The sequence below is a fragment of the Podarcis pityusensis genome (genome assembly GCF_964106645.2).
Source record: "Podarcis pityusensis genome assembly, chromosome: 3".
NCBI classification, from domain to species: Eukaryota; Metazoa; Chordata; class Lepidosauria; order Squamata; family Lacertidae; genus Podarcis; species Podarcis pityusensis.
The window spans coordinates 74,364,068-74,436,156 of record NC_138026.1 but is presented as its reverse complement, the minus strand read 5'-3'; the positions used below and the strand labels follow the sequence as shown (position 1 = coordinate 74,436,156).

At 43.7% G+C, this 72,089-nt stretch overlaps 2 protein-coding genes and 1 long non-coding RNA gene across 6 annotated transcripts in view; 2 read left to right on the top strand and 1 right to left on the bottom strand.

The window, feature by feature from the left end:
* Positions 1-16,740: 16,740 nt before the first annotated feature.
* FAM120B (family with sequence similarity 120 member B) lies at positions 16,741-54,077 on the bottom strand. 4 transcript variants are annotated; one of them, XM_080998633.1, is made up of 11 exons: positions 54,014-54,077; positions 49,769-50,825; positions 49,324-49,501; positions 47,220-47,315; positions 41,970-42,142; positions 39,998-40,090; positions 25,938-26,144; positions 24,628-24,736; positions 24,092-24,232; positions 21,281-21,370; positions 16,741-20,154 (listed from the first exon to the last, which is right to left on the bottom strand). In XM_080998633.1, exons 2-10 carry the CDS (start codon positions 50,786-50,788, stop codon positions 21,321-21,323), a joined length of 2,067 nt encoding a protein of 688 aa, XP_080854759.1. In that variant the 5' UTR covers positions 50,789-50,825; positions 54,014-54,077; the 3' UTR covers positions 16,741-20,154; positions 21,281-21,320. The 4 variants fall into 4 exon arrangements, with proteins under 4 accessions (XP_080854759.1, XP_080854756.1, XP_080854757.1 ...); XM_080998630.1 differs by having other exon boundaries at positions 21,321-21,370; XM_080998631.1 differs by lacking the exon at positions 54,014-54,077 and adding an exon at positions 53,835-54,007 and having other exon boundaries at positions 21,321-21,370.
* Positions 54,078-63,323: 9,246 nt separating this feature from the next.
* On the top strand, positions 63,324-66,630 carry LOC308472539. Its single transcript, XR_013983567.1, has 3 exons — positions 63,324-63,347; positions 65,747-65,904; positions 66,598-66,630. It is a non-coding gene; the product is annotated as an uncharacterized lncRNA (long non-coding RNA).
* A 5,431-nt stretch (positions 66,631-72,061) lies between these two features.
* DLL1 (delta like canonical Notch ligand 1) overlaps positions 72,062-72,089 on the top strand; it is a 15,161-nt gene continuing 15,133 nt past the window's right edge. Inside the window, exon 1 of the mRNA XM_080998841.1 lies at positions 72,062-72,089. This exon is cut by the window's right edge and continues 922 nt beyond it. The gene's annotated coding sequence lies outside the window, so the exon portion shown is untranslated.

Genomic DNA, 72,089 nt, shown 5'->3' with positions numbered 1-72,089 from the left:
GAGAAACAATTGTCATGGGAATTGTTGTTTCTCAATGCAACAGCTATAATAAATAGTTGCCATATGCTAAGCACAGATGCCTCTTTGAAAAGCATCTCGGTGACAGCACAGCCCATGTTCTCGGGCGTTTGGGGCCTTTTATCAACGGGTTGGCTCATTGCAATATGAGCTAGCACTCCCCCAAGGAAAGGTATCTTGCACTCTTTAAAAAGGCTTCTGCTACAGAAGAGTCTGCAACAGCTTTGTGCTATAACATTCTGTGGGTTTTGTGAAGGAATTTGAAACTCAAACCCTTCGGCATGGTAAGGGAGTTGAGAAAATTGTTCTCGGATTTCCAACTGTTTCTTAGGATATTCTGAGAGACTGGTAGGGGGCAAAAGCTCTCACCTGCACACTTTAAAATAAAAAAAAAGCAAACTACCTGGTGGTGCCAACACTTTTATGGAAACTTGCAGTCACCTTGAGAACATGGAGGATAGACTATGGTAGGGGCAGCGGGGAGAGGTGGTGGTGGAGAAATAAAGTTTATCTGGCAAACACCCAATGCCACGGCATTTTTGAAGCTAAGAGGATGCAGAGGTTTGTAGCAGAGCACATGCTTTCCACACAGAAGGGTCCAATCCCCAGCATCTCAAGTTAAATGCAAAGCTAGGACAGGCTTTGCTGGAGACCTTGGTGAGCATCTATCGATCAGCACAGACAATACTGGGCTAGGGAACCGGCTAGCCCAATAATTTGTCTCAGTATAAATCAACGTATCTATGTCCATTTGATCAGTGAGCGCATGCATAGGATATGGCAGTGAACCCTGAATAATACATTCTGAGTTTCCCTAAAGGAAGAGTTGGACAGAAGCATAGTAAATAATAGTATCATGTGTAGTGATAAAAGAAATGTAGAGATGAGGAAAAAATGTTTCTGGTAGCCCAGTCCTATGGGCTGTAAGAGATACAGAAGTTAATGCAGTTGCACCTTGGAAGTCGAACGGAATCAATTCTGGAAGTCCGTTCAACTTCCAAAGTGTTCGAAAACCAAAGCGCAGCTTCTGATCAGAAGCCGTGGAAGCCCCGTTGGATGTTCGGCTTCCAAAACAATGTTCAAAAACCAGAACAGTCACTTCTGGGTTTCGATCGTTTGGAAGCCAAAACGTTTGAGAACTAGGCTGTTCGAAAACCAAGGTACAGGGCTATGGGTCGTGGCGAAGGTGCAAGAGGCCAACATCCTCTCTTACTCTGATCTTCAGGTGAAAGCACGGGGCCTAAGGTTTTCAAACTTTTCTGTCTTCAGCAAACCATCTTCACCAGAAGTTGTCTGCTGTGGGGTTCATTTGTCTGTGAGAAAGCTCTGTGGCATGCTACATTCACGAGCCATGAGACTAGCTCCAGAACACAACACCATCCCATGGCTGTGTAGTGTGAGGGAAGATCAGCTGAGAAGGACACACTCTTGCTTGCCCACCAGGCAGCCCCTGAAAGCCTTCCAATGAACCACACCAGAACAGTTTTAAAACCACTGTGCATTCGCGATCCTTCTACAGCAAACAGCAATGCCAAGTGACAGGCTTACCTTTATTTGGAGAAGGCCTGAAGCTGAACCTCAGCAACAATTCCTTAACCACGAAGACAGAGCACCATGGGGCAACTCTGTGCATTGCTGCTCCCATGTAATCAAAGGCATTTCTGGCAAATAGGGTAAGGAGCTAAATCTAAATCTACAGGACTCGGCAGCCATTGGGCATAACCGCTATCCATTAGAGAAATGACGAGGAAGCTCTCAAGATCCCTCTAGACACAGGCTGGCAAGGCAATGCCATGTACACTTAAGAAGATGCTATCTGCGCTTCATCCAGTAGCATCATAAATAAACCAATCGTTGCACACTTAGCTTGTTATCCCTTGCTTGTTTTAGGGTTGGAGACAGGTAGATGGAGAGATAGACAGACACCTCCCCCGCTATTCTGGAAGATGCAGGGGGAGGGAAGTACTTCTTCAACACTGGCCCCTCAAGCTACATGACAACCTGCTTTTGAATCTGAAGAGTGGCTGGCGCAACCCAGCCAGATGGGCAGGGTAACAATAATGATGATGATGATGATGATGATGATGATGATGATGTAGTTTGTGATATGGGAAGATGGCCTAATCCAGCAGGCTTGTCTTACATTCTTTGGAAGGGTTCTGGAGAACTCAGAAGCTTGTCACACTGTTGTGCCATTTTGGCAGGGCTGGTTCTAACAATAAAGGAATTTGAAGGAGTTTTTTTTCTCGTGGGTCAACAGACTACCTTTGCTTTTTAGGAGAGAGTTATCAGAGGACGTTTTCCTGCCCTTCTGTTACGTTCTGCAGCTAAAACATCAAAAACGAAAGTGCAGAAGTTCAACATGTGCTGGATGTGATGAAAGAAGTAAAGGAATGTAAAATGCATGGGAATGTAAATAGCTAAGAGCCCAAATTGGGAGTTAGGCCAAACAGTTAGAGCTCACCTAACACTTCCACTGCTGTGAAAAGTACCATAAAGGTCTTTAATAACAAATGGCCAAGAACTTTGCTTCACACTTCTCTTTCCAAGGCTGCGTTAGAGGTATAGCCCACACTAGAATAACAAAGATCCTGAAGCTTAAATCAAGTCAGGACCACTAAGGGAGAAATTAATTAGATTTCTGCCAGAAGTCTTTTTTTCCCCCGGTGTAGAAAATGACTGTACATTGTGTGCACCGATGTATGTATGTGTAATATCAAGCACACAGCCATATAAATTTGCAGCCGAGGGCTCTCAGTCATGCAGCTAAACACTTTGTGTGCATTGTTCCAGGTAAGTCTGGAATAATTTACTGCTGATGGAGTTCACATCAGGATAATGGCAAAGCATCTGTGCAGGAGATGAGTTATGAATAGAGGTCCCCCCCCTTCCCCCTGCTTCTCTTTGGAATTGACCAGATGGCACTGAATGCAGATAGGGATTTTTTTTTTTTAAGTCTCTCATAGAGGCTCCATCTACTCTTATTCTCACCCTGATCAAGTTTAAAATCTAAAATCTAAGGATCACCCAACCCTCCGGATGTTTTATCAGAAGCTATTTTGCCTTGTTTGTTAGTTGTTGCGTGGATATATGCAATAAAAAAAGCCGATAACCTGACTTGCAAATACTTCCACTAATGTCTGTGGCATGCTCATGAAAAAGGAACTGCAGGATCAAAGTTGTCAGCTATGTCTATTATCAATATGGCATTTATATCAGAATTAATATTTTAATATGCGCCTTATTATTTTATGTTCATGTCCAATGTGGGAGGCAGAGTGAGTCTTTAAACCTTAGGAGCCAAGTTCTCAGCTTTTGTTAAGTCAGTACAGATTTACATCAGTAAATCTGGAGCAATCACTTCTAGTGATGAAAATGTGATCTTGGGGCATTGGCTACATATGAGTTAGTTGGTATAGCAACCAGAAGGGGGGAAAGATGCTTGTGACTCAGGCTTTCCATTGGGGGCTATGGAAGACAGTGATGCACATTCATTTGAGGTCCTGTCTCCCGTGTTGTTGTTGTTATTGATTTATATCCTGCTTAATGCCTGAACCAGCTTCTATGTTACAAAATATAAAAGTCAAATACACAAAGCCAATTAAAATCCATTATTAAAAGACGCAATAAAACAGTGTCACAAAAGTAACACAACAGTAAAAACAGGAGCTCTGGGTCAAGGGGTCAGGAAAACTACTGTGTAAACAGGTGTGTCTTCAACATCTGCTGGAATGTCAATGCAGATGAGGTCTCCTGAATTTCAACAGGGAGGGCATTGCATAGAGCTGGAGTGGGGAGAGGTCTCCCTCTGCCCAGCCCACCTCCATCTGCTGAATATGGAAGTATTTTTAAAAGCCCTAAAATGAGGCATCCTCAGGGCCGGATTTAGGTTTGATGAGGCCCTAAGCTACTGAAGTTAATGGGACCCTTTATCATGTCCAGCTGTCCTTTGTCAACAGCAAATTCTCCTGTTTTTGTGTTGAATATATGCTATATGGTAATTTATGGGCCTACTAGGTATCTAAAGCCATTTGCACATAACAAAATATGTATTTTATCAAAGTAATTGTTCAACTGAAATACAATTAAGAAGAAGTATATTAATAGTGAAATACTTTTAAATTTTTTGGGGGGCCCCAAGAGAGTGGGGCCCTAAGCTATAGCTTGTTTAGCTTATACGTAAATATGGCACTTGGCATCCTGCAATTGGGGAGGGGCCGAGTCAGACCAGGATCTGCTGGATCTTAACCTGGCCCTATTGCTGTTGTGATAGAATCAGGTCCAATCCAAGCTCAATCACTGTGCCAGCAATTTGCCTGCCCTCCTCACCATCCGCCCTAGCCAGTGTGGGTGTCATAGCCTCATCCAAGTCCCGTTGGGCAAGCAGGAGTTAGGAATCTCCAAGGAACACTTGCCTGATAGCAGAATCCACATACAAAGTCAGACAGTCCAGAGGTTAGGGAATCTAGATGATCACAGAGCCAAAAGATGGAGAACAGGAAGCAGCAAGGTAGGGCCAAGAACCATAGGCGTCGTTTCCAGCCTCTGACTGCTGCTAAGAGCTCGGCTTAAGAAGACTGAAGCCAGATGGTTCTCATCAGTGCCTTCTTCTCTGTGTCCTTGAAGGCTGAGCAGCTGCAGGTGGAGTAATTCTGCCTTCTCCCCCTTCGGGCTGTTTAGCAAGTGAAGTTGACTCCTGGCCCATGATACTGAGTCTTTCAGGTAACCTGACATATTCTCCAATAAAACCTAAACTCCATGTGCCATAGTCACCAAGGGGATAGGGCCAACTAAGCCCTTCTCCTCCCTTAAAATGCTTTTTGAGGGCTGACCACTCACCCATTCAGCAGGGAGAGACTGTCAAGTCTCGGCAGAGGGTTACATCTGCCTCATCCAACCCCTCACCTGGCCTGGCACAGAGAGGGGTTTGACTGCAGCCTTCCCCTCCATTACAGGGTGTAAAGGTATTAAGATCAGCCAGTGGAGCCTGATGAGCCTTGCTGTGGTCCAATGCTTATCAGCTTCTGGTAATGCAAAGGTAGGCTTTCTCAATGACAGTACAGTGGTACCTCGGGTTACAGATGCTTCAGGTTACAGACGCTTCAGGTTACATACTCCGCTAACCCAGAAATAGTACCTCAGGTTAAGAACTTTGCTTCAGGATGAGAAAAGAAATCACGCGGCGGTGGTGCGGTGGCAGTGGGAGGCCCCATTAGCTAAAGTGGTCTTGAATGGGGTAACTGTGCCCCTGAAGGAGCAGGTGCACAGCCTGGGAGTCATTTTGGTCTCACAGCTGTCCATGTAGGTGCAGGTTAATTCTGTGTCCAGGGCAGCTGTCTATCAGCTCCATCTGGAACACCAGCTGAGACCCTACCTGCCTGCAGACTGTCTAGCCAGAGTGTTACATGCTCTGGTTATCTCCCGCTTGGACTACTGCAATGCGCTCTAAATGGGGCCACCTTTGAAGGTGACTCAGAAACTACAACTAATCCAAAATGCGGCTGCTAGACTGGTGATTGGGAGCGGTTGCCGGGACCACATAACACTGGTCTTAAAGGATCTACGTTGGCTCCCAGTACATTTCTGAGCACAATTCAAAGTGTTGGTGCTCAGCTTTAAAGCCCTAAATGGCTTTGGCCCTGTATACCTGAAGGAGCGTATCCACCATCATTGTTCAGCCCAGACACTGAGATTGAGCACTGAGGGCCTTCTTGTGGTTCCCTCATTGTGAGAAGTGAGGTTACAGAGAACCAGGCAAAGGGCCTTCTTGGTTGTGGCGCCTGCCCTGTGGAACGCCCTCCCATCAGATGTCAAGGAAATAAACAATTATCTGACTTTTAGAAGACATCTGAAGGCAGCCCTGTCAAGGGAAGTTTTTTATGTTCGATGTTTTATCATGTTTTTAATATTCTGTTGGGAGCCACCCAGAGTGTCTGGGACAACCCAGTCAGAGGGTTGACACAGAAATAATAAAATAATAATAGTCATTATTCATTATTATTGTTGCTCAGAAGAAAGATCCATTGGGTTTAATGGGACTTGCATCCTGGTAAGGATGTTCAGAATTGCTGGTGACTATCTAATGTTTATTGGATGAATTTCCCTCAAATTGATTTTTGAACTTTGAATTTTATTGTTATCCATGCTTTTATACTGTATTTTATGCTGCTTTTATGTTGTATTACAATTTAGTGTTTTAAATTTGTTGTTAGCCGCCCTGAGCCCGGGAACTGGGACGGGCGGGGTATAAATAAAAAAATATTATCATTATGATTAATTCTGACCCTAAGTCCCACTGAATTTAACCGGGTTTATGCCCAGGTAGGTTTAGGATTACCTGAGACTGCAGGCTAGGGGTATGTTCACCAACATGAGGCTGCCATAACAAGAACATGAAAATGTTATGCAAACCTTGTTAATTACAGGGACCAGACTAAACAATTTAGTTGTAACTTACCAGTTCACAATGTGTTTATGATGCAGTCATTGGGGTTTGAGTAATCTGTCTGCCACTCCTACATCAGGCAATACTGAGAAAATTTTTGTACTTGTAATGAATGCTAATGGACTCAGTGATGTCAACAAATCCAAGATTTGCTCCCAAATGAATCCTTTTTAATGTATTCATTTTGACATTCATTAACCATCCATTAACAACACCCTATGGGTCATGTTCTGTAACAACAACAACACCAATAAAAACTAATATCCACATAAAAACAAACTTATTATAAACACTAATGAACATCCATTGATCTTTAGAAAGGCCTTTCAAGTAGTCTTCTTATTGCATTTAAACACATTGCTCAGAAACAATGAACAAAAATGTGAATAAAAAAACTTCTGTTATATTTATAATCGACTTCATGACAGCTCTCTCTCTTCATGTACACTTGGTTTATAGTCAAATAAGGTGATCTCCCTGATCAGTGAACTGGGACCTTTGCCCTTATATCTAAGCCAGTGAGAAAGCATAGCTGCTACTAAATTAGAAATAAAAAGGAGATAGCAGGCAGGGTTGATTTCCAGATGATATGTGCTGCCTTCTAAATATGACCTGCAGCTGTAGTAACCGTTTTCTAAATACAGGCATGGCTTTCAGGCTTACTTGGGGTGCCTCCAGACTGTCACTATTTTACAAAAGGAATTCAGCCTCACGCTGGAAATGTAGGTTTGTGCAATTAAAGTGGATTAAAGTGTTCTGTTGCCCTAGTACGATAGATCCACTTAAAAACAAAGCAAACACAGACTTCTTTGCGGTTAGGAAAGTGATGGGGGAAATGAAAGTATGGGATGAATGAATGATTAACAGGAAGGCATATTAATACCCTGCAAGCAGATCACAATGAATGCCCATTGTCAGAGCTAAAAGGAGAAGGCCGGGGGGGCACATTTGCTCCTTACCCCTTGTCTAGGGGGTTCTGTTGAAGACAAACCATTGGTTGGGACAGGGTTTCCCAAACTTGGACTCCAGCTCTTTTAAGACAGGCATAGGCAAACTCGGCCCTCCAGATGTTTTGAGACTACAATTCTCATCATCCCTGACCAGTGGTCCTGAAAGCTAGGGATGATGGGAGTTGTAGTCCCAAAACATATGGAGGGCTGACTTTGGGAAACCCTGGGTTAGGAAATGAACCACTTACTTCACAGCGGTCATAACACAGTGCCCAATTCATTACCTTCACTCCAGTGGTAGGACTGCTATAACCAAATATAAATGATCATGTGTTTGAATCTCCGTTGTGACTTCTGATCCTGTAGAAACTCCCATGCAATTGCCAACTTACATACTGCTTTAGCTGAACTGCCACAGGTGCCCAATCTTGCTCGGTTCCATACAAGATGAGTATTGGGAGCGTTTAGCCTAGTAGCAAATGGTTTCTCCTGAATGGGATGGGGTAGGGAGGAGGACTAGGAATAAAATTGAGCACCTTGTGTGTGAACGCAGCAGGAGAAAGGAGCAAGCCATTCAAGAAGTGATTGCCGGGAGGGGGAAGCGAGGAAGAGAGTGAGGAGTATCAAGTGGTGGTGGCACGAAAGATCATCGGAGCAGATGAGGTCATGCAAAGGGCAGGAGTGCAGAAGGGAAAGGGGAAGAACTGTGAACCGAGCAGTGAGGAGCACCAGCAGAGAGTAAATGGAAAGTTATCGTCTAGCACAATCACCTGGGTCAATAAGCAAGGTTCATTAATCAGGACGTGCCCCTCTCTTCTTTTCCGTGTTGTCGTATTGAAACAACGGAGGACTTGCATTCTATCTAATATTTGCTTGAAGCACCCAATTTTGGTGCCAATGAGAGCTCTAAAGATAAAGAAAGGAGTACTGTCTGTTCTTTAGACCATTTGAGTACAATGTGCATAATGGGGGATTGGTATGATACGCTTGCAAAATAACAACAGCAATAACAGAATTTAGGCTTCACTTCTAAACATATTTAACTAAGAGGTAATCCCTCCGAACACAGGGATGGGGAGATTTGGGGGTGCATCCAATGTTTATGCAACAGGACTTCTTTTTCCTCTCTTCCCTGCGCATTATTATTATTATTATTATTCCCCAGCCACTCTGGGCGGCTTCCAACACACACAAAAATAGCTCTAAAACAGCTTAGAGCAGGCATGGCCAACCTTGGCCCTCCAGCTGTTTTGAGACTACAACTCCCATCATCCCTAGCTAACAGGACCAGTGGTCAGGGATGATGGAAATTGTAGTCCCAAAACAGTTGGAGGGCCAAGTTTGGCCATGCCTGGCTTAGAGCTATAGCTCTAAAATCTGCTCCGGTGTTCCCCTAACCCTCCAGAACTGATTTTGAGGGTGCTTGGGTGGGGGAGGCTGGCAAGAGAGCCACACTGTTGGATACAGCTGTTACCCTTGATTTTAATCTTAAGTAACCTCTTGGCCCTAGTGGTACCTTTCTTGATCTCTGGCATGCATTCTAGCTGAGCTTTTAATATTCTGCTTTTAAACAACTCCTGAAGATTTTTGAGAGATATGCCCCTCTTGACTTTGCCTTTCAACTTCCCTTTCTAACAATCTTCTTATTTTGGAGAAGTTTCCTCTTTGGAAGTCAAATGCACTTGTGTTGGATTTCCTTGGCAAATGCCTACTTAAAGATATGCCAAATCTGACAGTACTGTGGTCACTGTTCCCAGTCAGTTCAACAACACTTACATCTTGTTCCAGGTCCAGGGTGTGTACCCATCCTAAATTCCTTTATGGTATTTAGAATTTTTGCCTCTTTGTCATACTGGAACATGGCCTTGGGTAGCCATGAGCAAGCTGTGATAGCTACTGTAGGTCTTGGTTTACCTAGGGTTACTATGAGAAAAAGGAGAGAAGGCCTTTGTACATTAGGAAGTGTCAGAGTAGTGAAGCCAAAACATGGGACCCAGTTACTTTCTCAAAAGTCTGGTGAACAAAACAGATCCCACAAAGAATCACGTCTTTTGTAACTGTTTCCTCCATACATTAAACATGAAAAATATTGGTCACAGAACCAAAAAGACAACAACTGGACACGCAGGGTTCTCCCCAATGAACCAGTGATTGGCATTGTCAGCAACAATCACCTGTTCAGGGAGAAGGAAACAGGTGCCATCTGTTTTGTGATATATGTGTGGAACTGGAGGATCATGTGCCTTCCCCAAGGATATATATATTGCACAGCACCCTTTTATATGAGTAGTCTTGAATCCGAAAGGAGCATCACTCTGTGCGTAGAAACCACTTTCCATGGGTGGAAGGCCTTTGATGAACTGGAGGCCAGCGGGTATCTTTCCATTACAATGACTGTGACGCTTCTTAGGTGATAACTGCAACTAGGAAAGCAAGAAATATAAACACCTTGCTTTTAAAAACCAGCTTAATGGCTCCAAGGTTTGCAGTGTACCTTACAAACATGTGCCTTAAATTCCTGCCCTAATAACTATTTTAACCTGGGATCTGGAAGAGGTGGCTGTGGACAGGCCGGGCAGTTGTAACGCACACCCTTCCCTTTCCTGCCATTCCTGAGCAGGGATAAAAGTGAAACCCGAGCAGAAAATGTTTGTGGTGCCACTAGCAATCAAGGGTTCCGTTGCCACAGTAACTGGAACACTTCATCAGCTCAGCTAACAGATGGCCAGTGAGCAACAGGCAGCATATGTTCCAATAAGCACTGACATCAGCACAGATGGAGGGTGGGCAGGAGGCTGGCCCTGTAACATAACCTGACATTTCCTTCTCACTTGGTGCTGCATTGTTATAGCTCACACAGGAAGATTAGCAGGGAAAAGTGAATAGCATTAGGGAATCTGCTCAAGAACCAATTATTAACACTTCAGTGCAGTTTTAGATTTTTACTTAACCAGAATGCAACATTGTTAACAACATTCAGCTGCACAAAAGGAAATGCAGTGGGTTTTAACGACAGGGGCTTTATTTTCATCACAGGCAGGTTTTCCCAAGAACACTAATTAACAGGGATTGCCAAGTCCTAGGTGTCCTGATCTTTCCAGTTTTATTGATTACTCTTTAAAAAAAAAAAAATAAACACAACCACAGCAACATTATTTGTATAAATATTTCGGTTTCCTGGATAAATATTAAAAACCAGCCACACTTTTGAAAACTAAGAGATGGGAAGATTTGTTTTGTGTTGATTGTTTGCTGTGGCTTCCAGTTTCATCGTGGCATATATTAAAAATTCTTAATATAAAACTACCAAAATCATCATTTTAAGATGAGTGCAACCAGAAATAACCTCAGGGTTTCACCACCCCAACACCCACCTCCCGCACATAAATATTCCTATAAATTTTACATTATGATTTTGCGTGGTGGGTGTTTTTTTTAAAAAGACTTTTATGTATGGGAGAAGAGGTGAACAATAAATTGTAAATAAAATTATAAAACCCCAAACTGACAACTACAGGGAAACTACAGGGGAAAACACACCCACCCACCCCAGACCACATATTCCTTGATACTGAAGGTCAGGGGAATCACAATTCAAGTAGCACAGACATTTTAGAAATGATATAACTTATATGCTCAACACTTTTCTAATACCAAAACATCATTGAATATCAAAGTAGGTTGCCATCTAGACCAGCACTTCCCCTCCTCCTAAAAAAAAACTGGAGTAAGCTAATAAATGTTTGTAAAAAAGGATAACTGAAATATTCACACGTAGCTTGCCCCTGATATGCTATAAAAGTATGTGGTGCCTTTCTCCCAATGATGCATGAGAGATTTTCACAGGCGCTTCTCTCTCATGCTAATGAGACTTGGATCTCCATCCATCTTCTGCATGTCAGTAGGAGAACAGACCTAAGGCACTTTCACACAGTCTAGTAATGGGCCAATGTGGGGCCGCCTTGGGGTGAATTCATTAATCCCTTGAGGACTAACATAGTAAGACAGTCGACAGATATGGGCAGACACTCTGCAAGCCAGGAGTGACTGCCCATACCTGTGTCCACTACACTGCTCCTATCTTACTCTGCAGTTACCAAATGAACACCAAACAGAATCGACAGCACTGGGCTGATATTGACAACCCAAAAGGGGGCTTGTGAAGTGGTGGCTGTTTTAAGTGGAAATAAGTCTTCCTAAAATGAAAAAAATGTCTTCCAAGGGCACAGAGAGGGACTAGGTAAAGCAGGTAAAGTGCTCCGCCAGAATCACCAGCCCATTTAAAGACAATACACCCAGAGGAGGGGGAGGGTAGCAGAAGCTCCCCATTGTCAGAAAGGGTTATGTGGCATTGGAGAAGCAAGTCTACATGGGCACTTAAGCATTGCCAGAAAAGAGGATATGCATTGTCCAAAAAGGGATAAAAGACACAGGGTTGCATGCAGACTTCAGCTTGCGCAACAGGACTTTCCCCTTCCTCTCCCCATGCAAATTTCCAGGCAAATTTAGAAATAATGCCTATTGTTTGAACTGAAATACAGTGCATCTTCTCAACACAGTGGGGGAAGACTGTGACCAGAGGGGCTGGATGTTTTCTCAGTCTGCTGTCCTGGTGGTAACTGTGGATGGTCAACTTCAAGGTCCCTGCACTCGCTGGTGGTTTGTTTTTTGTTTTTAAATCTGTAAATCAGGTTTGAACTGGGCAAACAGAGGACTCCTTCAAATGCAGTTCAATCCTTGGACAGCCCTTCAAGCTGAGGACTGTTCTCTGTAAGGCTAGGGATGTGGATAAGAGGCAAGTGTGCTGTATTTCATAAGAAATGACAGGATAAATACAGGGTAGATATGGCTTGTGGCTAATGTCGGGGGATGCTTCTTGCTAACGTTATGTGCGTACTGGATACAGACTGGATGGGAGCGTGTACACAGTAATCGTTTCCAGGGATTTCCTAAAAATTCTATGGAGCATTCAAATGCTATAAAAATGACACATCTCAGCTGGCTGGCTCATGGTCAGAAGAACTGTGAACACACCAAACTGGAGAACAACTTATTGGGGGAATGTTGCTTCATTTGTGATACAACTGAGCATTACCCTCTGGATAAGTTTATATTCTGAACAATAACGTAAAGGTAAAGGACCCCTGGACCCCTGGTTAAGTCCAGTCAAAGGCGACTATGGGGTGTGGCGCTCATCTAGCTTTCAGGCCGAGGAAGCCGGCATTTGTCTACAGACATCTTTCCAGGTCATGTGGCCAGCATGACTAAACCGCTTCTGGCACAATGGGACACCGTGACAGAAACCAGAGCACATGGAAACACCGTTTAGCTTCCTGCCACAGCAGTACCTATTTATCTACTTGCACTGGTGTGCTTTCAAACTGCTAGGTTGGCAGGAGCTGGGACAGAGCAACAGGAGCGCACTCTGTTGCGGGGATTCGAATCGCCAACTTTCCGATCAGCAAGCCCAAGAGGCTCAGTGGTTCAGACCGCAGCGCCACCCACGTCTGAACAAAAACAAAAGTTTGGTGAACCTTATGCTGGAAACTGTACATGGATTTGCCCAAAGATTGAACATGGGACTATATGTAAGGGAACCCTATAGGGCTCCTTGTGCATCCTTTGTTGATCCTGATACCTGGGTCTGATGTGCCCTTGATGTGCCCTTTTCCACCCCGATGCTAGATCCCAGTGGTTAATAGAGCTGCTCTGCAGAGTGGGCTGCTTGCTTCCTCTCTTTTGTCTTTGACATGGATGTTGCTAACCAGACATGCAAAAGGCAAATCTGTCCTTTCTAACGTTACTCCTGATGGGGCTTGAACTGGCACTGTTTCCTATTGCAGTGGCCTATCCAGTGAACTAAGGGACGCGGGTGGCGCTGTGGGTTAAACCACAGAGCCTAGGACTTGCCGATCAGAAGGTCAGCGGTTCAAATCCCCGCGACGGGGTGAGCTCCCATTGCTTGGTCCCTGCTCCTGCCAACCTAGCAGTTCGAAAGCACGTCAAAGTGCAAGTAGATAAATAGGTACCACTCCAGCGGGAAGGTAAACGGCATTTCCGTGCGCTGCTCTGGTTCACCAGAAGCGGCTTAGTCATGCTGGCCACATGACCCGGAAGCTGTACGCCGGCTCTCTTGACCAATAAAGCGAGATGAGAGCCGCAACCCCAGAGTCGGTCACGACTGGACCTAATGGCCAGGGGTCCCTTTACCTTTACCTATCCAGTGAACTATAAGCTCCTGGAAGGGTGCAGCTCTTGCTCCTCTTGCAAGTTGTTCTGCTATGTGTATGAGCTGGTGTCATGGTGTGACAGTAAAATTGAAGTGTGGGAGCTCATCCTGACCTCCCCAGTAGCCACAGCCCCAAGGAGAGACCAGAAGCTCAGGCAGCTTTATTGATGCCTGGGGTGAAGTTGATGCCCTCATTTTGAACACAGAAGTCAACCCGACTAGCAGCTGATTCTTCACTGGCAAAAACACAGCAACCCTCCACTGCACCTCAGTGAGGCACAGGGCAGGCCAAATAGTACACACATCTCAGTCCTCCAACAGAGGGGAATGGCTGGTAGCACCACTGACCCCATCTACTGCCTGAGGAAGCCCACTTACCCAGCCTAATGATAGGGCCAGCCATTAAAACCCATCTTATTAGGATCAGCCTAACTGCAATCCTGTCCATAATTTCATGAGTGTCAGCTTCACTGAACTATGTGGTGTTATTTTCTGACTGCATAGGTTCAACTGTGTAGGCAAAACACACAGAGCTTTAACAAGGGATCTTCAGGTAGCTCAAATTCAACCTCGAGTTTTAATCCAAAATGCAAATGAATGGGCAAAGAATTGTTACTATTTAAACCCTATCAAAGAATAGGAAAGAAGTATCCAGCCTCTGCTTATTTTTGTCATTTTTTTCTCTATGATAATCTGTCACAAACTTGAAAGGCTTATTTTTACCTCATTCACTTGCCAGAGCAAGGGGATTCCATTAATTACCCTGGCTTGTTGGGCTGATGTGGAAGTGCCATTTGGGATGCCATTCCCTCATTGGTGGGAGTCCACATGATTGCCATGGTCAATGGAGAGGTGGCTCCTGTGGCTCCCAGCCACACATATCCTGTGTGGGCTATTATATTGTTGTTTGGTTCTCACCTTGGTGGCTGGGAGACCACAGGATCCCAACTAAGGTAATCCATGCTGACATTAAGCCACTGCAAGCTAGCCATTGCCATAGCAGGCAAATTATATTGCCCTATTTGTCGTCCGCAGTGAATATATACAATTATCCTGCTTTTCTGATCAAAAGCACTTAATAATCATATCTAAAGTACAAATAACACAATGCACATTGTACAAAAAGTATATTAAAATACAACCTGCCCTAGGCATAGTATTCTTAGGTATATATTTATTAATGTGGTATAACCACTTTGATGTGGTTCTTATTTATTTTTTGTTTCGTCTATGTACATGTATGTGCGTGCGTGTATATTTGTGATTTGATCTCAATGCAAATATATTTTATTTTGTTATCTGACTGTGCATTTCGGAATATATTTTCTCCTTTGTGATACAGCTCCCCATCCCTTTTATGTACCTGCCATATCAGCTGACATTGCTGTGATAACCTGTCTATTTTGATGGACTTCTTTTGAACAGTTTGCCCCAAAGGAAAGAATAACACTGAATGCCAGAAACTGTTTGTCTTCTACTAGATGAGGTCCAGGCATTTATTTTTTTTGAGATACCACTGGAGAACTGCTGGTGTAAAACAGAGTACTTTACGTCTGGGCATTGTAAATAGCCATTCTTAGATACTGCAAACATAACAGATCCAACTCTGGCCTTGCAGTGCAAAGTGCACATTTTCCTTTGCCTTGAAGCCTTTTATAAGCATTGCAGGTGCCTGAAAATAACAGGGGGAAACAGAGTCTCTCCACCCTCACTCCCCCTTTACTGTAGTTGTGGGGCTAAGAGACTGAATGCTTTGTAATGAAGGTATATTGTAACATTTCTCACCAGGTGGCACTTTGTTAGCAACAATTAGGTCCTGATTGATCTTTGAAGGGCTAATTCTTACATGTTTTGCAAGGGTCCTAGAAGGAGCAAGTGTTGAGTGGGAGCACTTTAAGAGTATTAGTGGGGTGGGTGTGGGTGGGGAGAATAGAGCCTCAATACATTTGCAATACAATGACCGTGTCTCCTTTGCACCCCCTTAGCAAGCATTAGTTAGCACAGTAATTTGCTCTTACTCCTGTTATTATCCCCTCAGGAACTAATGGTCACTTTATTAATTAGTTGAAAATTGTATTCTAGGTCAAATGGCATCTTTGTTCCTCTATTGTTGCAAATTGCTACTGGTAGGCCCTGATAAGTGGAAGCCTTGCTGCAAAATGGGAATGATCCTTTGCTTTTCAAGATAAAGACCATGGGCCATCTGCGCTTTCTAGGGCCACAGAAGGGGTTTCAAAATGTCTAAGCACAGTGTTTCCCAAGACTGGCTTTTAAACAATCACAGTCCCTCTGTACGATTTCTAATCATGGTCTGATCGTGTTATTGTATGTGTTGATTTTTCACAAAGCAAGTGGTCTCCAAATGCATTGCTTCTCTCAGCTCCTAGGTAACTGGGCCTGGGTTTTGAACGACGACAAAAAAAAATCACACGCTGCCCCAAGGCACTGACTTAAGTTCATGACTGGCGTTTTCACTTTTCAGTGTTCCTTCGTATCAACAATGAAACTAGCACACCTTATTTGACGTCCGAGCTTGTTCTTAATAAATCCCCAAGGTTGAGTAAACTGTGCTATCACAGCTGTTTGGCTTTGTTTGAAAGCAGGCACATAGCAGTTATGCTTTAAGTTGCCCTGTGCTGCTGAGGGAGGAAGGGTGAGGTAAAAATGAATAAATTCCACTTGCAAATGGTGGCGGAACCGTAATATCAGTTAAAATATTTAGGCCCACAGTAATGCCCTCTCAAGTAAATGTAGGTAAAGGACCCCTGGACGGTTAAGTCCAGTCAAAAGCGACTATGGGGTTGCGGTGCTCATCTCGCTTTCAGGCCGAGGGAGCCGGCGTTTGTCCATAGACAGCTTTCCGGGTCATGTGGCCAGCATGACTAAACCACTTCTGGTGCAACAGAACGCTTGGCAGAAACCAGAGTGCACGGAAACACCATTTACCTTCCTGCCGGAGCAGTACCTATTTATCTACTTGCACTTTGACTTGCTTTTGAACTGCTAGATTGGCAGGAACTGGGACAGAGCAATTATAATAATAATAAAGTGATTTTGGAGGATAACAAATTACAATTATGGAAAGAACAACAAGCCTCCAAAAGTTATCATTTATTTGCATGCCACCTTTCCATAGTTATAACAGGCTCAAAGCAGCTTACAACATGAAATGAATTACAAAATTACAAAAAAACTAAAACTAAATTTAAGTCATAAACAATAAATGAAAATATCTCAATAAGGATACAATAAAACTGAAAAATCCCCACATAATTCATAATACGGTGTAAGAATAAAGATACAAAAACATAATACCAGTAACAGCAAAAATTAAGCCTCTCCAAAATTAAACTCGTGATCCCAACAAAAGCTCCCCACCTCCTGGCCCCTGGTCCCTCCTGAGCGACAGGTCTTGTAAGATGGCCTCTGGCTCCTTCTGCAGTAGCAGGAGCTTTTGAAGCAAGAGTCAGTCTGGGCCCCACCCTCCCAGGCCAGGTAGAAATAGGCCAGCAAAGCAGGGAGTGGATATTGTGGGCCTCACAGCAAAGATGGCCCATACGTATATGAAGATGTATGGGTTCTTTTTGGGGGGAGAGGGGGGATTCCCTTGTCCCACTGCAGCCCATCCCCTACATCATATGCTTTTCTGAGGTTCCTAACTCTCAGCAGGAAGCTGTAGAGGATGAAAGGATAGGAGGTGGGGAGTTCTATTTACAGAACTGAAATTAGGGTCCAAGCCATGGTACATTTTGTCAAAAGCAACCTTGAACCCAAAATTGAAAGAAAATTAAGAGGGAGAGAAACAAAAGCCTCAATGATCAACAAAGAAATAGTATACTGATCCTAAAAATTGTGAAGGTTACTTAAAAATAAGAAGAACCAGGAAGTCTAAGAATAATAAGATGTCATTGATACACACAGCAGATAACAGAAATTAAACATCATGTACCTGGAAGGCATATACCATGGAAATGCAGGATAAATGCAAGAATGCCACAAATAATAAAACTATAGGTGAGACAGAGAGATGATAAGAAAGGGAATTAGTGAAAATAAAGCTGTGGGATAAGGTAATGGTGAATATCAAATGATATTCAAATCCTCATTTAAGTCCTAGATGAGCAAAATTTTAAGATATAACTGAACATGAAATCTACTTATAATATAAATACAGCCAGCAGCGACTCTAATCATAAACTTCTTGAGCAAAATGATTTTTTATCAGATAAGCCAGTGCGCTCCATAATTACCTTGTTTTCAGTCTACAATTTGGTTCAACAGAAGTTTGATTTTTATGTGCACTTTTTTTTAAGAGCCTGCTTTTGCATGAAGATTGTGTGACAGGGACCATATACAGTGGTACCTCGGGTTACATACGCTTCAGGTTACAGACTCTGCTAACCCAGAAATAGTACCTCGGGTTAAGAACTTTGCTTCAGGATGAGAACAGAAATAGTGCTCCGGCAGCGCGGCAGCAGCAGCAGCAGCAGCAGCAGCAGCAGCAGCAGCAGCAGGACCCATTAGCTAAAGTGGTGTGTCAGGTTAAGAACAGTTTCAGGTTAAGTACGGACCTCCGGAACGAATTAAGTACTTAACCCGAGGTACCACTTTATCAAGCTTAAATTCAGGAGAAAGGCTACAATCCACAAGGAAGCGCTACCTGAATTGGAATTTTGCAAAAGTATAGCCATGATTATGCCAGAAGAAAACTAACAATAGTCACACACTGCATCATTTTGACCACTGGACATGCATTCAATATACATGTAAAAGTATGTATATATTGTGTGCCTATTTACAAATGGCTGAACTATTCCCGAAAGTCCTAGTGAAAAGAAATGGAGATATTACTACTAAAAGATCAATTGTGTATGACTGTTTGTTGGAAGGAAGCATTGATTAGGAAATAGAAGCAGAAGAAAATACCTATTTCAGTTTCCCCAGGGTATGAAAGGACTTATCTTAAACCTTTATATGAGTCACCAGGTGCCATGCAAATTTTAGTGTGTCTTCTACAGTTGGGAAGATGAACTAGAGCTAAAAAATTATCTAGCTTTGTATGAACCTTCTATGAGAGCTATTTGAAACGCCACATTTTGAATATATATTTTAAAAAAGAGATCCCTAGTGATGTGATAAACTCTGCTTCATTCATACATTTTCTGCTGGTGAGATGTGCTCCTGTAATGTTAGCTATCACCTTTGTCCTACAAGGGATTGAATTAGGCTCTCTGTGTTGAAAGAACTTCCTGGATACTCACTGCTGATCTCAGAGGTTTAAAAATGAGATGGCAATCTCTCTGCCTGCTGTAGCAGGGGAGCTGGCCAAAGAGAATGGATCCAAGCAATGAGCATCATCCCAAACTGGTTGGAGTTAAGGGGCCAGCCACTCTCTCACCTAGTTAGCCTGTTAACTAAACAGTATTCTGTATTATTTTCTCTGCTTTTCACACCTACATATATATAAGCACAATACTATGATGATATGGCATTGGGTTAATTTTATTTGGGAAAGCTGCATTACACACTCATGACCGCCCTTTTCTTTATTAATTGCAAACATAATACACTCACCAAAATATAGCAAATATATAATCTTTATCTCTGCTAAAAAAGGTAAAGGGACCCCTGACCATTAGGTCCAGTCGTGACCGACTCTGGGGTTGCGGCGCTCATCTCACTTTACTGGCCGAGGGAGCCGGCGTACAGCTTCCGGGTCATGTGACCAGCATGACTAAGCCGCTTCTGGCGAACCAGAGCAGCGCACGGAAACGCCGTTTACCTTCCTGCTGGAGCGGTACCTATTTATCTACTTGCACTTTGACGTGCTTTCGAACTGCTAGGTCGGCAGGAGCAGGGACCGAGCAATGGGAGCTCACCCCGTCACAGGGATTCAAACCGCTGACCTTCTGATCAGCAAGTCCTAGGCTCTGTGGTTTAACCCACAGCACCACCCGCGTCCCTTTATCTCTCCTAGTTTGTCCAGAATTAAATTTCTCCCATAATCAGATTTCAGGTGTGTTTATGTTAGAATATTAAAATACAATTCACTCTGATGCTTCAATTATGTCTTACGTATGCTGTGAACTGCTTTGGAAACTCTGCTTGAAAAATAGGGTGCAGTTCTATCAAAGAGATATACCAATATACATTGTGGGTACCAATAACTGACTGCTAATGAAATCATTATTTTTTATTGGCACAAAAGCACCCATATCAGTAAGAGCTGGAAACATCAAAGATTGCCCACACCCCATTTTGAAGATTTTCCCTTTCACTATAATAGGTTTTGCTGTGTTTTAAGCATAGCTCTTCAGGTCAAGGCAAGCTACATTACACAGCTCATTTTTTAAAAGCTAGAATGTGCTTAATTGCTCTTCCAGCAATATAAATCTGTCAATTGGTTTTAATGATTAATAATGATTAATTTTCCATACATTATCAGACCTCCTTTTCCTCTCTCACTCTTCCTCCCTCCAGTTCCACCCAGGAGGAGAATCATCTGGGGCCACCTAAAAACACAAACAAACAGTCATGGAGCTAAAGTAAGCAACTACTCTATATATTCACAGAAAAAAGAACATTTGCCATGTTTGTGTGGCAATACAAAATGAAATGAAACTTTTGTTTGAAACAACAGTTTGGAACTACATAAGTAAGCCCCTCCTGATCTTTATAACTCTCTAGCTGATAACAGACAAGTGTAGGTGAATGTTGATTTGCTGTGATAATTATTTTTAATTCTGTCTATGCAAGTCGATTCTATACCTCAGACAAGGAGCTCGGATCATGCACTAGAAGAAGAACAACAAATATGTATGTGCTTCGGTGCTCTCAGCTCTTTAAAATAGACTACACCATGTTACGCAGCAAAACAACAACAACAACCCTAAAAACCTGAGGGGCATTCCCTGCTGGTTATGGACAAATGTTATAAAACTATGATGCTCGTGTTGATAGCTTGGTTTATAGACCACCTAGATGTAAAGTTGAACTGCCTCTGGGCTGCAATTCTGAAACCATTTATTAAGAGAATAGGAAGACATTGGGAGGGGGATAATGTGCTGTGTATGTATGTATGTTGCGATAACACAGTTTTACATTATTTAACTTTATTTATTTGGGGGAGGATCAGTGAATTCAGTAGAAACATTAATAAAGAAAACTACGGCAACTGTATCAAGACCTCACCCATTGCCTCCCATGTCAACATCCACACTAGAGAATTTGGTCCTCGTGTTTTGACAGCAGATGTCAAATATTCAAGAGGAAGTAGCCTTAAAGATAGTATGGGCAGTACTTTCAAATGTAGGCTATATAGGCCTCATAAACCGAAGTACAAAGGCTCCCCCACTATCTCTTCCCTTGGAATGCCTGGCCTATCGTTGTTACCACAGGGGCAGAAAGGCAGGTGATGGAACCCTTGGGGAGTAGATACAGCTCTGGGGCTCAATATTACTTAGTCCTGCCTTTGTCTGACAGCTTTATTGAGGCAAAACTCTAAAACATGTTTTATACTAGGTACAAATTCAAATGTTTTTTAAAAAAAGTAAATGGGGCCAAAAAGAATTTTATTTTATTTTACAAATGCGTCTAAAAATCTTTTAAAATAGCTTTAAAAACTTTTCATTAACTCACTTTCTATCTCTTTCCATTAATTACTATTGCAGCTATTTACTTAGAATCTTTGTCCCCTGGGAGGTTGGTGTCTTGGTCCATATCCTCGACCTGATGGAGGGAAAAAGATTATTTTTAATGTTCAAAGAGCATCCCTGGTAACAGTTCAGAAATTATTTTATTCATTTTAGGATTTATTTGTTCAGTACACTTTTATCCCACCATTCAACTTGCAATCAATCCACTTGAAAGCTAAACCATCAGACAAACAAAGCAGATAAAAAAATCCCTAGATTCAACCTTAATGGCAAGCATAAAATATCCCTTTAAACTAGCACAACTCATAACAACCTAGCAATATAAACCATTAAGAAAACCCTGAGAAGGCCCAGGCAAACGGGGGAAATATCAACATAGCTGGCATCAGTCATACTTCCTGGAGAGGGCATTTCATGATGTGGGCACCGCTGCAGAGAACACCCTTTTTGTAGTACAGTGGAACCTCGGTTTTTGAACATAATCCATTCCGGAAGACCGTTTGACTTCCGAAACGTTCGAAAACCAAAGCATGCATTTCCGGAAGAATTTACATCTGGAAAACTCAATACGGAAGCAGTGTTGCACATCTGGCTTCCGAAAAGCGTTTGAAAACCGAAGCAGTTACTTCCGGGTTTTTGGCATTCGAAAGCTGAAACATTTGACTCCCGAGATGCTCAAAAACTGATGTTTCACTGTATTACCACCCAATATAACTCTTCTAATGGTAGGACTATGAAAAGGGATTCGCCCTCAGATTTAAGAGACCAGACAGGCTTAATTTATATCCCACCCAGGGTGACACAATGTTTTTGAACCTATATTTCTCATGTTCACACATAATTCTAAGCCAAGATGAGTGGTTTGTGCACACATCTTGAGCATTCCCCGTTTTGCTCCTACTTTCATGCAGCTTGTGAATAACAAGCACCTTGACCCTATATTCCACTCAGTGGTTTCATGTAGATTTGTAAAGTCACAGGGGACATGACTGAACACTGTGGGACTACATAGGATACAGAATTGTAATTGATGGGAAGAAGAGGTAGAATAAAAAGCTGGAAGAGCATGGCTCTTTATTTACACCCTAATGGAGTTATGAATTATCTATCAACAATGGCTGTTTCAGGTAACTTTATAGACATCTGCGACCAACTTGAATGAAAGGATGCTTCAATTCACAGTCCATACTTAGCTTATTGCATGAAGCAGTTCCTGCCTGCCATGGAATACTAACATAAATTTGAACTCAAATGTGCATTGCTTCAAAACTACCAGTGTATTTATGCAAAGCATTAAGAGATTTGGAAACTGGATGTGTTCTCTTACTGAGTGTGAGATTAAACATTAGAAAATAGGCCCTGCTAAGGCAGCCCTTGAAGGTGTTTGGTTTGAATGGAGGAACTCACACTCCCCTCTCCTGGTGCCTGCCTTCTATGAAGAAAGAGGTACGGCTTCTACTTTCTTAGAGGATGAATTCCTATCTCTTTTAATTGAATGCCATGAAGGATTCAAGTCAAGAGGGACAATTCACTGTCTTATTAGGAAATCCAAATCACGCTGCTTCCTTCTTTCCTCTCTGGCCAGTGGATGCTGTGAGAAGGGGCACAACCTCTGAATTCTCAACTAGTTGTTTTTCTCTGTAATTTCTTCTGGGGGTGGGAGAAGAACAAAATACCCAACACAGAACCAGGTCATGGCTGGTGCCCATTGAGACTGCAGGGAGATCACCAGTAGGAGGAGCCAGAGCCAACGACAGACAAAGCCAACTAATTCTAGTTTTGTTCCCATCCTCCTCCCTGCTGAGTTCTGCAAGAGCAACATTGACACTAGGGAGGAGGAAGCTGACGGGCCATGGATTGGTTGTAGGCTGGGTGATGTTGGTAGAACAGTGGCCATTTGCCCTAATGTACAGAACTCCAGAGAAAGTGCTCAGCCTCCTCTCTGCCCAGGCAACCTCAGATGATGCAAGAGGATTGGCTATACAGGCCTTTTTCACCCCAAGCTTTGAGAAGGCTTGGCCTGGTTCCATACTCTGTGCTGTCATAATCCTTCCAAATTACCCCAAAATCAGTCACATACAGAGATATAAGACTTTGTTAGAGAGGCAGTTGTTTAAAGTGGCAAATTAAACTTGCATTGTTTCAGCTGATAAATTAACAGGTGCTCTAAGCTTGATGTTTACAAGAGGACTAATATAGGGCTGCCAAATTGTGGTGGTGAGATGGAGGAAAATTACAGACAATTAAGTGTGATATTTTAATCACACTGAATACATCTCAGGCTTGAAAGAGGAAAACCCTTTATTGCAATTGTAAGCTCACTTTCAAGTATGTCCAAGACCCATTAAATAGAGATTCTGCACAAAAGCTCAATCATACTGAATTGGGTAACAAATTAGAATCTGAAACTGCAAGCGATTGACACAACACGCCACTGAAATTCCTTAAGAAACTGGAATAAAACAAACGACATAAAGCTTCTGCTGGAACAGGAAAAATTTGCGTGCATATGTGGGGCAGATTTAGAATAGATGGAGGGAGATGCTTAATTTTGTTGTGATTATTGATGCAATAATCTATTTGTGACCTTATTATAAAATGTCACTGATGCATAATTAAGATGAGCTGGTTCCTCACCTATTCCTACATTTCACTGTATGAAGTCAGCTAACAGCTTGTCAGTGGTTAAGTTAAAGTCTTTTAATACATGCTCTTATATATCAAAATATTGATGCAGTGAAAGAATTTGCAAGTATGTAGTTGAATGCTAATCTATAAGCTGCATTCTTTTTACCTGGAGGCTGGGATTCATATGAATGGCCAGGTGGCTGACGGTCTCTCCACCACAGAGAGTCACTGCCCTGATCACGATAAGGACGAGATGGAATTCTGTTTGGATTCCGAAAGTGAGTACCTCTTCCCCTTCCTCGTCTCTCTGGAAAGGAATTTATGACACTTGAAACTGCTAGCGCACTAACAAAACAAAATCCAGAGTTCTTACGTTGAAAGCTAACTAACTGAAAGTTATAGCAAATAAATTAATTTAAAGTTTCAGCTGACATAATTATTGATATTCTGCTTTAAGCAAAACTTGAAAATTACTAACTACTGCAATTTAAAAGCACAGAAGCAATGAACATGGTCCTTATTGTGGGCATGCGTAGGACAGCTTCATATTTGGTGAGTTTTCTGTACAGATACGTATAGGAAACCATGCATACCTTGCAGGTATATTGCCATATATGTTTCTTTTGCCACACGAACCGTCCGTTAATGCAAACACACACACACCTCAAAGTGGTTTGCAAAAAGAACTCACATGGCACCTACCTGTCACGAAGCTGTCCAGTCGCTGTCTGCTCTGAATTATCCTGCCTCTTGCTGAGCAAGTTTTGCAAATAAGGGACATCAGATCCTGAAACTTGGCAAGCCAAGATTCCTGCAGACAAGGAAATAATGAAAGCAATGGCAACCTCTCCCTCTCTTTTTCAAAGAAGTCACACTGAAATCCCCAGAACATTTATCTAGGCTATACTGTAGGGACACGGGTGGCACTGTGGGTTAAACCACAGGGCCTAGGACTTGCTGATCAGAAGGTCGGCGGTTTGAATCCCCGCGACGGGGTGAGCTCCCGTTGCTCGGTCCCTGCTCCTGCCAACCAAGCAGTTTGAAAGCACGTCAAAGTGCAAGTAGATAGATAGGTACCGCTTTGGCAGGAAGGTAAACGGTGTTTCCGTGCGCTGCTCTGGTTCGCCAGAAGCAGCTTAGTCGTGCTGGCCACATGATCCGGAAGCTGTACGCCAGCTCCCTCGGCCAATAAAGCGAGATGAGCGCCGCAACCCCAGAGCTGGCCACGACTGGACCTAATGGTCAGGGGTCCCTTTACCTTTACTTTATACTTTAGGGACTCAGTGCCAATACATCCTTTCACTTCTAGCTCAGCACTGTGTGCTTCCAGTCAGGTTAGTTATGTTGCAGAGCTGCTAGAGAGACATGTGCAGTGTGGTTTCAATGAGCACCTCCAGGTTCACCAAGTTGTCTATCTATGACTTAAGGCCCTAATGGATGGGAAATCTCCTCCAGTCTCTGGATAATTGTCATCTGCCTGCAGAAGGATAGGTTTATCTTTCTCCCCAACCAGCATAGAAATGCTGTGAACCGCTAGCACAGGTCCCCGATCTGGATTTGAATCCTGACACTGGCTGTAAGGGACTTTGCTCTACTCTTCAGATGAAGAGCAGTATACAAATTTAATGAACTAATAATAATTAACATTACCCACCCTGCCTGGGAATGTGGCTCTCAGGGTGGGGAAAGGCAAAGGAACTTGAGAAAAGTAAGTTTTAGATTTTCATCTCAAGACCAAAATAAAAAATGAAGAAGATGGTTGCATTTATATTTTTATTCATTACATCAGCAACAGAAACAATTAGCAAGTGGGATCTCTTTTCAATTTGACAAGGTGGATTTCCACTGCTGGAAAAGCACAAAAGTTTGCAAAGGGGAAGTACTACCACTGAAAACCTTCTTTTATTTTCCAAAGAAAACAGGGTTAGCTTTCCTAAAATAAAAATTATCCCCAAACTAAGCTTGCTTTTCTTTTAAATAAAACAACCCCCACCCCAAGCTTATGTACTTACATTGCCTTCCAAAAGATCATGTAAAGAGCATCCTCTGTGGGCTTGCAGGTATTTCATGTGAAAGAGGTTTCCATCGAATACACTCCACGCCATTATGTCATCCGCTTTAAAGGGGAGGCCACAGGTATTATTGGCTTTAATCATCAAAGCTAGGCCTCGGATGAAGAGAGAGCCAAGCTGGACACCTCTTGAATCAACCTGATCAAGCTGTTAAAGCATTTAAAAGGGAAGAGAGAGGAGTTGTTGCCCGTGCTTACCATGATTCCGTTACAATAATATATCAATTAGCTATTGGGCTAAGCTCAAGGTGCTTGTTTCGGTGTAGTCCTACACAACTTACACCAGGCATAGGCAAACTCAGCCCTCCAGATGTCTTGGGACTACAACTCCCATCATCCCTAGCTAACAGGACCAGTGGTTAGGAATGATGGGAATTGTAGTCCCAAAACAGCTGGAAGGCCGAGTTTGCCTATGCCTGACTTATACCATCTTATTAGAAGGTCTGTTCCATGCAATGTAATAATAATAATAATTTATTATTTATACCCCGCCCATCTGGCTGAGTTTCCCCAGCCACTATGGATGGAATTGGGCCTTTAGTGTTGTGGCACATATCCTAGAATATCTTCCCTTTAGACAGGTGCCATCCCTACAGTCTTTTCTATGCCTACTGAAGGCCTCCCTCTTCCAAACAGCCTTTTAAGCCTCGTCTCCATCTTTATTAGAATTGTTTTTAAAATGTTTTAAATAAATTTTTTTGCTTTTTTGCTTCCTATTTGCTACCCTTGTCTCCGTTAGGAGGAAGGGCAGTAAATACATACATACATACATAGGTACAGCAGAAGTACATTCCACAATTTTCCATTCCACTCTTCGCTTGTACCAGGGCCATATTTGTGATGCAAGGGGGACAAATAAACCAGAAAGCTGCAATTACACTTGACTTCCCACGGCATCTGAACCCAGGATTGTTGTTTGCTTCTCCCCAACAAGGTAGAATTCAGAAGCCAACAACAAACCGTAGTTTAGGAATGTCTTGCAATTCTGATTTGTTAGGGGGAAACAAACCATGATCCCAGGTTCAGATGCCATGAGAAACCAAGCCTTCCTGGTTTCTGCCAGGGGAGGAATGAAGCATGCTGCTCATTCCCAATGAAAGATGAAAAGCCCCCAGCCTTGGCTTATTGTGACATGCAAACATGGCCGGTATCTCTAATTTTGACAGCAATGTTTAGTGGATGAGATGGGGATAAATGAAGCACTGACTCCATATGCCTCAAAACAGGAGCTGGAAGGAAGAATGGCTCCAAACTGTAGTCATGTGTCTTATTGCCTTCCTCCACCATACAGAAGATGCTGTGGCTACAACCCCCCCCCCCCCATACAGGGAAAAATAAGAGACAAACCTATCTAATTCTTAGAAAAGTGAGGGAAAGTATTGTTGGAGTACATCGCACAAAGTTAGAAGGCCACTGGACACCCCCCCCCCAAAAGTGACTGGATTTGGAGATGCGACAAGTAGTCAGACCTGCTTTGAGCTGGATATATTGTAGCTAGACATTTTGTGCTGGATATATTGGAGGGCACAGAGGATAAGCAAAACATTCAAATAACAAAATGCCAGATATATAAGCCTTTTGATGTTTTAAAGACAGGCAACTGGTTAAATCAACTTACTAGTTATTAATTTTAACGTCCAACTGCTTTCGCACCAAGAACCCAGGAAGAGAAGGAGCCCATTTACTTCTTACTGAGCAACTGGGTGGAATAACGCCTGGATATTTTCTTTATCTCTCCACAAGCAAAGGCTAGGGGGGTGGGAAGCCTAGAATACCACAGCTGCCTCCACCCCCATGGCTACGGGCCTGCTGTTAGTTTACCATCCCAGCAGTACCAAACATGTGCAACCCTGAGAATGCGCTCAGTGTGAGGCTGCCTGAATGGCAAGGAGGCTGTGCCAGCTGCAGCAGCCTCCCAGGAACACATAATGAGAAATCAAAGGACGGGGGGAAGGATGGTGGGGACGGTGGAGCAGGAGGGATCCTACTGCTACCTATACACAAGCTGCTTTTGCCTGAATGCTTTCCAGCAATGCCTAGCAGAGTCAAAGCCCTTTGCCCATGGCACGAGGAGAGCCAGGACACAGCCCCACCTGGCAGCTCTTGCTGTGAGGTGTGTGCATTTTGTCTTTGATGGATGACTTAATTACTGGTGATAGGCAGTCCCATTCATTTTAGGTGCCACTCCAGCAGTGTAGATCCTACTGAAGAGACGTTTCTGGTCCCCTTTCATTTAACAATCGAGAGAACCCGACTGGGGAACTTGCTCCCGCCTCATACTCATAGCCTATTTGAGCTTACCATATGGTACTATCCATGCCTAGGCAAGCTTTCCATCATCGTTTTTTAAAAAATGTAACAGCACCTTTTTTTCTTCATGCACATATACTTGCATAGACCAATGTGGTAACAGAACCCTAGCTTTAAATGCAAACAATCAACCTCTGGGCAAAGACACCAGCTTCTGTTTCTACTATACTTGTAGCGCCCTTCACAGCCACATGGGATTTTCCCACCCAGGGGGAAACATGTTATGGGCCCCATCATTGTCATGCAGCCTCAAGTGCATGGAATGGCTTCACAGCTCCCATGCAGAAGTGGCTGAAGGATGCTTTCCTTGGAAAAGTAAAAAAGATCCACTGACTCCATGGTCCTGGGAAAAGGAAAACAATGGAGAAGGAGGAAGAGGAGGAGGAAGAGAAGAGGAGGAAGAGGAGCACTCATCTTTTCAAACACAGTTGCGTATCTACAGAGAAGTTTGGTGGAAAATGTAGAAGGTGTTTAAGACAGTTATGCATGAGCTATGTGTAGATTAGGTTATTTTCAATGACTTTAAATGGTAATCTTAAACCTGTTAAAGATGTCTTTAAAAGAAAGTGCAGTAGATGCTTTAATTAAATGACTGATAGCTACAGCCAGATGGTTGTATGGATGTTAGTGTTTGTTAAGTAAAAAACTGAAGGGCAACTTGGCTTAGTCCCAAATCAAGGATGAACCTCATTGATGTGAACAGTGGCACATATCCACCTACCTCTGCTTGCAATGAGGGAAATGTTGACAAGGATTATGCCAGTAAAGGCTGAATGAATGTTGACAAGGATAAATATAAGTGTCAGTAAATATAAGATATCAGTCAGATAAATCAATCCATGCAAATGAGCAGATCACATGATGGTAGAATGAACATTATAGAAGTGACCCTCCAGCTTGAATATCTAAGATTTCAGAACTGTGAGCATTACTAATGTTAGGCTGGTATGGTTGACAGAGTGACTTGGGCTAGTTCACCGTCTCTCAGCTTAACCCATTTTGTACAATTCTCGGGGGTGGGGGGCACATGCCATCTTGTGCACCTTGGAACAAGGGTAGGATATACCCAGAAGACTAGAGCTTAAGTTAAGTCCTTCCTGCTTAGTCAAGGCAGCAGCAAACACAATGCAGTTGAAAAGGAGGGTCTTACCAGCTAAGATATCTGTTGAAAGGACAAAACAAGAATAACCAGTTCTTAAATGTCCCTAATGCTTCACACAGTAAATATTTAACAGTAAACAGAACAGCAGTTTGGGGTTTATATATGCTCGGAAAAGTTTATTTACTGTGCTTCATTGGGAGATTTGTGTAAAGTGATACTTTGGTTGAACAAAACTGATATTTACTGTAAGCCAAGGCTCTGGAGTGAACCTAAACAAAGATTTCAATATCGCTTTACATTTTTGTGTCCCATGAAAAGACCCTGAAAATCAAAAACACACCAAGAGACACACAACAAACAGAGCCTTGTTTATTAATCGAAACCCAAATCAGTTAAATTCACTTCTAAAGCTCAAAGGGATTCATTTTGGGGCACCCTCCCCCCACAGAGTGGTTTCCTGCACTCCTCTTTTGACACTGGAGTAGTAAGTGCACTGCAGAGAACTGTGCAAGGAAAAAGGATGGATGGATTGTGCCACCTGCCGTGTGGACCAGCTGAAGACCAGCACAAGCGGAAAACATCCTTCTCACGTACACTGTGAGAATTAGATATGCAAAACCACAATGGCTATGCTCAGCTGCCGCAGATGGAGGGAGCAATGCTTCCAAATACCAGTTTCTGGAAACTATGGGAGGGGAGAGTGCTCTTCTGCTCATTATCTGCTCCCTGGTTTCCCACAAACATCTGGTTGGCCGTTGTGAAAGCAGGAGGCTGGAGTAGATGGGCGACTGGCCTGATCTAGCAGGCTCTTTTCATGCTGTTATGGGCCATTCCCTTATATACACATACCCCACAAGCTTAGAGAGGTTGAGGCTAAGAGGCTGGGCTGTGTGGACAAGAAATCCCCGGTTGAAATCTCACCTCTGCTATGAGCTTTTACTAAGTGGCCTCAAGAAAGCCGCACACCCCTATCTGAAATACGGGACTGAACATGCTGACCTGGCTTTTTGCAGCGCATTCTGAAACGAAATGCTCTGAAAATGTCTAGAGTGCTAGACAGCTGCTATTATTGCTGTTGCAAAGGGTGAAATCCTGCAAAGTCTGATTTTTGAAACTCAAAAGCAGCCATCTATTACCAAATTCCACTTCTGAGAAGACACACCTCTCCTACCAAACATGCATGCTGTTTACACTGATTGGATATGTACATAATTTGCATTTGAGTACAAACAGGTAGCATGAAAAGCGGTTTTCAGACTATGTGGCCTACGTACATATATCTATGTCCATACCTATATCTAACATTACAGTTTTCATAATGTCACAATGAATATACATTGTAAAGTGGTTTTATTATATCTGAAGGAGGCAGGCAGGTGTTTGCTGGTACAGAGTATGATTGGTTAAAGTTAACGTATTAGTTACAAAATGAACAAAATGATCAGCCCTGCAAGGAAAAGTACAGGCAAAATCTTTTCCATGTATAACTTATCTGGGTCTAAAATGAAAGAGAATACCTGTCCACATCACTTTAGATATCTATAAAACACTAATGCAAACTCTCAAAAATACCTTGAGCAAGTTGACCATCTGCTCAGGTGCAACACACCTAGAAGGGTTACCCAATAAAGGAAATAATATTTTACACTTAACAATACCTTGCTCTTGACGGATGTGGTACTGTGTTTCCTGACAAATAAAGCATTAAAAAGAACAGGCATATATAATGCAGCATAAATCAAATTAAACAAGATAAGAACTAAGGCTAACAAGAAAGCAAATAATTGCAGTGTTGCAGATCTTGTTCCAAATACACCTTGAACTTTAGCTTTATTTTAGTGGCAGTCCCTCCTCAAGGCCCTTTATTTCATACATGTGATTAGTTGCTAATAGCTATCACAATAAAGCTCTTCAGAGTGTCACAGTTTTCTTTTACTTTGTATAGAGTCTATGAATGTACTACAGATGCTTTCTGTGTAAATGTTTTCAAATCAGGCTAGAAGGTATGGGCTATGCAGGAAGTCCTTATACAGTGGTCTCGCCATTAAACCATTCACATGCAGCCATTCATGGCATGATTGCAATATGCTTATGGATAGATTTAGGGCCAGGCGACCACCTGGGATACTGGGTGACAGGAAGGCCAGGCGCAGACTATCTACTTAACAAGTCATTCAGCAGCTGAAACAACTAATACAGAAAATTTATATGGCATGAACAAATACAGTTTTACAGGTCCTAGCTTGCATTTTCATTGACTTATACGATGTAGATAGTGGATCGGAGTTGTGAAATGGGCTAGAAACACAATAAGAAATAAGGTATTTAAATGGAGGGAGAAATCTGGGTGTGTTCCTTGCCTGGGGCACCATTTGTTTTGAGACCAGTCTTGTCCATAGCACCTTAATTGAATGTCTGTTTGGGCCTGCTTTATGTTGTTGGCAAATTTGTGTGGCGCGATAGCAACCTGAACCATAACTTTAAGTGTCCACACGGGTCGCTCCTTCACTTTTGTTAATTTCACAAAGCTAAAATTAGAACTAAAAAGATACAATCTGCAAGTATGTGAGAAGGGGGAGTTTGTGAGCAATATCTTATCTTCACTGCAATATACTCTGCATTGGTGACCCTTTAAGTCACCGCACTCTAGTAAGTGAATCATGCTGTACTGGGGGACACTAAAATGTATTGCCATTTGCTGGGGGTTGAGAAGCCACAGTTAAATAATTTTCTCAAATTAATTGTAGCAGATAGAGAGACAGAAACAAGCCACAAAATATGTGGGCTCCCACTGCTCTGCTCTTCAGCACTAAAAATAAGAGCTTCTGCTGGTAATATACAGTCAAGGCAGATGAGTGGAGGTTAAAGTCACCAGGTTAAAGTCACCACAGAGATTCCTAAAGCCAAAGCTTGACTTACTGGGACCACATGACTGTGTGGGCTTCCAGGGAAGAGCTTTTGGCAGCTTTATTCCTCTCTGGTCCTTTTTGCTGCCAGGCTGAGCCAGGCCAAGGTGACTGTCCAAACTGGGGACTTGTGGCTATGCTCCCTTGTCCCTAATCATGAGCTTGCACAGTCTCTCTAAGCAAAGGTTTGGCTTTAACGTGTCATGCAAAGCAGGCCTGTGTGACATTTTTGTAGGGCAGCAAGCTTTAATTGGTTTAACCAATAGATCAATGAACTAAATCTGGAACTGAACAAAATTAATCAGTGAAGGGAAATTTTAATCACTTGTGGTGGGAGTTAAGTGCGCACTAGTTTACTTTTGTGAAACAGTTTGGTTCTGGGATATTACAGCAACAGGGAATAAAGGTTAATATTTTAAAGATGGGATTTATTTTTAAAAGGGGACTAGATTTTGTTTATGAAACTGTAATATGTTATTTTAAAAGCAGAAAGAACTCAATATTCTTGAATCAGTTCTCAACACTGCTTTTTCTTCTTTTTGGCACAGGGACTAGCTATCTGAATTCTCTGACACATCACAGACAAGTATCTAGCTCAAGCTAAGCATGTCCTGGAAAAAGTATGATGCACCTCTGCAGTGCATCTCAGATCACTACAACTTGGTGGGTTCTTCATGTTAGTCAATATCTCAGCAAGTCACTAGGAGCATGAAACTTAGCTTTCATATGAAGAAGAAGAGTTTGGATTTGATATCCCGCTTTATCACTACCCTATGGAGTCTCAAAGCGGCTAACATTCTCCTTTCCCTTCCTCCCCCACAACAAACACTCTGTGAGGTGAGTGGGGCTGAGAGACTTCGGAGAAGTGTGACTAGCCCAAGGTCACCCAGTAGCTGCATATGGAGGAGCGGAGACGCAAACCCGGTTCACCAGATTACGAGACTACCGCTCTTAACCACTACACCACACTGGTTTTTTGTAGTCCTCTAATGGAACTGGGACGCGGGTGGCACTGTGGGTTAAACCACAGAGCCTAGGACTTGCCGATCAGAAGGTCGGCGGTTTGAATCCCCACAACGGGGTGAGCTCCCGTTGCTCGGTCCCTACTCCTGCCAACCTAGCAGTTCAAAAGCATGTCAAAGTGAAAGTAGATAAATAGGTACCGCTCCGGCGGGAAGGTAAACGGTGTTTCCGTGCGCTGCTCTGGTTCGCCAATAAAGCGAGATGAGCGCCGCAACCCCAGAGTCAGTCACAACTGGACCTAATGGTCAGGGGTCCCTTTACCTTTAAAGGGACCCCTGACCATTAGGTCCAGTCGTGACTGACTCTGGGGTTGCAGCGCTCATCTCGCTTTACTGGCCGAGAGAGCCAGCGTACAGCTTCCGGGTCATGTGGCCAGCATGACTAAGCCGCTTCTGGTGACCTTCTGATTGGCAAGTCCTAGGCTCTGTGGTTTAACCCATTTACCTTTATTCATAATGGAAAGGCTTATTGTCCCCACTCATATATTTCTCATCCTAGAACTATTTTCCCAGACCTTTGTTACAGCAATGATTCTATTGTGTTTTTCAATTTCCTTGTTTTATTTGTTGGGTTCTATTGTGAAAGCCACCCAAAGAGTATGTACACTCAGTGCTGAAGGAGAAAAAAAATTAAATGGATTGTGCCCCATATATTGTTCATTCTTTTTCAAGTTTACTACTGGCCTTCCACCTGAACCCCTAGGCAGATGAACATGCATTCCATCAGTAACAAAGTATGGACAAGCAGGTGCAGACTTGGGAGTGGGGGAGCAACCAGAGCAGTTGAGAAGCAGGTGCTGGTTCCGTGGTATCCTTACTGCAGGCTCCTTCTCCCTCCACCCCCTGCCGCGGCCATCCTACACCCAAGTCTAGGCAGCACCTGCCACTTAAGCATGCAGGTCACCTCTTAAACAGGACATGGCTTAGCTATAAGTTAACCAGGTAAAGACATCTTCCCTCTTCATATGATCTTTTTAAGATTAGCCTGAAGAAAGAATGCTTTTCAGAATTTCTTCAACTTAGCCATTACATACCAATCACACCAGAAGTCAGGATAATATTTAACAGGGAATGTTAACTCTCCTGCAGTTGCTAGTTTCCTCCATTGGGGCTTTGTAGTGCAGCCTTCTGAAGCTCTCATTCCCCCTATTTTCGCCACTGGATATGGCAAGGAGTAAACCTGAAATGGGTCCACTCATTTGAATCACTGTGCAATCCAACAGGTAATTGTTCCAAGTCCCACTGAGCCAAATGGGACTCATTCTTGGGGTTTATACTCACTGATCTGGAAGTGAGCCACGCTGAACTCAATGGGACTTGTTTATCAATGGAAGTGCAGAAGACTGCACAGTAAATTGCCTACAGTTACACACCCAACTTACCTTCCTAATCATAATGACTACAGTTGTAACTTGCTAACAATTTGTTCAGAATGATCCCTTCTCTCTTTTTAAGGCAAAATAAAGAAAACATAGGCTAGGACTTGAAAGGGATTCTTTCATAGTCTGGTTTACATATAGTCTGGTTTATTTAAAACAGCAATTCTTGCGTCATACCTGCTTCTGAAGCTTCTCTAGATTTTGAAAGTGTTTTGTTATGAAGCAAGCAAGGAATAGGAAGGAAGGGTGCTGTTTGGAAAAAAACTGCTAGTGTGCTCTTTCCTACGGTGGCTAACCAGATGCTATGGGAAGCCCATAAACAGACAAGAAGGCAATTGCCATCTTTCACAGTTGTTCCCAGTGACAGGTGAGGTTGTCTCTGATTCTGGATGTAGCATTCAAGCTACATCCATGACTAGTAGCCACTGATAACCTTATCCTCTATGAATTTGTCTAATTTCCTTTTGAAGCCACCTAAGTTGGTGATTATTATTTTATGGAAGCAAATGTCAGTTAGCTAATCACTGTGTGAAGAACTGCTTCTTTTTGTCTATCCTGAATCTCCCACCGTTCAGTTTCATTGGACGATCTCTGGTTTCAGAATCCTAAGGAAGAAAATACTATCTCCATGCACTTGTTACACCACTCTTTAGATCAAGAGCATAATATTTAAAAATACTGCTACTGTATCTGTATTCACAGGGTTATTTTTGACAACTATGACCATTCTGAATAGTACCTTATTAAAGCATGCCTAAACCTTAGTAAAATCAAGGAGGAATTGTGCACAGAGAACTGCTTCAGTCTCATAAATTTCCATGGGATTTAAGAGTGTAAACCATTTTTTATGGTTTAGGTTCACACTGCAAAACTTTTTTAAAATCTTGAAGAGTTCCATTTGAAGCTAGTGATCATTTTATGAGATACATTTATGAGTTTACTGCTTTGCTTTTCCTGAACCCATTTTGGATTTTTTAATTTTTTTACAAACGGGATAAAGCTTGTGTGTATTTTCATTGGGAGGACAACCATTTTGACATTTACTATCAATAATGCAGCAGATTCAACAGCTTGGAATTGCTCAAATCAAAAGCACTACATTGACCAATGTTGATGGGTGTCATTTGACTCATTTGCAGCAACAATTCTGTACATGCCTGTTCAGTCAAGGAACAATTGATTAGATTTATGTGTTCCGTGGCAGGTTTGTGGCATGACATAGGGACACATTTCTTCTTGGGGATATTTATGCCCCCTTTTTAATGTTTGCACTTACCATCATAACAACAGACAGTGCTTTTTTCCCCAGGGGGTACTAACGGGCACCCTGTACTGGCACCTCTTTTTGTTGTTGTTAAAAAGTGAAGCACTTACTATAACAACTTCATGGTGAGTACTGGCGCCTATTTTTCGGGAGGGGGGAGCACTGACAACAGATTATATCCATCAAAACCCATTGTAAAGTTACAAAGCACGGCATTAAGGCTGAGTCATGAATGATTCTGTACAATCCAGTAGCACATGAGGAAGATATTGCCAATTTTCCAAGTGAGATGGTGACCATTTTGAAATAGCCCACCATCACCAGCCCACAGCTGTTTTGGGTGTGACAACATGTCGATTCTGAACTACAGGAGAAACATCTTCAAGAAGAACCATACCCCAACACTATACCACAAATTTCTCACCAAAAAATGCTCCCCTACTATCAGAAGTAAGTCCTATTGATTGCAACCTAAGACAGAACAAAAGATTAACTGAGTTCTGGTACATATAGACCTGGCTATTCTCTTTCTTTCTTTTTCTAGCTTACTAGCAAGACAAAAGCAGAGTAGAGCTAAAATAAATCCTATGATCTGCAATACATTCTGAATTTTCTTTTTAATTGTAATAAAAACTTGAAAAGAGAGAAGGGAGAACAAATAAATTTATCATAAATAAAAAAAGATTGTGAATACTTTTATCTCTTATTTTAATACAAGTTAGTAATTTCATATAGAATTTATTGAGCTACTTGCTACATAAATATTCATTTCTCTTCTATTATTATTTATTAAATTTGAATAATTATCCATAAAATACATTATGCAATAAAAATAGACAATATCTTGTGTAGTTCCTTGCACTGAAAACAAAATTTTAAAATCGTATTTCCAGCAGGGATATGATAAGTCTTGCACATGGACATCTTTGGGGGCCATCAGAACACTGAGACAAACATACAAGAATATCCTAAAATTGGTATTTTTTTGGCCCAGAAGTGCCCACAGAAACATGTGCGTGCACACACAGAAACAAACAAAATAGTAAGCACCAAAGTGAGATTGTTCACATAATATTCTGCTCTAAGTGAGACAAGACATCAAACACTCATTCAGCTAGGGAAAGTCATTCAGATAAACGTTGCTTCACATCCGTCCACAAATCTATTTAAAAGTGCTCATAAACACATCTATAAAATATGTCAACATTTCATGTTCATGGTCCATTTGCTTTATGTCTTTTATGATATAAGGCCATGAAGCCAGGCCCTTCAAGATTCTGAAACAGAAAACCCTGTGCTCGTGTGTGATATTTTTCCACAAAGAGAAATATTTTCCTTTAGCTAGCAGCTACGCTGGTTTAATTATAGTGTTTGCTTTCTCTCCTACATTATGCAGATGTAATGCAAATTCTGCAGGGCATAAAAATACTTTGATGAATGCAGAAGACGTAAATGCCAAAAAAAACCAAAATTCTGTTTCTTTAGCTGGGGGGAACAAGGCAGGTACCAACAAGACACAGAAGGCAGGCAGAGCATGCATGGAATTCCAGTGTAAATACGCCAGCCAACAATGGGAAATGGCACAGACACACGACCTCATTTACCTTTTTATCAAGAGAGGGAGTATTTAAAATAGCCCTGTGTGTCTCTTCAAAGCAACCTTAAATTCCACAAGTTGAGGCTGTTCGGTAAAGAACCCCACCCATGTTTAAAGCTTCCTTCCCCTGTATGCAGCATATGCCTGCAGCTGCTAGAGAGGCAGGGATAAAAACCACAGCTTGTTTACCGTAAAACAAAGCCACGTGCCCTGGGTAAAATTTTAAATAACTATGGCACAGACTGCTTGAATGTCAAGCAACATCATATGCTATGCACATTCCTTGCAAATAAGTTGTTTCGTCTTTTTTAACAGGAAGCTGATTTTCCATTTAAGTTTATACAACCAATATATTAAGTATCGCAATGCTGATTCAGGAGTAGTCTATGGTCACTTGACTAGAAGTCTCTTGCTGCTTCCTTTATACACCAAGCTGCTTATTGGAAAAAGGAAGGTCCTGTCATTATTTACAGAGAGGGGAGTGGCAGGGGGCTTTCCACCTGATTAGTGGAACAGAGAGCAATGTGTAACACTCTGTAGTTGGAAGCAGAATTGCTATTCCTAAACTAAGGAGGGCGAGGGAAGAGCTTGTGACTCTCCTTAAAACTATGTCAATTCACTGAGAACTATAGAGATACATTCCAAAATCCATATTATCTATAACTTTTATTGGGCTAATCAAAACATCACAAAATAGCATGCAAGCTCCTGGAATCTTTCTTACGGGTCAACATGGATAACTTTTCTTTTTATGGAGATACAGGCTTCGTGGCTAAATTAAGAACTGAGTGTTCAAATCCAAGCTTGTACTCTCTCTACAGGATTGTCCTTCTTTTCCTCCTTTGAACACTAAAGGCAAAGGCTTCAATGTAATTTCATTATTTATTCTTAATATTTTTATACCCGCTTTCTGTAAACCACCAGGGCAGTGTGAAACAGGTCAAAAACAATAAAAATAGTCTAAGAACATGGAACCAACAATAATGCTGCCTTTAAAACATTACAAGTAGTTACACTATTAAAAACTAAATGAAATGAAATTAAAAAGTTGTGCCATTTCAAATTGCAGAGTAGGGAAAGACTCTCGCTCTGAGGCGAATGGAGCCTGAAAAACAATCAGTAACCACTAACCAGTGCTGAACTTTCAGTATCAGAGTACTATGTTCCTGATACTGTGCAGCCTAACCATCTGAAGCTTCTGGATGATCTCCAAGGGCAGCCCTGTATAGAACACACTAAAGTAGTCTAAATGTGGTATGTCTAAGGGATGAATGTAACGGTGCAAATACAACCCAGGAATCCAGGGATAGCACAGGATAAAGAAGCACCCCTGAGCTAGGAAGCTGATCTTTCAGGGTGAGTGCAATCGTTCCCAGAACAAGTTGAATCCCAATTCCAAAGTCAGACTTTCTACTGACCAACGGTATGCCCAGCTTGTCTGGATTAAATCTCAGCTTGTTCATTGTCTTCCAGCTCACTAAGAGATCTACGCAGGGCTCAAGGATACCAGCTACTTCTTTGGCCATAGATGGCAAGGAGCTTTGTACTGTTTTATTGTTGTTAGCCGCCCTGAGCCCGGCTTCAGCTGGGGAGGGCGGGATATAAATAAAATTTATTATTATTATTATTATTAAAGTGGAATATCATCAGCGTATTGATGACAAGTTAATCCAAAACTCCCAAGTGGTTTTGTATAGGTATTAAATAACACTGGAAGCAAGGCAGAACCCTGAGAGAAACTGCATGCCAAGGACTGCAGTCCCATAACAGAACCATTTTATTACAGGCCCCAAAGCCCAATCCAGCTAGGAGATCCAGAAATTTACCATGGTGGATGGCATCAAAAGCCACCAAGAGGTCCAGGAGAACTAAGAGGGATGCACTCCCTCCCATCCAATTCCCATTTTAGGTTATCAGCCAAGGTGACCAAAGCAGTCTCAATCCCATGTTCCAGTGATATGGTCTAGATAATCAGCATCATTTAGATCACTATACCATCGTTAAGAGGCTTATGAGGAGCTAGGCAAGCCAGGAAAATGAAGGGATCTGAATATTCCATGGCATCTCTAATTTGACTGCAAGCAGAAGGAGGCAGCGTCAAGCTGATGGGGGGGAAAGCGCTTGAATGAGATCATAGCTGAGCAGATGAAAGGCAATTATTTTGGGGTGGCAGTAAAGAGAAAAACTGAAGGTTTAAATGTGGCAGGTCACATAGAATCTTTGGAATAGGGGCTTGGGCTTGAATCCTTGTCTATGTAACGAAAGAGTGCAAATAAACTAAGATAACTGAATGGCACCCTACCCCTTAAATCTAATCTCCTCAATACCATTGAGGGAGAGTAAAGGTCAAAGAGAAAGCGATGTTCTGCTCATCTAGGGGTTACCACTGGTATTGCATTAGTAAATGAGTCATGTCTGTACCTGCAAGTTTGCAAGCTGAGCAGCTGACTTCCCCTCGAGGCACAGAGTTTGAGCTAGAAATGCGTTCAAGTCTTCCAAGGAGAGGCTGTCAACCTAGGGGGAAAAGCTTAGCTCAGAGCTATGTAAAAAGTTCATACCTTCCCCCATTACCTAAATTCCTTGCTACAGGAATGCCAGTCTTGCACCATGGCCTTATTCAGCTGTAGTTCTTTGAAACACCATTTGCAATTTGCTTTCGCAACTTCAGCTCCTCTGCCCTACTTCCACCAACTTCACCACCCTGCGCTCAAGGGTCAGTTTAAAGGTTCCCTCTCTCCCATCTTCTTTGATGATTTTATAATGAACCACAGAGACATTCACACTTCCCACTGGCCTTCCGTAATGCTGCGCCTTTTCTCCTATTCCTGCATTTGAGAAAAGACAGGATTTGCACTTAAGTTGGGAAAACTTCCTTGGGTGCAATTAACAAACCACTTGCTGCGTCTTTGCCAATTATAAAGCATGGAATCATAGAAGCATTGAACTGTAGAGTTGGAAAGGGTCCATAGGGTCATCTAGTCCAACCCCCTGCAAAGCAGGAATCACAGCTAAATCACCTCTTACAGGCTTTAAGGGGGTTTCTGAGTTTGACTTGAAGCTTTTTTTGTGGTTTCTGGGAATTCACAGACAGATGGCATGCTTATGCTATAATAATTTGCTTCAAGCATTTTAGGTGCAATCCATCAAATACTACTTTTGAACAACTGTACAACTACTATACAAAGGACTGCTTCTTTGCTCTGTTAATCAGTACAGTTATTTCATGCAATGCCGCACTGAAGCTTGAGGGGAAAGGGGTTTACCTTTTTCTTAATAACTTCCTTAATGTTTTGATTAAATTAATAGAAACATGGATAGAAAGCCGATGAAATTTAAGCAATCGGATCTGAATGAGAGGGACAAAGGAAGGAACAAAAGCTCATGTGACAGCAATTTCCTTTAGTTGCCTCTTCGCTGCAGGCTACAGGGATTTATACCGTTGGGAAACTGCTTTGATGGATATCTGTGTCTATTTTAAAGTTAGTTTTGAATTATTACTATAAAAACGACTTCTAAAGGCGAGTCAGGCCTTGTACGTAAGGACCCACCCTGAAAGATGGGAAGAATCAGTGCCTCTGAGCATGTAAAGGGTACATTCCTTTCCCATTGAGTTATTACACACACAGAGCCATCAGTGATTAAGGAAAAGGATTTCCAGATAACAAAGTGTGCCTCCAATCGGAGAGCTCCTCGCATCACTTTTCCTAGGAATTAAGTAGTGCTGTGCTGGACTTTCCCAGGAAGAATGGCCGAGAGCTTAAAAGCTCTTTTCGCACCACGTCCACTTGGGGTTTCAAGCTTCATCCCACCTCTGAGCTTTCCCCTCCCCAACCTGCATTCAACCACATCTGGTTGAAATTGTGTAGGTTAAATGTGTGTAAGATGTGGGTTTACTGTACTTCAGCAATTTTCAAATAGCAGCCTCTGTTCACACTGCATGTCAAGCTGCTCTGGAAACCCAGGGAAGTTTAACCTTAAGTAGCTTTCTGGATTGTCATCACTATCTTCCAGAAAGACATAGATTTGCTCTTTTTTTGTTATGAAAGCTCAATCTATTTCCATGGCAGTTTGACCATTAGAATGACTTCCTAGAGAAGAACTTCATCGTCATCAGTTAAATCAATCCTGCAAAGGCCTGGGAACAGTCTCTCTCTCTCCTCCCCCCACAAATCAATCTTGTAACATACTTGTCCTAATCCATGGATAGCCAAAGCCTTGCAGTGTTGTGGACTACAATTTGCATCAGCCCCTACATGAATGGCCAGTGGTTAGCAATGTTGCGTATTGTGGTCCACACATCACGAGGATACTGTGTTGGCTACCCCTTTACTAATCCGTATAGATCTGCTGCAGGCAGAATTAAGGAAAGTCACAAAAGTAGGTTTTTCTTTACTTGTAGGAAGAGGTAGAGTAACAAGCAGCAGACAACAGCAACAGAAGCTTCCAGAGCCTGGATCTCCTCTGCTATTTCTTGCAGTTGAAAGCATGCCAGAAATGTCCAGTGGCGTAGCTTTTCAGTCTCGGGTCCACTGCTGAGCCACAGGGATCTCAAACTAGGAGTGCCACCTAGAAGAGAAGGCCACTATTTCAAACACTGTAGAAGAAAGCTGTAACTAAGTTTTAACAGGAATTACTCACCTTTTCGAGATTATTATTATAATTAGTTAAATTCCTTTATCCAAAGATCATAGCGTGGTTTACAATATAAAAATACGCACCATAAATAACAAACAAAAACAATGCTCCCCTCAGCTATAATTCAAATATTAATGACTTATACCTAGAATCAAGATTTACGACACATAAAAGATATTGCCACTCTGACCCCGACAGCTGCCCTGGATCTCTGTAAGATTTCATAGAGGGGGAAATTGCATCTTACAGTTGTAGAGGATTACAGGGCTGAAAAATCTGTGCTATTTATACAATGGATTTGTTTGCACACATGAAAAACTTCACTCAGCTGCAAGTTTAACAAAGATGCATGTTTAGCAACGATGATATGATCCTTTCACTTCCCTTTTCTTGAAAATGTTAGGCTCCTACAACCCAAGCACCAAACAGTACGCAAGCACTCCCAAAAGGACCCAGTTAAATGTCTCCCCTCCCAGCATGTCACCTCTGTGTTTGGTGTGCTGCTGTTATTCAAACCATGCTGCAACCTGGAAGGCCTGTCTCTTGAAATGAAAACTCATTTGTGCATCATGTTAACAGTGAAGGACAAGAGGGTTTATTATTTTATTCCCTGGCAAGAATGAAAGCATGCGAAGTCATAATGCATCCATGAACATATAAAGATGTGTGCATTACTTCTAGACTCCTTTTTACGCCACTTGTCTTATATCTTATTGCCAGTGACCAAAAACTTGATTGCTATTGCATTACTGTTCCTCAACTTTCAAAGTGAGTTATATAAAGTTTGAAATACAAATACAATGTTTAGAAAGCTGTGTTTAGATAAATTCCTGCCATAAAACTATTTGCCCGGCCTTTCAGATAGACAAAGATGTCAGTTTTAAGATGAGTTAAGATGGTAACACATCTGCCTTTCCTTACAAACAGGAGTTGCATTCCTTTGGGTGAACCACTTGGCCGCTATAAATGACTATAGTGTTGAGGTGTCAAACAGGGCGTGAAATAAATGTTTGTTTATTTGGCCAACAAAACTCACTAACCAAATGGTGCTTTTGCCCAGGGAGACAAAACAGAAAATAAATATTTTGTCCATCACCCTCATGTTGGTTTTCTTTCATATATTCTCAGTGTTAAATTTCTGAAGAATGGCTTCTCAAATTTGGAGAAAATTGGTGCTTGAGCAATACCACTGAATGCAATTTTCTAGAAGAGTTTCAATTGCCCACAAATTGAGTGGTCTGCTAGTTCAATGTCCTACTTTATATATATATTTATATATACTGCCATATTTCCAGGATACCCCAAAAATTGATGAGCTTTTTTAATAAAACCCCCAAGATTGTTGAGCTTTATTTAGGAAATCCTGTAAGCTGTTGACCTTATTTTAGACAACCCCCCCTTAGACTTGTATGAGAAAAATAATGAAAGTTCAATGAGTTCAATGGGTGTATTCTGCATAGCTTATCTGGATATTACTCAGACCAGGGAAAAACTGAAAAGAGCGCCATAAAGACTCAGTGCGATAAACTTCCATTGAAATGAGTAAAGCTGGCAATCATTTAATGTTTTATAATACAATCCTAAGCATGTTTACTCCAAACTCTTAATAAGCTCGGTGGAGCTTACTTCCTAGTGAATATGGTAAGAACTTACTTCCAATAAAACATACAAAGGATTTCCCTAAATATAAATAAAAGTTGATGTATATATGCCTGTTCCCAGTAAAGCCCTAATACATCATTTACAGTTCTGCAACAGTGATGTTCTCTAAACTTGCAATCCATTTCTCTTTATAAGTGTGCAGAGAGCAGAATTCTTATGGGAGTCAAACACAGCTCTTCCCCTTCAGCCCACTGTGCCTGAAGCATGACTACCATGGTTTGAACCTCTAGATGAGTGGACTTCCGGTCCTCTATTGTGAAGATCTACAAACGGTTCTTTACCAAGGAGAGTGAATTGCCAGATATCTCAGAGCACACACATGATGTAGTGGCTTTCCCAACATGGCAACAGCATGAAGGGAGACGGTGCTCCAAAACATGTGTTTTATTCTCATGCGCAGGCAATGGGAAAGAGGTGGGGTGGGGGACAGCCTATAGACCACCACCCTGTCAACACAACTAATCCGTTTGAAGGTAGTCTAAGCACTCCTGCATCTCTCAAAAATACTATTCTTCAATCGTTCTTGACTAGGTTTTAACCTTCAAGTATAAGTTACCAACATCTACACAGATCCAAATGAAAACATACTTGAATCTTTTTGGAGAAAATTCACACATTTATAAAAGATGTGAAAAGGTAAACAGAGTAAAAACTGTGACAGTACTGAATTACTCATTTCAATCATGCAAGATTTCATACCTATCTTTATTTTCCTTAAAAAAGAAATGTAGATGAAATACATAGGTGCACATTTATATATGTTCCAAAAATACTCTTTAAACAAGTAAACAGAATGTGACATTTGTTTTTACTAGCCTGACTTTGCATTTCAGTCAATAACCTCCTACCAAAGCATTTTTAGATTTGAAAGTGACACACTGCCAACCTCCTTATTTGGTGAGCTACAGATTGATGCTGCAGATAAAACTGACATGAGAGAATTTAAGGCATACAAATATGGGCAGCTGATTTTTTTTAGAAAAACATTTGTTTTGGAACAGACCACTGAAAATAAACTTTGTGAGTTCTCTCCTTCCTTACTAGTCTGCACTGAAATAAAACAGCTTTTCATTACTGAATTGCTAGCAAATATGGTGCTATTACAAAGCCTTGCTTCCAGGACATTTTTGGTTGAAATTTCTCATACTTAAACTCAGCCCAAATAATTCTTTTTACAAGCGAGTTTAGAGAGTGATTGATTGATGTCACTGCCTCTGCCCAAGAAGGAAACTCCTCCATCTTATGAGATGCAAAATTCTGTCTCCCAACTCTACGTCTGTACTGCTGGCAAGCGAGAAAAATGAGATGGAACCACTCTACACTTTCACCATGCCTGACCCCACTCAAAATTCAGTAGAGATACTTGATGACTGCACAGCTAACAGTACACACCTGCAGATCAGGTGACACACAGGTTCTTCAGCATTTGTACCAATCTAACATGTAACTAACCCAACAACATACTAGTGCAGTGCAGAAACAGGCACAGTTCTTCTGTCTCAGCCACATTATTCAGCTAGAGCAGAATCTGGCACTGGGGTGCATTCACATCCTGAGTAGATTATTTGCCTAGTGGTTATTTTGCTTCTTTCTCATCTGCACAAGGTAATCGCTCCTCATATTTCCCTTCCCACCTCTTTGCAGGAATGCAATCAATGAATGAAGTATGAAGCTCACTCACTCTTGTTAAGAATGTGCCTATGCTGTCTTTTTCTATATTCCTTAACGTAACATAGGAGGCTGCCTTATACCAAATCCATCATCCATTCGTTTTATTTGTATGCTGCTTTTCCACACACAAAAATCATGCTCAAAATGGGATGCAGGAAAGGAAGAGGGATGCATTTGAACCAAACACTACAAAAACAGTTTCATAATAGCCAAGCAAAACAATAACATACTCCAAAACCACATTCCAATACTATAAATTTAAGAAGGCAACTTAAACAACCTGCAGCATCCAACAGCAAAACTAACCACTGATCCATCTAGCTCAGTATTCTCAATGCTGGCTGGTACTGGTTTTCCAGGGCCTTTCCCAGCCTGGAGATGTCAGGGATTGAACTTTCTACAGACAAAGCATCTGCTCTACATTACAGTCCTTTCCCAATGACCTGGGGTGGTATTAAACAAAGTTTTACTCACAGTGGATTCTGTCTGTGCCTTTTTTCACATTTTCTCTGGAAACTGTGTTGGCTGCCATTTTTAAAAATTTTATTGCAGTGCTGTTTTTCTGTATTTTAACCCGCTGAATTCTCATGGTTGATGTTTGTTGTTTTTAGATGTCGAAAGCCTCCCTGAGGGCCTATCAAACCATTCTGGCAAGCTACATGTTTCTGAAATAAATGCATTTACGTAGGGTGGCTTTATCAAAGCTGTCTGGCTCTCTGAAACAAAATCATCTTAAATATCATTTAAATCCACACTGCATATACAGTGGTACCTTGGGTTAAGTACTTAATTCGTTCCGGAGGTCCGTTCTTAACCTGAAAGTGTTCTTAACCTGAAGCACCACTTTAGCTAATGGGGCCTCCTGCTGCCGCTGCACGATTTATGTTCTCATCCTGAAGCAAAGTTCTTAACCCAAGGTACTATTTCTGGGTTAGCGGAGTCTGTAACCTGAAGCATCTGTAACCTGAAGCGTATGTAACCCGGGGTACCACTTTATTTGAAAGCAAAGTACCGTATTTTTCGCCGTATAGGACACACTTTTTCCCCTCCAAAAATGAAGGGGAAATGTGTGTGCCTCCTATGGGGCGAATGCAGGCTTTCACTGAAGCCTGGAGAGCGAGAGGGGTCGGTGCGCACTGACCCCTCTCGCTCTCCAGGCTTCAGGAAGCTATCAGCAAGCCTTGCGAGCCCGGCAGGAGATCCCGCCGGGCTCGCAAGGCTTGTGGGCGGCAGCCTGCAGCCCGAAGCACGGGGCAGGCTCCGGAGTGCACCCCGGGGTTTGGGCAGATATCGGGCAGCCCCACAAGCTCAGGGGACAGCGGGGAGGCGAAGCGCCGCCATCACGCTATTCCCCGACCTGGTTTGGAGGCTGGCGGTGGGGAGAAGCAAGCTTCTCCCCACCGCCAGCCCCACAAGCTTGGGGGACAACAGGGCAAGCCGCTGCCCCATGGAGGCTAGGGAGGCTGTCCCTGAAGGCAGAAGAGGGAGATGGAGTGCTCCGTCTCCCTCTTCTAGCTTGGGGATGGCTGCGGGGGGGGGGGATAAAATTTCCCCCCTTGATTTCCCCCCCAAAAAACTAGGTGCGCCCTATGGGCCGGTGCGCCCTATGGGGTGAAAAATACGGTATTGTGTATTTAGTTATCAATTTTCAATACAAAATGAAATTTCATTTTACCTGGGAGTTCCTTGGGTTGTACCAAGTCCGGTTGCTTCAGAGAATTCCCAGCGTACACAAACCACTCCTTTACTACAGGGTAGGTCCCATTGACATCTAAGGAAAAGAGAACTGGATCAATGAACCAATAAGAGAACTGACATTTTCCAATTGGAAGCATTTACTCTTTAAAGACACAAAAATACAGTGGTACCTTGGGTTAAGTACTTAATTCATTCCGGAGGTCCGTTCTTAACCTGAAACTGTTCTTAACCTGAAAGTACCACTTTAGCTAATGGGGCCTCCCGCTGCCGCCATGCGATTTCTGTTCTCATCCTGAAGCAAAGTTCTTAACCCGAGGTACTATTTCTGAGTTAGCAGAGTCTGTAACCTGAAGCATATGTAACCTGAAGCGTATGTAACCCAAGGTACCACTGTATAGATAAAGGCTGCAATCCCATATCCAAGGAACCACTGTATTTAATACCCTAATTATATACGTCGCATAGATGTGATACGACAAGACAGACAGCAGTAGGCACTGACTTACCTACCTCGGCAAGCCATGTAAGCTATCGTGACAGTGTTAAATAGAAGTTGCAATCCCATGCTAGTTTACAACCATGTTTTGGATGTGGATGTTTGAACCAAGTTTCATAGTAGCTTTGAAGCCTTTAGGTTAGCATATCGTTAAATTGCCCCAGTTCTGCTTTCCCTGCTTGCTCCCATATTTTGCATATTTTGTCAATTTGTCCGCAAACAAATGAAGTCTTCAAGACTCTCATATTTCTGCAGCAGACAATTCTTTGAAGGAAGTCCTTCTAATACAGCAAGGGTGGAGAACCTCTGGCCCACAGACCAAACGTGGCCCTCCAGGGCTCTCTATTTGGCCCGCAAGCCCGTTTTCAGGAAGCCACAACCACCTGTCCCACACCCGGCATCGTTATGTCAAGTGAATGACAGGTGGGTGGCCCTGCTCACCTGCCAACTTTGGCTTGGCAGGGGTGGAGGAGATAAAGACCTGGCTCTCTGGCAAGGAAAGGTTCCTCACCCTGAGATACAGAACAACTGTCTAGCCTAGCAGGATCAGGCCAACCACAGTGGTCAGGCAGATGCAACAATATACTGTAGAGTCTGTATCTGTACTGGAACTATCCTTCCCTGTTTTTATATTTGGAATTACAGTGGTACCTCGGGTTAAGTACTTAATTCGTTCCGGAGGTCTGTTCTTAACCTGAAACTGTTCTTAACCTGAAGCACCACATTAGCTAATGGGGCCTCCTGCTGCTGCCGTAGCACAATTTCTGTTCTCTTCATGAAGAAAAGTTCTTAACCCAAGGTACTATTTCTGGGTTAGCGGAGTCTGTAACCTGAAGCGTATGTAACCCAAGGTACCACTGTATTTTCAAATGTTTACATTGTTTTACATATGGAATTGTTTAAGCTGATATATATATATATATATATATATATGTATATATTGCAAGCTTTAAGTAAAAATAAATGGTTTGAATATTCTAAATTCTATTTCTGTGTTGACTGGCCAATGACCTTACAGTTCAGCCTGAATAACTGGTTTTTATTTTTTTTTTAAAGGAGGTAACACTTTGGGATCAATCCTCCAACCTAACTCACAATAGTTATTTCAACCCCTGAAGAAAACATCGCATTTTTTTCCAAACAACACAAACTTTCTGTGTTTTTTTAAAAAACCTACAAAGCTAGTCTAAACATAACCGTTTTGCTCTGCTTTCTGATCATTAACAGCTTTCATGACTGTTTTATTACCACACTAGTGGGGGGAACTAATCACCTTAAAAGGTTCAAAAATGCACCAAGATGTAAGTACACCCTGTTCTTATTCTTATTATTTCTAATGGCCTTCTCCTTACTAATTGCATGTAGAATGCCTACAGCATCAAGGCCTAAATTTCATACAGATGTGAGCCTCTCAAAAATGGATGTAGAGATTTCACATTTCAACAAAATATTTTGAGAAGCCTGTGAATAAAAATGTGACCCAGCTCACAATCTGGTGCCCTTCATATGTTTTGGACCAGAACTCCTTTCAGCCCTATCCAGTAGGACCAGTTACATTGCACTGAAATTCCAGCACAGCGTTTACCTTTTGCAGACTCCAGCAGAAGAGAATAGATATGCTGACGGGCAGGGAGAAAGATAAGTGCCTGTCCAGGAAGCTCTGTATCATCTTCATCTTCCAAAGTGTTGCTGCATTCATCCTCTCCACTGCACATGAAAGCGTATGCACGATTTTCAGCTCTCACAAATTTTTCTTTGGCTATCTGTTCACAAGAGACCCAGATATATTATTTGCTTTCACTGCTGTCACTTGGTATTTGTGATTCTTTTCTGTTTTACAGCAGTAGGATGCCACAAAAGATTTAGCACAAGAGAAGGGCAAATGAGCTCCTCTCCAAAAAACAAGTGTCTTGAGGTAATAAAGCAAATGATAATAATACAATATGCATGTATCACACACGTGTGCATAAGTCCAAGGTACAACAGGGCACTCATAACTATACAAAAAGAAACTTCAAGAGCTTAATTACCTGCAGGATCTCCTGATCTAAACACAGGGGCACTTCTTGTTCGATTGATGCCACTGAGCAATGTGAGAAGTCACAAGGAAGCCATGGAGACTGCTGCCCAGGCAGGAGATAAGACTCTATCCCACTGCAAAGTAGGGATTTGTCTGATTCCAAAGGCAACGTTTCTGCTAAAGCTATCAAACTACCATATGAACGCGAAATAGATGAAATATAGTTTGCCACGGCTAGAATCATGCTACTCCTTTGATTAGAGCCCTGGCTTTTTGCACAGTATGAAGCAACGCATTGATTGCGAAAACGTCTCATAACCTTTTCTGGTACTATGTATGTGCCAAGGATGCAGGCAAGAAGGGGGAGAGCTGTTGGATGGAGGCCCAACCTGCTGCAGAGATTCTGCCTTGAGAACATCACTGTATCTAGCCTGTCCAAGTGGAGCTCTTTGACAGAAAAATAGGGAGCAGTGTCAAAAATCAGATAGTCTGTGTCCTCTGCAAGAATCCCCATGCAGTTGTTATGCAGTGCATAAGACGCCACTTCATAGTCTGCCTCTCGCAGTGAACATATTGTCTCTTGACCAAGGGTCCTCAAGGCGGAGCGTGCAAAAGTAGCCAACCCAGATGGAATAAAGAACATTTCTTTCCCGGGCTGCTGCTTATAGGTCTTGATGAACCGAAAGATCTTGGCTATTTCTTTGCCATTATCCAATCTCCGCCTAACCCATTCACTTCGCTTTTTCGGCTCCACCAAACCATCAAAGTAAAACACAAGTTTGATACCAGCTGCTTTAAAGGTGTTTATGAAACGATCCAATACAGAAAGATATTCACGCCACTGGCCACCACAAACCCACGAATTTGCTGTGTACCACTTTCGAATACAACACATGGCATCTACCACAAGGACAGGAGTAGACCCAGGATACTTGCTGCGGTGCTCTTCTGCCACTACTTTCAGGTTTACCGCTGTACATGCACCCGGACAGTCATTGGTTACAAATGAATGCAAGCCCTTAACGCCCATATTGCAGCAATACGTAAAATTCAGTTTCTTCAAGAACCTAAAGAAACGAAACACATAAACAGTAAGACAAATCATTCTGGGGACAATTTCAATAAGGAAGGCTACCGTAAGAGGGGTGCAAGAAACGCCACACAAATCCACAGAACTGTAAAAGAGATCCATCGGCAAAAGGGTTGCTCTTCCATGGCACGCAGTGGATGCAACACATCTAGATTCCTGAGAGAAGGGACTGAAACAAACTTTCATCAATAACAGTTGGGGTCCAAAGAACCATCCAACTTTTTCCACATATTCAAAGAAGGTTAAGACTTGTGTTTCCCAAATGGCATCCTTAACTTTTGAAAGTGGAAGCTTTTGAAACTGGTCAGACTTTTGAAAGCAATTTGGTGATTTGGCATGGAGGATTTGCATGCCAAAAGTAGCTCTCTGGATCTTGGCCCATGTCTTTATCGTATCTCTGTCTCGGTTTCTTTCTCCCCATTGTACCCTTGCCACCAGCTGAAGGTAGAAAACCATCCTTCAGCTATAAGACCTAGCTTCCCACCCCACCTTTTAACGTTTGACATGTAAGCTAAATCTGGTGCACACACAGCCTTTTTCGTGGGTGCAGCCAGGATTTATGTTGGGGGGCAGGCTTTATGATAGGATGACAGAACCTTTGTTAGTTACATTCTTTTGATTTACTTGATTTGGCGGGGGGGTAGCTGCCCATGGTCTTTTTGGGTTGCACCCCATGATGGCATTAAGCAAGCAGTGCTTCCACTCACAAAAAACTGATTTTCAGTGACACTTCCTACACACTGCGCCTTTTAAATAGTCAGATAGATGCTTAAATAAATTAAATTACATGATTAAATTCATGGGCTCACAATGAGATGATATAAGTACTGTAATTGTATAAATACCAGAGGTACAGTCTCCTATCATTCAGGAGGAAAAAACTGTTTCCAAAATGCATATGGGAAATCAGAAAAGTGAAATTTGAACTAGCCATGATATAAAAAGAACCTCCCTTAAAAAATGAACTTTTATCTGCAATCCTACCCACACTAAGTAATAAGCCTAATTGAGCTCAATGAGACTTACCTCTGAGATGTGCTTTTTTTCTAAAAAAATGTTTAGGGGTACTCTCATTTTCCTACTCATATTGAAATACTGCCCCTCAATGAGGCCAAACTTAGATTCACAAATGTTTAGGGGTATGGGTACCCCTGCGTACCCCCAGAAAAAAAGCACTGCCTCTGAGTAGTATGTGCAGGATTACACAGTTAATAATGCAAGACTTTAGCTTCCTTTTTTACATTACTGAAAAGAAATTTCCCTTATTTCTAACACAAACAGTGAAGAAATACACTGCAAGTTTTAATTAGGCTGGTGTCTATCTTTCGCACGACTGATTTCTCACACTTTCAATTACAAAGCACCTACGAAGTGTTATATTCAGTACATGCTACTAAAATAAAGTGATTGTGGATTGCTAATTTTCCATTTTAAAAGCTGACAGTGGGTTTACTTTCTAACTTCATAGTTCAAAAATCCCAGCCCTTCATGTGCAATTTACAAGTTCCTTTTCATTGTAACACCAGAATATATTACTAAAACAGTGCAATGTCTACTCAGAATTAAGTCCCACTGAGTTCAATGGGACTTTCTCCCAGGCAAGAAGGTATAGGATTGCAGCCCAACACAATCTAAAACTAACATGAAATTACTTTTTCAGAGATGCTACTGAATGCCCTTCCTCGGGTGCACAGATTTATCTAACAGCCGCTGTAGCTTCTTTCTCAGTTAAATGAACACTCCCTGACAATTCTAAGATTTGCTATAACAAGCTTAACTGACGCCTCAAACCTTGTGCATAAAAGAGATTGGAAATTAAATACGGGCATATTTAAACTCTTCACAGAGCTGTGTCCAATGTTTCAGCTCATCATCACTAAAATGTCTCAAATACCTACAGAAACTACTATCATATAACTCCCGGTGACCTGAAACGGTGAAGGTGTGAGTGTCCTCCTCACCTGCCTCCCTTCCCTCAACCCAAATTTTCTCACACCCTCTCCTTTTTGGAGGATCCCTGGTAGGAAAAAAAATGCAGATTGAGGGAGAAGGCAGTGAGAATGTCCTATGGACAATGGAGGCAACAGGAAGCTTACTATCCACACCAGTGCCGGATTTACGTATAAGCTAAACAAGCTATAGCTTAGGGTCCCCTCTCTTGGTGGCCCCCAAAAAATTTAATGAAAAAAAACCTGGATGTAAATTTCCAAAATATAAGATAAAAAACAAATAAAATAAAACCTACATACAGCAACAGTGTTTTGTGTTGTGTAGGCTCCTATGTAGTAGGCCCCGCCTGCTAGCCTGCTCCCTAAAATAAGGTTACCAGACGTCCCTGTTTCCTGGGGACAGTCCCCAGATTTACAAATTAGTCCACTGAAAAAATTCATCTACACTGGTACCTCTAGTTGCAAACACAATCCGTTCCAGGGTGCTGTTCGCACCCCAAAAAGTTCGCAACTAGAGTGGCGCTTCTGAGCAAGCGTGGAGCGCGATAGAGCACTTCTGCGCATGTGTGAAGCGCGCAGAACGCTTCTGCACACACATGCAGCGTTCGCAAGCCGAAAAGACGCAACATGAACCTAACGCAACATGAGGTATGACTGTATTTAGTAGGAAGTTGAAAAGGGTCCCCGGATTCATTGAAAAAAATCTGGTACTCTTACCCTAAAATATCACTGGTTTGCTCATTTCTATCTATAGGGTGCCTACATTCTGCATGTGCAAATGGCTTTAGATACCTTTTAGGTCCATAAATTACCATATATTCAACACAAAACCAGTGACAATTTGTTGTTGGCAAAGGACAGCTGGACATATAAAGGGCCCAGTTACCTTCAGTAGCTTAGGGCCTCATCAAACCTAAATCCGGCCCTGATCCACATTAAGCAGTTATGGATGAGCTCTTGATGCTGCTACCTGTGAAAGCTGCCTATATTGTGACAAACTGGCAGATAAGGAGGACTGGCACTGCCAAAGACCCCACTATGAATAGCCAGTCCCCTAAATGGAGGTGGCACAACCTCTCAACAGAATTCCTTGTCCGAGAGGCTCACCAGGCCACCTGACTGTGCCCTTTCCTGGGCGCATACAGGCAACGACCTGCGTTGTGCCTTAAAGAGAGAAGCCACCCGCCCTCGCCCTCGCGCTGACAACGCCACTAACCGGCCTCCACTGCCGCCTCGGCTTCCTTTCGTACACCGACGCCAAGGGGCTACGGGCTGCACGCGTCTCTCGCAAAACTTCCGGTTCCCGGTGGCCTTTCTCAGAAGCCATATGCGGGGAGGAAAGACGTCGGAAATTAACGGTGCTTTAAAATAACTGGACCCTTTACGAGATGGGAGGTACGATATACGCTGTAAAATAAAAGGGTGCTGGCGTTTTATTTCAGCCTCGGCGTGAGCGCTCCCCTCTTCTACGCCTCACAGAAATCCCGGAGAGAGAAGTAAATTGTGAGAAAGGTTTTGCCTGCAGGATTTCAAAGTAATGTAACCTATACGCTCCCCTTTGGTTTCAGTGCAGGTCATACGCCGCCCCAAAAACAGAGAAACCAACAACAAGCGATCCAGGGTTAAAATTATATGGGGTGGAACAGGAACCCCATGTTGGCATTCAGAAATGCGGGACAGCCAGGCATTCAACAGGTACACGCCCCCTCTGCCCCCAGCCACGCAAATTTAGGGGTAGGGTAGTATTTCTGCATCTTGTGCAGCCTTGGGAAGGAACACTTTGGACTATTGCAATGCCCTCTACGTGGGGCCACATTTGAAGGTGACTAGGAAACTACAACTAATCCAGAACGCGGCAGACTGGGAGCGGACGCCGGGACCATATAACACCAGTCCTAAAGGATCTACACTGGCTCCCAGTACATTTCCAAGCACAATTCAAAGTGTGGGTGCTGACCTGTAATGCCCTAAATAGCTTTGGCCCACCAAAACTGTTGAGCTTTTTTTGCCTGGGTTTTTCCTGGCATTTTGCCCCCCTAACGCCCTTTTTACACCCGAAAACCGGAACATGTCAGGAATTTTCCCGATGTGTGGCACGCCTAAGCAGACACTGAGGTCCAGCGCTGAGGGCCTTCTGGCGGTTCCCTCACTGCGAGATGTGAGGTTACAGGGAACCAGGCAGAGGGCCATCTCGGCAGTGGCGCCCACCCATCCGATGCATAGCTGTCAACTTTCAGATTTGAAAATAAGGGATCAGCAGCCTCACCTGTCCCAGGGACAGTCTACAGGATATCTAACAATCCGGGATAGCAGCGGGAAGCAGCGGGAAATGGCGCTGGAATAAGGGAATTTCCCACAAAAAAAGGGAAGGTTGACAGCTATGATCAGATGTCAAGGAAATAAGCAACTATCTGACTTTTAGAAGACATCTGAAGGCAGCCCTGTTTAGGGAATGTTTGATGTTTGATCATGTTTTTAATATTCTGTTGGGAGCCGCCCAGAGTGGCTGGGGCATCCTAGTCAGATGGACAGCATATTATTATTATTATTATTATTATTATTACAAACCTTTCCCTGGTTCAAGCCCAACTCTGGATCTGTAATGCCAACACATTAGGCCAACACATTTCTGGCGATCCCTTGAACCCGCTGACAGGGCACAGCATCAAACACCCCACTCATGTGTATTCCAAAGTAAGCACCACAGGGCTTGACAGGGCTGGGCTTACTCCCAGGTAAGCATGTGGAGGATTACAGCCACACAGCCCAATTCTATGCATATATTTACATGCAAGGAACATCCGTCAAGTTTAATTGAGCTTGTTCCCTGGAAAAGCATGTTTAACAGTCCATGTGAGCCAATTTGGTGTAGCGGTTAGACTGTTAATTAGGCATAGGACCTGGGAGAGCAGCATTCAAATCCCACCTCAGTCATGAAGCATAGCAAGTGTCTTTGGACCAGCCACTGCCTCTCGACCTAAACTACCTTGCAAGGATGCTGTGCGAATGAAGTGGGGGGGGGGAGAGAGAAGCATGCATGACTCCTTATAGAGAATGTAAGTATCACCATATATAAATAGATGGATACTCAGAAGACAGCTGTGAGCAGACACAGGGCTGCAGCCTTCCACAGCCAAGTGAGGCCCGCTATGTTGGATGGGGCTTACTCCCTAAGCAATTGCAGCAACAGGAACTGGCACTTCTGCCCCTATTTAAGACCATCTCTGTGGGGTTAGACCAAAGGCTCCTCTGTTCTCACAGGGCTCAACAAGATGCCCCCAGGAAGCCCCCAAACAGGACCTGAGTGCAGCAAGGACCTTCCCTCCCCACTTGGGAGTCTCATCAACCAGCATTTAGAGGCATACAGCCTCCTCCGACAGTGGACATGGAAAATAGCCGCCGTGGCTAGTGGCCACTGATTTGACCAGCATTCATAGAATCATAGAACTGTATAGTTGGAGGGGACCCTGTGGGTCATCTAGTCCAACCCCTTGCAATGGAGGAATCCAGCACCATTCCAGAAGCTGAGAAGAGGAAGGAGCCCAAATCACGATTTATGCTTCAAGTCTCGTTGATAAAACAACTCTTAATTTCTCTGCTGCCTCCCTGCCCAGCTTCCTCCTCTCACCACTAGGCCGGCTGCCTTTTTTCCTACCTAAAACACCTCGAGTTCTATTCTGACAGGCAGCGAGGGAAGCAATTTCACGAAGGGAAATACAAAATCACGCCCCCCCCCCTCCTTCCCGAGTAGAGTATAATTCTGCCAAAGCACTGGAACGGAAAAGCACCTCTCTCTCTCTTTGCCCCAAAGTTTTACTACAATCCCCGTTTACTTCCTTTGCGTGGAATGCAACGGCGTCTAATGGCAGCCTGAAGTGAGCGCTGCGTGGAGCGCTTTCATTAATGAGCTATCTCTTTGCGAAAACGCCGGCGCCGCTTGGGAAAAGCGTGGAGAGAGAGAGCGCCGCGTACGCCATCCCGCCCGCAAGCCCGTTAGGATTTCTGCGGCGTCCTTTTTTTCTTATCTCTATGGTTCTTCCCGGACCGAGAAAGTGCGGGACTCGACCACGTGACCTCCCGCGGCCGGAGTCTCTTCCTCGAAGTTGGCGCCGCCCTCGCCGTGGAATAGAGGCGGAGCCGAGGAAGCCTCGAAGCGTAGAATGAATGGTAGAGCTGGAAGGGAGGGACCCCGAGGGGTCATCTAGTCCAACCCCCTGCAATGCAGGAATCTCAGCTAGATCATAGGATCGTAGATGCAGACGAGGAGGAGAATGGCGAAGAGAACTTGCGCAGGACAGGCTGGTAATACACGCAACTTGCGCAACTTTGAAGCCTCCTCATTTGCTGCCGCAGTAAGAGCACAAGGCCATCTCACGTGAGGCTTTCCGCGTGCGTATTGTTTGTTTCTCGTTTATTTCATGCAGTTGGCACTGAGGGGTCTCTGCTACAACTTATACCGCCCCATAAATCTTTTTCATCTTCTATATGTTTCATACCCCTCTTAATTTCTCACTGCGGGTTTTCTCTCCAATTGAAATGAAAGAGAAATATTCATATTTCTTCCATCCTTGATTAATCCTTGATTAAAACCAATATTGTCTACTGTTGTCATTCTTTAATACCAATTGTACCCTATAGTTAATGTTCGCAAATAATCAAACTTCATGCTAATTTGCTTCTTTTTCTGTCAAAAGGCAAACTTTTTTATGTCTTCTTTCTGTCTGCTAATTGCTAAGGCAGGGGACGTGGGGCAATACTATTAAAACTATAGGTGTCTCCTTAAATGTTCAATGAAATTGTTTTTAAAGATTTGTTTAAATGTCCCTCCTCTTTTCATCATCATCAACAACAACAATACTACCCTATTTTTGCTTCTGCTGCTTCTTTTTTATTGGGAATCTTTTCTCTGTGTCTCTTTCTTGGAGTTGGGCTTTAAAAAGATGGTTTCCTAGCAGCAGAATGCAGAAGGCCCATTCATATTACAATGGGCAGAGAGGAAAGAAAGAGGCTGGTTTGTTTAAACTGCTTCTGTCTTCATTCACAGTCTGATATCCATGGGCATTGTGCCGGCTACAATAGAACTAAAGGACGTATTGTGGCCGAAAACAAATCAAAACAGAAGAAGCAATGATCAGAGAAAAGAGTCATGCAACAAAATTGTCCCCAAAATCGAAGTCTTACATCTGAGATTTATGTTACCTTTTTGCTGCTTGGCCTATTGACCAGTGTTTCGAATAACCACTAGAGTTTAATAAACAAAGCCTCACATGGGAACTTTCATGATCATTTGCAAAAGGCAGAAAAGATGCAGCCAGGGTAGTGGGGGTTTTTTTTGTTCCTTTATCATTGTCCTCCTGGCCTTCAGGAGTTTTGCGTGGAAGAAGGGCACCGGTGGCTTTTCTTCAGCAGTGAGTCACATATGTTAAGTTTACAAAAAAAAATTAACTGGTTTGGGGCCTAAAATATGCCCTCTTTCTCTCTCACGGACACATATATATGCACCATAAGTCTGGATGATGAGCTCCTCTCTGAAGTTCTCTGGCATCACATGACCTACTTCAATCCGATAGGCAACAGGTGGAAGCTTGAATAACTTCACATATTTTTTCCGGGGGGGGGGAGGGAGGAGGGAAGGGGGCTCAATGGGGAGCCAATTGGAGGATTAGATCAGATGTTATTGCCAGTGGAAAAAATTAAACAGAGCAGTGCTCTGGGGAACACAGATTAATATATTTAGTGACTTTGCGTACACAAAGGCTTACCATTGTAACCACGTCTGAATGCCTGTGAATAGGATGGAACATATGCAGCCTGCCACCGCAGGTGCCCACATCTGTTATTCCCCAGGCAGATGCTCGCAGGGGGAAAAGGGGGAGCCCAGTTCAAAAGCAGGAGATCTGCCTCATCCCCAAACTCTTCTTTCACAACCACTTTCTGGAAAATGCTTGCTTTAAGTAAAATGCGTGGGGGGTGGGGAGAGATAAGAAGGAAGCGCTTAATAGGAAATAATATATTTGAAACAGGATAGAGCTGCACAAGAGACAGAAGGAAAAGAGACACGGCAGATAATAAGCAGCAAATATGTGGCTTTTTCTAATGCTGCAATGCTGCATTCGCTTATTTTGCAAACAGTTCCACTGGGCTCTGCAGGACTTGCTTTCAAGCAAATCTATTTAGGATTGAGGTGTTTTGAACTGCCGATTAAATCCAAGGCCTAAAAAGAGCTGATACAAAATTTGAATGGTGGTTAACCATAGTAATACAGTAAACATACCGTATTTTTCCATGTATAAGACTAGGGGTTTTTTTTTTACCAAAACTTAGGTTGAAAATTGGGGCTCATCTTATACACAGGTAGTGCTGAGGGGTGTTTTCTTAATTTGGAGTCCCCCGAAATAGGGGGTGTCTTATACATGGGGGCATCTTATACACTAAAAAACACGGCACTTTGGAATGCAATTGATAATTGGCGTTTCAAGGCAGATGTCTAGCTGGAAATGAGACGGAGACATTTTATTACTTAATAAAATATTCCTAGACATTTTACTTACTAAAAAATTTATGTACTGCTTTTGACATATGTACCAAAGTAGTGTACATAAACTACACTGAAGTGTTTTTTGTCAGCGGCAAATGTTAATATTAAATCTTTAGATGGAATTATATGGCAAACAGAGCATGTAACCCCTGTCTCATTCATCCTTATTAGGGTGTCTGGGGTGTATTACTTTATGGTGTCAGGATTCAAGCCCCAACCTGCAACCTCTTATACAGATACAGGGGTAATAGCGGCAGTTACTTTTGAAAGAGAGGAACTCTGCACATGCTTGGAGGAATATTGCCGTGTTCTACGTACCAACAACAGGCCCCAGAGCCAAATTAAGAGACTTGTGCCCACATTATTTTAAAGTAAGCGTCACTGAGTTCAAGTGAGGTTCACTTCCAGGTAATCAAGGATAGGAGCCAACTGCATTGTTTGTTTAGTTATTTATTTGAAATATTTAAATTTACCTAGTGACTGAAGTTCTCAAGGCTGTTTACAATGCATTCAAGATACAATGAAACAGGCAGTCAGCATATTAAGAGTCCTGGGCACTGGACTGGCTAGTGCCTTGTTTGCTTCCAGGGAAAAGGCACATGTTGGGCAAAAATATTTCTGCTTAATAGCCTGGTTCTTTCCTTGAAAGTCCTGTTGGACAAACGGCCACTTCTGAGTCAACATGCATAGAGGATTTGGCTGAAGCACATAGTTGAAATGATGGAATTGGCTACTGCAAGTTGTAGTAATGACCTGCGGGGAAAGCACTGTTCCACTCCTTTCCCCCCTCTCCCCCCTCCCAGGCATTGGGCTGGCCACTATGAGAACAGAGTGCTGGACCCTTGAACTGCTCCAGCAGGGCTCTTTTGATGTTCTTCTGTTCTACTGGATATAATGGGACTTGCTTCTAAGCCAGTGGTTAAGATAACAGTCTTCCTTGCAGAGCATCAATTGCATCCCCCACCCCACTGTTCTGAGCCACGAAGGCCGCTGCAAAGAAACCATCTCTGTCCACCCATTAAGAGTCCTAAGCATGCAGCAGGCACTGTGTTCTCAGTCCAGCCACCATGTACTGCTTTTCTGCATGGGTGTAAGGATCAGGCCCAACCTCACGTCACCACTTAACACAGCCCATGACATCATTCCATTCTCTCTAGGTAATGAATGGCTGGTCCTTTTGTTGTTCTAATCCTGTTCTCTTTGCCTTATGCAAAACTGGTTAGTTTTGTTTTGCATCCAGGGTGGAAAAGGGCAGTTCCAATATTGCCTTGCTCTACAGCCACAATAGCCAGCTTCACACCGTTTAAATGTGGCACCAAAGAGGAACGTTTAGTGGGAAACAGAAATACGTCAGGACAGCAAAAGGATTTAAGTGTTTGGAAACTTGTGCAGATCCGTTTCAGAGTAAACGAGACTAAAATTATTTGTTGGAGGGAGTTTTGCAAAATGGGTTTTTTACTTTTACTTAGACCTTATGTCCTGATCCTAAGCATCTTGGAAGAGAATTGATCCTTGTTTCAACCACTTACTTTTGGGATAGGGCCTTGTTGTGGGTACATTTTTACGTGCCCATACTTAGAATATAATTTGTAATGCATATTCAATAAGGTGTCTTGAATAGTCTGCCTTTTAAAAAAATGTAACACAAATGTAAAACCAACATGGTCTAGAATGTCGGTTCGTTGACAAACGTTTTTCTGCCTTTTATCTCACTTTAACAATATTCACATGTGCCTGAGAGTAGCTTCAGGTAGGCTCAAAGGCGCTTTGGTGTCAAGTGTGAAAATTCCTTTGGTATTTGTGCTTGAACAAACCAAAGGCATTTTCACACATGACACCCTAAAAATTGCTTTTGAGTTCCTTTCACTATTTGTGCGCATATTGTTAATGCAGGAAAGAAAGCAAAAGATGGACCATTTAAATTATATGTTGCCTTGTTGAAAAAACAATCAAAATTATATCTATATATTTTTATATAATATGTGTTTGTGTTTGTGTATGCCTATTTGTGTGTATATCATGTAGCCACTGTAGGTTTAACATTCACATTGCAAAGATGGGAAATGCAAAAAAAGCAACTTTTGTCCTTTCGTATGACTTGCATGAAAGTACATTACTGCTTTCCAGGAATTAAACTCAGGATTGAATTTAGTAACATTTTTAAAAAATGGCTTATAAATTTCTTCCTATGTCCTTTGTTTATGTGTATTTCAAAGGTGTGGTAATCAAGACAATTGGCTGTGGATTACTTATCCTTTAATAACAGCCTCTTGTGGCTTTTTCCTTCTATAAGATGACAAGTACCGTATGTGAAAGGGGCCAAGGCTGAATATTTGACCATCCTGATCATGAATTGGAGAGGAGGTTAAGACAGGATGAACTGGAAGGTAACCAGTCCGCATTCAGTGACATTGAATATGCATCTTGGTTACTGCATGATAAGAAATCCAGAGTAAACGATACGGCGATACAACACCTGCCTCAAAGCCCCACCTTTTCATTGTGACAGGTCAAAGGAAGGATTATTTATGACTACTTGGTGGCGAACAAAATGCACTCTGCACACACTAGGATTACAGTGGTACCTCGGGTTAAATACTTAATTCGTTCCGGAGGTTCGTACTTAACCTGAAACTGTTCTTGACCTGAAGCACCACTTTAGCTAATGGGGCCTCCTGCTGCTGCCGTGCCGCCGGAGCACAATTTCTGTTCTCATCCTGAAGCAAAGTTCTTAACCTGAAGCACTATTTCTGGGTTAGCGGAGTCTGTAACCTGAAGCATATGTAACCTGAAGCGTCTGTAACCCGAGGTACCACTGTACTTCCTCTCATATCAGAATACTGAGGCCTAACTTGAAGGACGGGTTCCACTAGCTAGAATCCATGCCTGTGTTCACACATGCTTATTTCTCACTGCTTTGCACGAAGTGGTGGACTGAGAGGACAGATGTTGTGTCTTGTCCCATGAATTGTCCCAGAGCTGATGGCCTGCTTTTTGTTCTTTTAAAATGACTCCACAAACCCCCTCCACTAACTAAACTCAACCCTCCTTTCTGATGTGATAGCTTAGGATACTCAGGAGATACTTGATGCTCAGGCGAATCCCGAAATAATAATAAAAGAAGCCACTCCCGCCCCGCCTGCAATCTGAAATGCTACAGCTCAGAATTCTATCGCTGCCTAACGCGTGGGAGGGCGCCCATCCTGCTGGAGGGCGCAGTTCTTCGTGACCCAATGGGCTCCGTTCACGCTTCCCCGGAGCGAAGGTTTCCTCTCCCCGCCCACCCGGGAGGGGGGGAGAAGCGATGCGCGCGCATCCCGCGGGGATCAGCTCTAAACCTTTGGTCGTGTGGATGCTGTAATTCAGGGACGTCGTCCTAGACACGTGTCTCTCAATTTCTTTTGGCGACCCTGCGGGGAAATCTTACGTTGGGGAGCTATGGGCTCCCTCGTTCTCTCTCTCTCTCTCTCTCTCTCTCTCTCTCTCTCTCTCTAATCTCCTCGGCCCATCGCGGCTGGCTTTATTTGCACTAAGGCCCCGGCAGATGTTCCATGGGCAGACATCGGCACGCGACTGACCTCAGCCCCTCGCAAGAATATTCAACCAATAATCCTTTCCAGTTCGAGGAGGGAGGCTAGGGAGGCAGGGGAAAGGCAGCAAGAGGAGAGCCTGTCCCAGCAGATCTCTAGCAGCCAAAACGTACAAGATACCAAAGGGCGGGGGGGGGGGTTGGGGGATTGGTGGTGGGGGGGGAGGCCAAGAAAGAAATAACTCGGGTATAACCAAGCGATAGAAACTGCCCCCCTTCCCTTCGAGTGAGCGTCCCGGTCGGTCTTGGAGGCCTTTCTCTCCCCCCACCCCACCCCGCCCCCCACCTCATTTTCAATCAAGTCCAACCCCACATGTTGGGGCCACGATCAGATTTGCCCAGGGAAGGGGCTGGGAAGAGCAGCTGGCTGCAGCAATCTGATCGGAGAGACAAAGGAATGCCCCGTCGGTTCTGGGATCCCAGGTAAACACACAAGCTTTGTGATGAAAATGAGAGGCGAGGAGAGGGCCGGAGCAGATGATTTGCGATTTGAAAAAGGAGGGGGGAGAAGAGCGGAGGGGGAGGGGAGCCCCCGAGCTGCTGCTTATCTATCATCTGGCTTCTCTGTGTGCCAGCTGAGCCACGCGACTGGCCCTTTCTTATTCTAATCAGCACATGCCTTTGCAACTTTCGACAGACCTGCGGGAGAAACTTCTGAAGAATTAAGACTCCTCTCTTTTTAAAAAAGGAGGAGGAAAGGCATGTTCCCAACATGTATGTTTGAGCAATAGTTCGGCTGGAACTGCCAGACTCCTCTTTGGACACCCCCAAGCCCCAAACAAGCCGTCTCTGCTTTCCACCCACTTCATTTTTGTGTTGTGGTGTGTGAAAGGCTGGGGTTGCAATGGCACAAGTCTCAGGAGAGCAGGAGAGGAATCCTTTCCCACATTAATTCTCCGTGGCCTGTACATGTTAAGCAGAAGGGGGAGAGGTGGGGGGAGCAGGGAGGGGGCAGTGGAGCGATGAGTAAAAAGTATTCCACGTTAGAAAAGGAAAAGAGTTTTGTCTGGATGCAAGAAATGACATTATAGTTATATAAGAGTGATGTGGCTGCACAGCTCGATCCAATGGAAGGCCCGCACTCAATGTAATGCCCCCTCCTCGTCAAAATACGTGTAGGATCGCAGCCTGAACTCTGAACAAGATTCGCTTCCCAGTAGGAATAAGGTCGGGCTGCGCCGCGTGCAGACATAACTTTGCGCGCGTTTTCTTCGCATCCAAATGGTGCGCCCTCCGTTTTACCAACTGGGGCAGGTACTTGCGCAGACACAAAAACAACCCACAGCGAGCGCTGTGGGTTGTTTTTGTGTGTACGAGTGTCTCTTCTTCCAAATCACACCCCTGGCCCTACACAGCATTCCTGAAGTTCATTTGCTCTCGGATCAAGCAGGTGAAAAAGACGCCAGAGCTGATAGTGTCCAGAATCCGTTTTAGTGACACGTCACTTTAGGTTGATCAAGAGTTTACCTTTTCTCCTGCAAACCTTCAATCCGGATTATTAGCGCTACAATCTTATACACACCCCTGAATTCAACGGGACTCACTTAACAGGGCCTCTAGGGAAGGCACTCCCACCCTATGATGCCGTTATGTAATTGTATGCTCTGGCTCTATAGGTTTTCATCTTAGAGGATGTCTATTGCTTTGCTTTTTTTCAGAATAGGTAAATTAACCCTGATGAGGGTTGGGGCTCTTCCTGTCCATTCTGCTGTGCCGAGTGATTTCTGCTCCCAAGTCCTGCCTTGACTGCATCACTGAGGTGACCATTCACCACGGGGAAGTGGGCAAGGGGTTATTCCGCATTTGTGGAGTCGGAACAGGCTCGTGTGATCTTTCGGGCGGCTAACGGTTCTTCCGTGAACTTCTAAGCCAAACTTAAAAGCGCCCGATTTTTAACGATGGGGCATTGTGTTGGGAGGGGCCTCGGGACTCTCGGTGGCTTTTTCTTACCACAGACGTACGAGGCTGCCCCTCTGAATTGGCATCCCGGGCGTCTCCTTACCCCACCTGTGAGACAGGTGAGGTCGAGCGACGTCCCGGGGGCTTCCTCCACCGCCAGATCGGGCACCCACCACCAGGCGCGTCCCGCCCCTCCCAGCCACACCCGAACCCAAGTGCAAAGGCGTGGCAAGACCTCGCCTGCCCGTCTAAGGCGCAACTGCGATGCACCTGGTGGCAGCAGCCTGGCATTTCCATCATTCAGTCTGCGCACCACTGATATTATTGGCAGGAGGGAAGCAAATGCTGGCATGCAGAGCAAATGCATGCAAAGCAAATAATAGAATCGTTGAGCTGGAAGGGACTCTGAGGATCATCTAGTCCAACCCCCTGCAATGCAGGAATCATATACTCAGCTACTGAGCTAAAACCTTTCCCAATAATAATAATAATAATAATAATAATTTTTTTATTTGTACCCCGCCCATCTGGCTGGGCCTCCCCAGCCACTCTGGGCAACCTCCAACAAAGATTAAAAATACAATAAAATGTCACACATTAAAAACTTCCCAATACGCTCGCTCTCTCTCTCTCTCTCTCTCTCTGGTAAGTTGTTTTGATTTCAGTGAGGTTTTCTTGTCCACCGCACCACAATTTGAAGATAACAAACAAGGGGAGGGGCTATTTATTTATTTATTTATTGCATTAAATCCTACCATTCCTCCTGGGAGCTTCAACACATATCTTCCGCACCTCAATCTCATCCTCACAGCAACTTTTGGGGGGATGTCAGGCTGAGAGAGAATTGGGCTCAGGGTCGCCCAATTAGTTTCACGGAGCAATAGGGATTTGAACTTGCGTCTCCCTGGTTCTCACCTGACTAGGCCACCTGACGGCTGCTGCTGCTGCAGAGAATCGACTAGCGTTATAATGAACCCCGATGCTGAGAGGGGAACGGGCAAGGATCCCCCTCACTCAGGTGACGTCGGCCTTTACCCTGAGTTTGCAACCCTGAGATCCGGACCTGTTGTGGTTCCACAAAGTACTGTATCCTTTGGGTCTGCATCCCTTCTCCCCCGTCAGGAGGGGGGGGGGATCCAGAAAGGCTCGTTTCGTGCCTTTTTTACTCAAGCGGCACCGAGGGGAGACTGGCAGGTGACACTGAGCCACGACAGACATAACATCTCGCAGACAAACGTCTCGCGTGACGCGCGTTCCGGTGGAGCCAGACAGCGCAGGCATTCGGCAACCAAATTGCGCGCATGCATGTACGAACTGGCCCCTGACTATCGAATCTCTGGCTGGATCCAGCCAGCTCGAGGGATTCACTGCCACAAGATGCGAGGGTGGTGGTCTCTAGCACCGACGTCCTTAAAACAGGGGGAGGCATTTGTGGGGGAGGGAAGGGCGCGACGGGGACCCTTGGTCTGCTCCAACAGCCAGCAGGCGTGCGCTTCCCTCGGCCCTTCCAAAGGCTTCCTCGGAAGCCTTTTCTTCCTACCGGAGCCCCCCAAGCTGCTTAGGGTCCTGCCCTGGCGGAAGTTACAAGGACCCACGTCGCTCTGCCCTCGGATCGCAATCTCTTTCGAGATCGTCCGGAGACAAAACGAGAAGTTTCCCCAAGAAAAGGAAAAGCAGAGAAGCTTTTTCGAGGGCAGGGAGCCGCAGCTTCCCACTCACGCATCCCACCCCCCTCCCACACACTTTATAATCCCCCCCTTTTTTTTTTTTGCAGGGACAAATTCTCCTTGTCTCCCGCTAATGTCTCCTCCGCTGGCTAATGAGCTCGGCGTTGTACAGTAAATTTGCTGAGGAATCAAAAAGTATTTAAAAAGGGGTTGCGGCGCGGCCTTAATGAGGAAGGTAAGGATTTATGGCCTTTTCTGCTGCCGTCTTCCCAAGCGCCGCAAATAAAAACGACGGGGTGGGTGGGGGGGAATGAAGGATAAAGTCCATTCAACATACTTCTAACTTAAGCTGCCTTTGCTGGGTGGGGGGTGGGGAGAGAGAGAGAGAGAGAGAGAGAGAGAGAGAGAGAGAGAGAGAGAAATCCTCCTCCGGGACTGGAAGTGTGAGAGAGGGGAGTATAGAGACACGCAGGAACTGGGAGTGAAAAAACGCCATTTGGTTCGGAGCAGATGGCTGGCTAGGGGGTTGATCGCGTCTAAAGGCGTGTCATCCCCCTTCAGCTCGAATCCCTGAGGGCTCCCCTTGTCTTCAAAATCAATGAAAATTAAAGCGCAGAGAAAGGATGAATGGTTAGACCTCGAGTCCCTCCTTTGTTCGGCCCAGCTACTGGTGGGCAGGAGTTAAACTACAACAGCCTCCTATAGAAACACTTAAGTTAAACAGTCTCCCCGTTAGCACAGCAGCATCTGAAAGAGAAGGGGGGGGGGAAGGACACACAAGCAAGGAATCGGGGCGGGGGGGGGGAGAGAAGGAGGAGGAGGAGGGGAGAGTCAAGAAAAGGAACTTTCTGCTTGATTTCCCCGATACAGAATCGCGTGGCATAAATTAAGTTGGAAGAGAATAAGCGCTTTGGGCAGGATTCTGACGGATTTTACGACGCCTTTCAGTTCCGCTTTGCGGGCCTAATCGAGAAATCTGCACCGCGTCAGTTTAACAAATCCTTGAGAGCGAAGGGAGGGTGGTTTAAAAGATTCGGAGAGACTTTGGGGGTTCTTTGGGGAAGGGTGGGGGAATCCAGGGGAAAGGGAAGGGTTTCAGCCCCTGCGCGTGTTTAACTTTTGATTCCCACTCCTTCCAAAACAGGAATGTAAATGAGCGAAACCCCCCCCTCCCCACTCGCCTTTCCAAGCTGAATCTACAGTGGATCCTAAATCTGCAAATCCAGCAAAGGGAGAATTCCATCACCCGCTCCTTCTCTCCCTCCTCCCTAGGTCACAATGTTGGCAAATGCCTTAGAAAAAACTATAGGGAGCTTCTCTTGCGCAAGACATGAATGGGAATGAGGCTTGAGAAGTCTTAAAAAAAAATAGATTGCACTCCAGCCTGACTGATAGTTGGCAAGAGAATGCATTGGTTACACAGCTCAAGCTGGTGGTGATATATACACATACACATTGTACTTCATCTCATTTGTGGTTCCCAAAGAAAGTGCAGTACAGAGGAATGGGGGAAGGCAGGGCATTATGGAACAGCATTTTACTGTCCTCTTGTCCACACCTGTCCATTCCTCTTGGTTGCTGTCCCAAGAGATAACTGCTGCAATGACTTCTGGAAATCTATAAGCTTCCTGGAAGCAATAAGCTACAGCATCATTATTGCAATTTTATTCCAGTTTGTGGGACTGGGCCGAAGGAGAGAGGAGCTCTCGCATGCACAAGCCAACCAGATCCAGAATAAACAGTATAAAACCATACTGTATGTGATGAATATACATCTGGAGAAAGATGCATCTAAACGTCACTCTGGATTTAAATGGGAGCATGCAGGTTTTTCAACCGATTGTTTCAAAATCATATGTCATCATCATCTCCCTCCTCCCCTTAAACTGCCCAGGTGACATGTGTGCCAGTTCTAAACAGGTCATGGTGAAACAAAATCCACTGCAGCCAGTGAGATTGTTTCCACTAGTGTATTTAAGAATACATACACTGCAAAAAGAAAAGAAAAAAGCCTTGTGTGTCTCCGTAGCTGAGGATTTGCTGCCTGTGGCTGTGAAAACTCGCACACACCTTGTGTGACTCGTTCAATTATTTACTTCATTCAGGTTTCGTGCTCCAGCAGCTGTGCTTATGCTTCACACTAGTATTCCCTTTCATGTTAGTTCTCCGTTGGTTAGCTTGTCTTGTCTTGCGGGATACCTCAGCACCACCAGGTTCAAATTCCTGCTGAAATATAAAGATGGCCGAATAGCCTTGAGTCTGTTATGAGCTCAGTCTAACAAAGCGAGATGAGCGCCACAACCCCAGAGTCGTCTGTGACTGGACCTAACGGTCAGGGGTCCCTTTACCTTTAACCTACCTCTCAAGGTTGTTGGGAAGGGGAAAGGAATTCCACCTAGGTCACCCTTAAGTCCCTTGGGAAAAGAGTGGGATAGAAATGTATCTGCTCACCAACCTCTCAGTCAACTTAAATCTCCAACAAAACACATAGTCTCCTTCTCGCCTGCCTTTGTGTCAGCATCCAATGTCAGCTTTGGATCGCTCTTATTTTCCTGAAGCATATGAGGCAACCAGAATCCAGAGAGAAAGATGGAGAAAATACACTTAACGTATCTTAGCAAGGGGGACAATTATCCACTCACAGCTAGAACAATAATTATAATCATTGATTATAATCAATGGCTTAAAATTCCAAGGAGATCAGCTGAATTGATCCTTAGGAAAAACCTGCCTAGGAAGAAGGAAGGAAGAATCTCTTGGAAGGGTATGAACGGTGAAATCTCTCTCTGAGTTATCTCCCTCAATGACTTCTTGTGAATTTCCAGAAGGCATCTCTTGGAATGCTGCACTGGACGGCTGTTGTCTGATCTAGCAAGACAGCATTGGCTGTAGCTCAGCTTCTGCTCTGCATACAGAAGGTCGCAGGCTCACTCGCTAGTATCTCCAGGTAGGATCTGGGAGGTCCCCTTTCTGAAACTTGCTTTCAGTCGGTGGAGAAAAGTTCTCCAGCAGGAATTCCTGACATGGCTGAGGGCATGTTTAGGGTTTAAATAAAGGCAAAGTCAGCTTAGAGTAAGAGCACTCCGCAAAGTTGACTTATACCAAGTCTGGCCTGGTACCATCTTCTGGCAGGGCTGACAATGACCTTCAAGCAGGCCCATGCCAGGCCGGACACCTGAGACCAAAGCCAGGACCTTCTGCTTGCAAAGGATGTGCTCTGCCACTGAGCCAGGCTGCCTCTCTAATGTGTGAATCAATGCAAGAAAGGTCCAAATCTGTTGCTACTTTGCAGGGAAGAACTGTGTGTTTAGGGGCCAATGTCTGTTGCAGAATCAATACTGGCCTACTATATTCTGTTGGAAGTCTCCGACTTTAACAGCAATGTCAACGTCTTGGAATGACAGACTCATCTTCTTCAATGCACATTCAGATAGTGATTTTCTTTTAATTGACCTTCACCAACAACTTGAAGAAGTGTTTTAGATTGTGTGTTCCCCCCCTCCTTTTGTGCCCCCTCCCCCTCTTCCCTCCATGGTAAAATAATTTCTGATCAAGACATCTGCTTCAATGAAAGTCACATTTCTTCCTGCAAAAACACGCTTCCAAAGTGGCCATAAAGAAGAATGAGCAAGCCATACCTACAGGGCACTCATTGTGGCCCAATACTCTCCCTTGCCCACCAGCTTAAGCAGCCCCCTGAAAAGCTCTGTTGCAATTCAAATGACATTTACACAGACAGTTACACCTTGCATCCCAATGAAGCACACCAGGCTAGCCTTTGCTGTTTGCTTGTTTACAGAGGTGTTTTGTAACAAGGCCCAAACCAAGGAAGGCGGGGAGAGTGGAGTGGGGGGGGGGGAGTCGCCTTCTCTGTCTCCTCGAGCCCCCTCCCTTTCCTCATCAAGTCGAAATTAGTCACCTTCAAACTTTGTGTGTTCAAATCCTACGCTTCTACCATCAGGAAGCAAGGGAGACTAATAAGACTTGCTCTATCAGCGGCAGCAGCAGCAGCATCCCCTGTGTGTGTGTGTGTGTGTGTGTGTGTGTGTACCAACACAAAAGCTCCAGTGTCTGATGGATGTGTAAAAAATAATAATAAGGTGACGGTTGGCATAAAGTTTTTTTTTTTAGGTAGGGAGGGGAAGGAAGGCTGGAAGGGATTTCTTTAAAAATGTGTGCACATTGTTGTAGAGGCAGTAGCGTGCGCCGAGGGGAGCTCTTTCTCTCGTTTGTATTGTGCAAGGAGCAGGTGCTGCCTACATTACCATACAGCTGAGAGCACAAAGGGCCAACTGATGCAGGCCTCACATAATAACAAACTGCCTTAATGACAGCCACGCGAACGACACACACCAAACTCACTTTTTTTCCTTCAAAAAAATGAAAAACTAAGCTTCAAGGAGGAAAAAGGCAGAGAGACAGAGTAAAAGAGGAATGGCGATCATCTTCATCATCATCACCATCCTAGGGGAAGTGGAGCCGTTCCATGCAGTTCACCAAGAATCCAGGGGAAGGGAGGAGGGGTGTGTGTTTCTTTTTGGGTCTTTAAAAAGCAGGACTGTTTACCCAGCCAAGCTCCCCCCCCCCCGCATCTCCCCCGCCTGGAACTTAACACATGGGTCTTTCCCGGATTGTTTGAGCATGAGAGTCTCGGGGGTGTGTGCCGCATAATGATCAGCAAAGGGAGCGCGCAGATTCCGAAGTGCTCTCGATACTTTGGGGGAACTTAAACCCATCCAGGAGGTCCTGCCGCGTCCTCGAAATTTATTTCCCGCCGCCCCCCCGGTTTGCTCCCCCAAGAACACCTCTCACATAGGTAGCCACGTTGAAGGGAACTTTAAAAGAACACACCCCACAACTTTGCCCGCCGCGATCGTCTCGCTTGCTCTCCTCCCTCCTCCAGATGGGGGCATTTATAAACCCTCCAAAATATCACAGTGGCCCCACGTGCCAGGTTCAAGGTATTCGGTTTCAGCCGGGCGTAACGCTGATCTGGTTCCTTCCCTCGGTTGAAGGATATCCTTAGCGGCGGATAGATGTCGTTGCCAAGAATGTACTTTAAAAAAACAAAACAAAAACGTGCATGTTACATTTACACCTTTTAAGACGTTCTGAGTCTCGGCTTGTTTTCCTGCGGGAGTTTCTCCTGCGCTTATAACGTTCAGACGTGAGTGGAAGAGAGGTCGGTCGTGTGTGTCTGGGTGTGACCGTCCCCTGAAAGCAGAAGGGAAAAGGGTGGGGGGGGGAGAAAGAAGGTTGATTCTTGCAGCTTCCAAATTTGCAGGAATGTAAATGAACCCCCCCTCACTTTTTTTGTGAGAGCCGCAGGGGAGGGGAAGAGGCGGAGGGTTGCCCATTTTACAGCTCACTGACCATTTGGCGATCCATTGAGAGGAGGGCTTGGAAAAGTGGTTCCTTTGTGGCCGCTCTCGCCAGATTGGGGGGCTGCTCATTTGCATCTCATTAGCTATGCAGGCGGCCGGCGAGATATAAGGCAGGCAGGCGCCCGACCGCAGGCAGATCCGTAGCGCTACAGAGCAAGCGAGCGAGCAAAAAAAAAGGGGGGGACAAGAGAGGGGGGGAAAGCCGACAGCCTGCC

Excerpts from the sequence above, each read along its gene's own strand:
- FAM120B (XM_080998633.1), bottom strand. The coding sequence starts at position 50,788 with ATGGGCGTTAAGGGCTTGCATTCATTTGTAACCAATGACTGTCCGGGT. Across the intron at positions 49,502-49,768 it reads TAGATCAGGAGATCCTGCAG|ATAGCCAAAGAAAAATTTGT; the intron begins GTAATTAAGCTC and ends TCTTGTGAACAG. Across the intron at positions 26,145-39,997 it reads CTCAGCTTGCAAACTTGCAG|CTTGATCAGGTTGATTCAAG; the intron begins GTACAGACATGA and ends ATGCTTTAACAG.